General features: G+C 45.2%; 2 protein-coding genes across 3 annotated transcripts; one reads left to right on the forward strand and one right to left on the reverse strand.

The window, feature by feature from the left end:
• Positions 1 to 1,300: 1,300 nt before the first annotated feature.
• Positions 1,301 to 42,109, reverse strand: LOC142576129 (nose resistant to fluoxetine protein 6-like). Of its 2 annotated transcripts, none has more exons than XM_075686089.1 (16): positions 42,042 to 42,109; positions 39,983 to 40,557; positions 37,842 to 38,053; positions 36,790 to 36,901; positions 33,765 to 33,849; positions 28,565 to 28,656; positions 27,032 to 27,211; positions 24,441 to 24,534; positions 19,562 to 19,648; positions 17,340 to 17,505; positions 12,778 to 12,959; positions 9,072 to 9,194; positions 7,511 to 7,631; positions 5,866 to 6,055; positions 3,504 to 3,646; positions 1,301 to 1,866 (listed from the first exon to the last, which is right to left on the reverse strand). In XM_075686089.1, exons 2-16 carry the CDS (start codon positions 40,350 to 40,352, stop codon positions 1,651 to 1,653), a joined length of 2,373 nt encoding a protein of 790 aa, XP_075542204.1. In that variant the 5' UTR covers positions 40,353 to 40,557; positions 42,042 to 42,109; the 3' UTR covers positions 1,301 to 1,650. The 2 variants fall into 2 exon arrangements, with proteins under 2 accessions (XP_075542204.1, XP_075542205.1); XM_075686090.1 differs by lacking the exon at positions 42,042 to 42,109 and adding an exon at positions 41,664 to 41,997.
• A 20,112-nt stretch (positions 42,110 to 62,221) lies between these two features.
• Positions 62,222 to 64,113, forward strand: LOC142574669 (uncharacterized). Its single transcript, XM_075683706.1, has 2 exons — positions 62,222 to 62,789; positions 63,470 to 64,113. The coding sequence occupies exons 1-2, from the start codon at positions 62,222 to 62,224 to the stop codon at positions 64,111 to 64,113; spliced, it is 1,212 nt and encodes a 403-aa protein (XP_075539821.1).
• The last annotated feature ends 7,976 nt before the right edge of the window (positions 64,114 to 72,089 follow it).

A 72,089-nucleotide genomic window follows, 5' to 3' on the forward strand; every position in this document is an offset into this window, starting at 1 on the left:
TGTCGATCGGGCAAGACCACCATCGCGCGTGACCTCAAACTTTGCTTTTGGCAGCCGTCGTTCTGACCTAAACAGACCTTTAGGAAAGGGGGAACCCTGAGGCCATCCACTGGTGGGTCCCAGCAACCGCATTGGTAGGCCATGCGCTGTCCACCGGCTTAGCTGAATCCGATGGCATCACTTGATGCGCCAGCGCCTCCATGCGTCCAAACGATGGCGAGCTTGGTGGCCGCATTCCCGGCTGCTGCAGATATAAAATGGTCTCTGCATCTGGCAGTGAAGGTGCGGAGTCGGATAGCGACGCCTTGTTCAAGACCCGCAAGAGTCTGCGCTCGAAGTCTACGGTGGGACAATCTTCGAACAAGGCTGCCGAGGCGGTAGTTAGCTGCGATGGCGCGTCGAGGGGGTGCGCGTCACGAACCCCGGCCGAGGATCTGTGCTGGTCGGACTGGCCACAAGCAAAGCAGCGTCGACCAATAGTAGCTATCATAAATGCACTCCATTCGGGGAAGAATCGCTGCTTGACGCCTTCGTACTTCTCTCACGCGTTGTCGCCACCTCGAAGCCGCCCCGCAGCGACCAGCCATTTCTTGTGGCCCGGCCAGGCATGGCGAGCATCCAACAGGTTTACCTTCTGCACAAACAGATTGGAATCATCATCCGTTCTTCCATGACAGCCGGTTGCATGAGGTCACAGCACCTGATTACGTCGGCCAGACGGCCTGCCCAGCAGACCGGGGACCCAGGGTTATCTTATGGTATGATATTCTCGCCGAGGGAAGCCTGGACGGCATTCGAAGGCTGGAGGCCCGAAAGATGGAAGAGCCGAAGCGCAATCTCAGTGTGAGATGGCAGTGCGGCGCACCAGAAGGCGCTGGTCATACCTTAAGGTTGTTAGGACCACATCAATATAAGTATATACTACATAAATTTATATAGGACAATATCGCTGCTGGTGCTCTCCACTGGAGCTGCCGAGGAGGCTTGGACGCCATCCCCAAACGGGGTAGTGGGTACCTGCGGCGGTGGTACACCAGTGACCTCCGGGGCTAAGGAAGCGTGGACGGCGTTCCTTGGAAGGAGGGACGCGGTACACCAAGGAACCACTATGTGGCACTTACGGCTGGGAAGCTTTGAGGCACCTTAAGGCAGGTTCTTCGTAGGCTCGCCAAACTGTGAAAGTTTGTTTCACGCAGCTTTCGTGCCGTGTGTTATCGTGTAGCCATTATTACTTGTCACGAAATCTTAGTAGGTTGGTCAAATGTTTTCATCTTTATTTTTAAAGAAATCAACTAGCACCCTTAGGTTACAAACTTTTGTACTGTGTACCTGTGCTTTGAAGGTCCTCTTTTGAAGTGCTAATAGTCACCACCTCGGGTCGTCTTAACCAAAATGCTTGGGACATTTCGCGTATGCACTGTGTTCAGCCGCAAAATGTCGTAGGCACTGAATCGCCACTGAGGATCAATGCGGGTTTTTCCTATTGAATATGGAACATACCTACGAGTGCTGTAGACATTCTCATGCTCTCTCTTTGCGTCACTGCACTCTCACACACCCAGCTTCGGTCACTTCTAAAAAAAATTACTGCACTGCTTCACAGAAACGGCGACCTTGCGTATAACAATGTTTGAGGTTCCCTTCGCACGGTTAGCAGCAAGAAGAAACGGCGCCTTCCATTGTCTTCGGTTGCTTAGCATCGCACTCGACGGGTTCTTTTGTAGGCCACCGCTTAGGCGCACTTCGCCTCCCAATAAGTTTGCCGAAGATGAGGCTACACAGCATCGCTGACGGTGCTTCGCATGCCAAGAATGCAACATAGGCGAGAAGGAAACTCCAAACCAGCGTCGCGAACCACAGCGTGACCTGCAAAACAAGTGACAAACTCTTAACACCGATGCGTTTAAGAGAGACCGGGGACTCGCATCGCATGCTTGCCATCGCATGCTTGCATTACCAAATACATTTTCAACAAAGCAAGCGAAGATGTCGGACAGTTTGCGATAAAGCTGATTGCGTGCCCACCGGTGTATATGAGAATATTCAAAAACCGAAGCCAAATAAAGAGCAGGGACATTAGCATTTTATAGCAGCGAACGAAGAATCTCTGCATGCTAATGGTAATTACCCGGTAAATAAACATTCATTTTGACTGCGGGGCGGCCGGCTCCATGCGGGCAGTGGGAAAAAACTTATTTATAACACGAACACTATGACAAATACTAAGAACACAAAGAACAAGAACCTTGTTCTTTGATAATGTGACACTTGAAAAAGTCGCGAACAGCAAATTCCTTAGAATATATGTGGATGAACAAATGTATTGGCATAGGCACGTTCATGACAAAATTTGTAAAATAACTGCCTGCTATTGTTAAAACTTTAGGTGCCTTGCCGAAAGCACAATGCCAAGACACTTCTTACGGTGTCTCACAGCTTTATCTACGCAGTCCTATATTAAAAGCACAATTAGTCGTTATCTTAATCTGTAGTTCTACATAGGTCCTACTAACTGGTAGAAACATAATCGAGAGGAATTATCCACTTACTAGATGGGCACAGGCGTTGAAGAAGCTACCTCTAGCGTCGGCTCTTCCGAGTGTGGAGCTTCTACCCTCTGCTACTATACATCGTTCGTAATCTTTTTCCACAAAAACATTCCATAAAGTAAGTGGAACGAATTTGCAAAATTCCATGTCCCGTGCATAGGGAGCACGATAAAGATATCTTTGTGCTGCAAATTAATCCGGAGTACACCACTACGGCGTACCTGATAATCAAATTGTGGTTTGGGCACGTAAAACACCAGAATTCAATCATTCGTGCACATTTGCAATATTTTCCCACTGAGTGGAACTTATGCGAAGTGACATTAAAAGTGCATCTAAGTTGCACAACATACCATTGTCCAAGCCATTTATTTTCTATACCTAAGCAACACTAAGTCAGATTGGCCTATAGAATGCTTCGCATACTTTCGCGGACCACTTACGCTGTTTACCGAGTCCTGTTACAACTCAGCACATTGATTGAAATATTACCGAACGTGGATCGGATACAAGTGTTGAAAGAAGTCACCGCTTTCTCCTTTCGATCTATGTCACCTTGATTATTGCAAGTTTGAAGCACAAATAATAATTGCAGTGGCATGAATATAATGCAACTTCGCACCGGAATACTCTAGCCCGACAGAAATAGGCGTGTAACCTCGGCAGAGCATAGCAATGGCTACGTTTGGAGCATGCGCCAGGTGCTGAAGCCGCAGCATAAATGGTACAATAAGACAGCGAGGGCAGCAATGAACTTGTGGACATCAGCGCCAGTGGCGCAATCTACTTAACATGACATCTCAGAAAACGCATCGAAGGAATCGCTGGCCTCAGTCGTTAACGTGAGCGTTACTAGTAATTGCAGCATTTCGACGCTTCTGAAATTGCAGCATGCTTCTTTGACCACCAACCTGATATTCTGAAAAAGTCAGTTCTAAATGCAAGTCAACTTACCACATTGAAATGAGACCAGAATATGCGTTCTCTCGACGCGTGCAGCATGAGTTGGATAAACGGGAAGTGAATGAGGTAGACGCAGAACGACAGCTTGCTCAGAGGCACAAAGGCATTCCAGGACAGGAACTTGCTCAAACACCCTGCAAAGGTAAACAGTTCCATTGTACGCTGTAAGTCTTCGATGAGATGTGGCGACTTTACTTTATTTGTTTTCTTAGCGACCTGCGAAAATCGGTGACCTTTAAATGAGGGATGTGGAAAGCGACTCATGGAACTCTCGCCGTTGCTCAATGCTGCGGCCTTTCTGTAGCATAGTTGTTGGTGTAGCGACATATGATTGCGCAGTACGTGACCGTACGCCATGTTTCCTTTAGTCACGCATAACTTGGCGATCACGCTGTGAAGGCGTCTGTACACATTACGGTTGGCCCCACGCTTGCAGCGTTCTTTAGCGCGCGTGAAGATTGCAATTACAGCATTGCGACAGGGGCCTGAAGTGCCTGAAGTGCCTGAAGTGCGACAGTGCCTGAACTTCTCCTGCCCCTCACGACCCGAAAAGTGTATTGATAATATACACCATAGGCCCTGAAGCAAGATACTGAGCTCCTCTCAAAGCAGTCACGTACGCCAGAGAGATAGAGATGATGTGTAAACGTGCAGGCAGGTCGCTCTGGTTGGCACCCTGCATGGGGAAGAGGCCAACGAACAGAAAAGCACAGAGGATCACCAAAGTACACCTCGTACCACAACAGGACTTTAAATAATCTACTGCGTATTCTCGCACACGGTAGAAACATGAGCCACGCGAATATATCCCTGGATGTGGTAGCTGCCACGGCCGTGATCGGCGGTAGCTAGCATTCTCCAGGCCAATATCGCACGAGTGCAGAAATACAAAAGCATGTTCAAGGGTGGATGACGGACGCGGTGGCATGATTGAGGAAGGACTGCACGCCTAATGCAAAGGACATGTGTTCGCCTCTCAAATTCAGAAAGCTGCCTATTCGTCTACTTTAACTTCCCTTTCCCTTATTATTTCTACTTTTTAATTGAGTATAACAAATAACTTTCCCTACATCCTTTCAATGGTTTTATTTTTCGTCGTATTGTTGTAACTTGCAAAACATTTAACCCTTCGCATGAGATCAGCGTCACCACTGTGTGGTCTTGTAGGTCAAGTGAAAAGGTGCGTTGCATTTAATCATGCTTAGTGCAGTCACTGAATCGGAACTTGGTACGTACGATGATTTCGGCACCAGCCTGATCTTTTCGGTGACTGCTGTGCTTTCTCTTTCCGTTTTCTCTGTGACTAAGGGTAACCGGCGCCATCTAAATATGTGCCAGAATCTCATTTAAGTACGCTTCAAAAAAAGAAAAGAACGCATGAAAATGCGTTTGAGGAGGCTTCGTTTTTCACAAACATCGCGAGTTCCCGCCGTGTCAACCAACGCAGGCATCCCTGAGACGTGTTTGAAGCGTGCCGCCTTCTCACGGCTACACGCCCTTCAGGCGCTACGGAATCGCCACGTAGCTAGCCGGCCATTCAATATTCTGCATTCGCGACAAATGGCGAGAGAAGAAGCGTTGGTTGCGTAAGACGTGGCTGACACGAAAAAGCAAGGTGCGCTGCTAACTTTTCAAGGTCCTCGGCACCGTTTCCGCATCCATGTTAGCAAGATTCCAAAAATTCCTACTACATAAGGATGTGAACACACTACACATGAGGTACGCACCCACTTTTCTAGGTAAAGTGCAGCGTGCTTCGTACAAATTGTAAAGACAATCTCTAATAAAGTTGAATTCTCATTAATTTTTTAAAGTGCCCATTCGTTTCATTTATGATCTTCAACACAAATTACTACGTGTCGCTACTACCTTATAATTTTAATTCCTTTTACATGCCCTTTCAACATTTTCATTTGCTTAGAACTAAGCATGAAGCGTCAGCTTTACCAACCTTACAACTGATTCTACAGCATAGTGTAAAGGTGGCATTGTCAAAGTGCGCATGGCTGTAAATGAGCTCGCCAACGCATATGCATTTACTTCTTATCCCGTTTTCCAAATTCCTACGGACATGCCAAATTATTTATTATTCTTTTTATTATGTTTGTCTTATGATATTTCCTCTTGTTACTTTCAAATGTGTTAATAGATGATAAAATGTTACAAAAGTGTGCATGCTGACCTGCACGCCACTCTGTATTCGAGCAGAAGCTTTTGTTAGGCTACGTAGCCTTTCGCCTGTTTCTCTTCCTGTACAAGAATAAATAAATAAATAAATAAAGAGACAAAGAAAGAAAGAAAGAAAGAAAGAAAGAAAGAAAGAAAGAAAGAAAGAAAGTTGCATGATCCTTACCACCTCTGCCGGACGAAAACGCCAGCGTAATCCAGACCAGGAAGACCGACCAGAAGATGCGGTCAAAGAATGAAGCAATCAGGGTTACTTCTTTCGTGGTCGGGTTCGCACTCCGGTACCAGGGAAGCTTAGCGAACACAGAGGCCAGGCCACAGCTGACAGACAGGCACCATCCCGCAATCTGCATACTCTGGACAAAATTTGCGGAACAATATTGTGCTAACCAAGGTGGGGACATGAATATACACGCGTCTTCTTATATTTGATATTCTCTCGTTTATTTTATCAAGGATACGTAAGATGTTGGGACCAAGAGAGGTTGCACGTTAGTCGTTTTGACACAAGAAACAAAGAGAGAGAGATGCCAGTGAGAGATAGACAGGTAGCTCAACTTGAGTTAAAGCCTCCGGTTTGCTACCCTGCACTAGAGGAAGGGAGAGGGGAACGAAAGACGGAAAACGAAACCATAGAGCCCATAGAACAACTCGCACAACACAACGAAAGGTAACATAAAATATCACTGTTTAGATAGACGCAAGCACGAAACATTTGTCAATATCTTTTGCCTTTCATAAACATACATGGTTCCCTATCTTTTACATACGAGCTCCTCAGGAGTATTGCAGAAAACATGACGAAACATGGTTTGAAACATGGCTTCAAGCATAACAATTCAAGACCTTCTTCGCTAACGTATATCAGTACTAAAGTCGCGCAAGTCTAACGGCATGTAAGCATCCTCGTACGCGCTCACGCTAAAGCAATCCGCGTATTACAGCATTAACATGACAGTCTTTGGAAGGCCTCCTACAAGACCGATGAGTACAGGGTTGATTGTGAGGCTCACGGGCACCCCCTCGGAACCATGGCATGAGCAGTGTTGAGAGATGGGAACATATTCGGCGTCTACAAATTTCATGTGCGATTGGTAGCGAGAGCGGCGACACGCACCATAAGCATGGCCAGCTGATTCAAGAGCATGAAGTATGGTATCGTGAGCAACATTCCCAAATGTTCCTCTCATGTCAAGAAGCACAGCAACGGGTAACCATTCACGTGAATCTTGATGTTGAACGTAAGTAGCCCGATCGATTACTTTGTCAATGGTACGAACGTTCTGATAAACGAATTAGTCCATCCCAATTTTGCTAGTTTCCACTCGCTGCGAGAGACAGCAATAGGCGACGAGGTATATGATTGGTTTGATCATTCCATGTTCCAGTGATATCAACTGACCTTTAATTAGCAATCGTTCGGCCATCTGCCGGAGCCTTCTGGCCAAATTGACAAAGCATTTTCTTAGTAAGCGATATTTTCCAGTGGCCGCCCGTAATAGCTAATATGTTCAGCATCAAGATAGCCTGAAAGCTTGTCTTAAGTATAAATTCAGCGTAAGAGGGTTTTGTGAATACGGGCCCTCATTCGCTACCCTGCTAAAATTATTGCCTCAAGAAAAAGCAGTGTTGCGCAGTGCAATCACCGGAACAGGTAGCCTATTTCTCCAGTACGAAGCTTCCTTTCTGAGGAATTGACAAGGACTTTCTTTTTATCTCGGTGCTGATTTTACACTTTCCCTTCCCATTTAATAGCATGTTGGAGTTTGTAAGAATAGACAGGCGAATAAAAAAAGGATTCCTGGACCTACCTTGGTAATCTTACGCTGCCTGAAGCCTTCCACGAGAAAGAATGCTATGCAGCCACTGAAGTAGCATACAGCGTGATAATAAGGGTGCAGGTAGAAATTGTCGAGCGTATTTGTCATTGTACTGTAACGAAGCAAAACGCAAGGCACACATGTCACTAAAGGAGGCCGACCACAATATTTTGTTATATATAGACGCAAAGTTTTGGCAAATGCTTCAAAATTTTGAACTGTGCATCTCGAAAGCCAGACTAGTATGTGTTTGTGCATAAATTTTTACGTTTATTAAATGTCGCACCTTAGTTTGTTTCATTGTCTGAACCCCAAAAGAGCAGTAGAAAATTAAGCCATTGATCGATATTTAATCATCCCTTCCTTGCTGCCTTCCATGCTTATTATTGGCTACAGCTCATTGTTGGAATTTTTCGTTCGTCTTGCGCAATGGCGTTCAGTAAGCGAGAAATTTTGTTTTATCGTAATCTGGTTTCACTATAAGTTGGAAATGTTCGCGAATGTTTTTCACTTAAGTAATGGAATGGCGTTTCACATAATATCACGAAATAGTCAGATCACATCAATGCACTTTATTTATTTAAAGACCGCTCTTGGAGGGTATTAGATATTGTATTGTATTTCCGTACATTTTAAGTGCCCCTAAGAACAAATGTGTAGAACCGTGTATCAGTGAAAAAGCCACTGTTATCCTGAACAGTGCTCTATAGACTATCACCCATTGCACGGGCCATTGTTTCACGGGTACGTAGTTGAAACAATGTTTAAGGGTACGCTACGTATTCTGACATACTTAAAGGTGGTTTCATGGTAGAGGCGCGCAAAACAGTATACCGGTTAAACATTAAACATGTGTGGAACATTGTCAATTTCCCTTTAGTTCCAGTTAAATATATATGAGCGTTAAGGAAAGTAAGAATAATTACATGGAACGCTATTTTATTTGGGCAAGTTGGAAATACTTGAGAACGTTTTTAACTTATAGCTGAGACCTAGATGGAACGATACTGAGAGCCTAAAATGGCAAAGCTATGAAAACCAATGAAGAGCTTGGCGCTAACCTTCGCTTTTCATCGTTTTAGGCGCGTTGTCAAAAACCGGCTCGATGAAAACGATGAAGGCGTGTTAGAAGCACGAGTAGTAGTTTGAACTGAGGTACGAATGACTCTATGTTAAACAAGAAAACGGTGACTTAAAACAAGTGTGTGTTCTCATAGTAGGCAGCAAGTAACCTAGCCAATAATCACTGTTACATTCAAGATGACTTCTAGCATTCTAACTACATACGTTGTGAAAACATTGCGCCTGTCTATCCTTCTTCGAGATGCTTTAAACGCTCCGATTCAAGCATCATCCCTTTCCGCTAGCTTAACTCTGTATGCAAAAAAGACAGGTACTTAAATGTAAGGAGTCGGGAAATCAGTGCTATTTTCAATGTGTACCGTTGCCAACTTCATTAACTGTTCCTATTATTGGTTAGTAAGCGAGCAGTAGGCTTTCCTTCTCGTCAATACTTTGTCAATGCTTGCGACTAATCATCTCTGACACTTACTTTAAACGGGGACCAGGAAATATGAGGAACGGGAGCACATGAGAGCTCGCCACGACCCACGTTCCAAAGGAGCAGCCAATTCCAGAGAGCAGGACGAACGTGCTTAAGGCCAGTGTCCTCCGACTGTAAAAAAAATAACGTGCACTACATCGTACACCGCGGTTAATACGGCAGCTGCTTTTACTTGGCGAATCGGACCAACTTTCTTTTTCGTGCTTGAAAGCGGTAGTTGGTTTTCTGAGAATTAGGCGTATTTCTTATTATTTTATTTTTTTGCTATAGTCGAATGACCACTCGGAAAATTGCTTGCAAGCGTTGTCGGCTCGCGTTCCGCCACTCAGGGTTTCACAGTATTCTTATTATTTATTATTTCTTGTTTTTTTGTTTTCATTACTCATTCACGCATTTAACGGATGAGCACCATGTCACTCGAATAGTTGGAACATGTTTCCCTGTCAGGATAAAGTACGACAGCAGCCGTATAATATTTTTATTCCTCAGAAAATTATCCAGATGCAATTGGGGCAGCCGCGTTTTGTGCATTCTAAACAGTGTTCTCTGGGAGTAACATACGTATACTCCATTGAACGTAATACTTTTAGTGCCAGTCTCCTTGTGCGTGGAAGCCAAATGCATCCCTCCATTTGGCAGCCACGTTATTAATGCGAATAGCATTCTTTGCCTACTTCAGCGGTAGTGAGCCTATCTATCTATCTATCTATCTATCTATCTATCTATCTATCTATCTATCTATCTATCTATCTATCTATCTATCTATCTATCTATCTATCTATCTATCTATCTATCTATCCGTCCGTCCATCCACCTATCCATCCATCTAGCCCCTTACGTCGACCAAGTTCAAGTTGTCCCTTTGTTTGGGCCACTTAAGTGCTCCTGGACTTGCTGAAGTCGTGGTCGTTCCATTGTCGTCATTCCTGCTTCGTGATTTTACTCTCGTCATGTCATCGTCACCACGCCATCGTCTTCACTCTGTCATTTTATCATTGTCATCACTTAAGTGATATTATTCCATTGTCGTCGTGCCATCAGCGTCATGCCGCCTTCCTCGTTGTGTCGACGCTAATCGTAATTATGCTGTCGTCATTCAATTATGATCATGCCACCCTTGTCGTGCCCGTCATCGTCATTGAGTCCCTATCATGCATCCGTTGTCAGACCGTTGTCATGCCGTCGTGGACGCGCAATCCTCGTCACACCATTTTTGTTATCCGACTCTCGTCATGCCATCGTCACTACGCCAGCAGGTTCATGCAGGTGCCATCGTACAGGGATCGTTACGTCTTTGTCATCATACACTCGTCACCATCCAGTTGTACTCATGGCTTTGTCAAGCCATCGTCGTCAACGCGTCGTCGTTGTACAGTCGTCGTCCTGCATTCCTTGTCATACCGTAGTCGTAGCGCCGTCACAGACGTTACATTGTCGTCATTCTAAATTCAACATCAGGCTCTCATCATGCCATCGCCGTGAACCATCGTCGTCACACAGTTGTCTCCCCATCGTCACCGCTTCATAACGTCCTTCCATTGTCGTCAATTCGCCATCATCATACCACCTTCGTTTATCTTTCGACGTCATTTCTAGTTTGTGCTTGTATCGTAATCATTCTGTCATTATTAAATCGTGATTATGCCTGCGTTGTCGTACAATCGTTGCGATTGCGTCATCGTTAGACAAACGATATCATGAATTTGATGCCGTACTCTCGTCGTCATGCCGCCATGGTCGTGTTATGGTCGTCATTACCGCGTATTCCTGCGGTTTTCGTCGTACTATCATCGCCATCTGTTGTCCTGACGGCGGCGGCATCACGCTGTTGTCGTTACACCACATTTGTCCTCCCATTGATATCATGCCTGCATCATCATTCCATCGTCCCTGTGTCAGCATCATACATTCACCGTCCTGGCTCCATGCTGATAGGTTGCCTCGGAAAGCGTATGCTAAAGCAAAGTGGGGCAAACTCGGAGTAATTTGGAGCAAGTGGCGCATAGTCGAAGGAACGAAAGACTCGGAAATTTCACTACACGCGTTAAATCAACGTCACTCCAGGAATACGGCCGTTCGCTACCTTGCTCGAACGCTATTCAGATTACCGTCGACAGTCATCGGGAGATGAGTTCTGCCGTAATGTTTTCTCTCTAGGCAGGCCGCACCGCAACACAAACATCTGCTGTCATATACTTGTCACAGTGGCCAATTACGTAAACTCTCATTGAACAACTATGCTTCCAGGGCACTTGCTTAGGAATGCTAAGCGCGATTATAGAATAAAATTGGTATTCTTACTGCACTTTTTATTATCTTAGGACACCTCCTGCAGTTATCCCGTAGGTTGTAAGGTGTAGGGTTTTCATGCATAGCCCGTGGTGGCGATAGGATACAGTACCGATACCACAGGTGCAAGTAAGGTGCCATAGCGTACCGGTAACTTACACCTTCCAGAAGCACTTGGGTTTAAAGTGGACTGAAGCATCAACAGGTCAGCAGTCGAGTTGGCAATAGAGATTCGAAAAATTTGTAAAAAAAGCAGGGAAGAGATTGAGATGACGGGATCCGTTACAGGCATAGGCTGCGGTACAAGGTAGGCAGAGGTTTTGAGGAAAAGAAAAAGATTAAGGAGACATATAGAAATGGTAGGATGAAAAGCATGTATACCATACCTGATTAATTCAAGCAGGCCAGGTGACTATTTGTAACCGGCCCGTCTTAAAGGGGAAGCAAATAAATCATCATCATCGCCATGCCCCATTGAGTAAAAGCTAGGCTTTCCAACTCCCATATAATATAATGAAAAATTGGAGGACGCTTAAGCTTCGCCTTCAAGAGTGGAACGCGGCAGCGTTCCCGTCGACCCGCCAAGGGGTGTAAGACAATGGGCTACGGCGCAGCGACTACGCGCCCCGCATCGGACGCGGTGAGCGTCGAGCAACGCAGCGTTCGGCGCGACAACGAAATGTGCGCCTGAGTAAGCGACGCACGCCTGAGCCTTAGAAACAGCTCGTTTCTAAGGCAACACCGCGTTCACTAGAGGCGCTTTTGTACCGCTTTGAAGCATCGAAAATAAAGGAAAAAACTCGTGGCTCAGTGGTAACGTCTCCGTCTCACACTCCGGAGACCCTGGTTCGATTCCCACCCAGCCCATCTTGCAAGTTATTTGTTATTCATGAAGTGCCTGCTGGGATTTATCGCTCACGGCCAACGCCGCCGACACCGACGACACCGGCTTTTCTGCGACATGAGCTCCTTAATGCTGTCGCGTTAATATAATGCGACCAAGCACCTACTTTAATTGTCGTATACACATCGCAGTTATCACGTGCCCACTTCGTTGTGAAGTTCACCGTACACCCCATAAACCACGTAAAAGACAACAAAATATCAGACGCGGTGCATTTTCTATGCATAGCCTTTGGCCGCAGAAGTAATATACCTGTAATGCAACCATACATGATTTGAAATCCAAGGTAACAAGCACTTCACAGCCAATTCTCAGAGCCAATGCTTCACAGCCGATTCTTCACAGTCAATTCGTATTGCCAACAAATCAGAATCATTGAACACGACACAATCATGGAACCTAACTCTAGCAGACGATGGACACAAAACTACAGCAATTCTTCGAAGACATGCGTCAGTACCTATTTTGTAAATTTGCAATGAGGCTGTAAGACCCGCTTACCTTTTAAATATTGACACCACCAATAGAGAGACCAGGAAGAGCTGGAAATCGGCTGATAGGTACCACATGTGCACCAGGGGTGAGGGCGGTGATGGTGGTGTCGCAATGTAGCCGCGGGAAGGGTTTACTTGCTTGTCTAGGCCGGAAAGTGCCCCACCTGAGAGTCTCGTTCCACGTATATTCTTAAAGTGATAAAATAGAGAGATATAAAAGAAGAAGAAAGAAGGGGGTGGGGGTTGATAGCTTTGCAGGTTGTGCATAGTCGTGTTCGCAGCACAAATAATCAAAATTCAAACAGAAGGAAATGCAACATGAACGTGATTGTCTTCGAGGGACACCACAGGTGACTCCAGAGCTGCTAGCACTATGACAGAGAAAGTGGCATCACGTGACTCCCATTCACACCTTCGGGTCATTGCGGCAGCCCCAGAGTTTCACAAAATTACTGGAGGAAACTTTGGCGCCAGCATCTACAGGAGCTGGTGGAGCTGCCAGCAGAGCATTTGAGCCAGCATGGGAATTATGGGTACCACATTACATTGCAAGGTGATCATTTTTAAGAAAGCACTGTGTTTTAAGTAACTAAATAAACATAATTAAACTTATCCGAGGGTAGGATTCGAGCACAGGACATCTAGCACAGAATCCAGGTATAAAAATATTCCGCCAAAGACGCACAGACAAGCGGAGCCATTGCACTTGGCTGCCATTATGCGTGCATTCACAGTCTTATTACCTTCTGCACTAAAGAAGCCAGGTAGAGCCGCATAGCGGAGACCGCTTGCCCCAAAAGCGTATATTGCTTTGAAGTTTACCCAACCTAAGCCCAGATAAAGCATAATAAACGAAGCCACAAGCTCGAAGATCAGACAAATACATGCACTACCCATCATTCCCATGGTGACTGAATGAATTATATATATAGCAAAATGTATGACCACAGCCAACGCAGCTTGCTGACTGCGTCATTGAAGCCTTGAGTGTGGAGTTGCACAAAACGTGTTTCATTCCCAAGGCAGCAATTTACTTGCCCACTTATGCAAACTAACGTGACCTCCGATAAACAAGCAGAGCGTGTGAATGTGTTTTGACGCGAAAGTGTCAAATGTCCCATCGAGCGACAAAGCCGGGGTTTATTGTCTTCAACAGTGAAACGGCACCGATACTCGCATTGCCATTGGCTGCAGCGCCACGTCGCGAGCTGCAGCGTGACGGAGAAGAGGGAGAGAGAGTGAACACCAGCTGCCGCACTACGGCGCCAAGTGTTTCGCGACGGCAGAGGGCATCGCACCGACGCCACGCCGCCCTCGCTCTCGGCACGAGCGCTCCTCGAAAGAGCAGGTCCGGGACCTTGTAAATAGCGGGCCTGTGCACTCCGCTTTATGACGTCATGCTGCTTGGTCTGACATTTATACCGTCGAGCCCGCCGTGACGAAAGCGGTGACGTCCAAATCATCGCGCGGGAGCACCCCCATTTGATCCTATGGCAGTCAGGCAAGACAGCATGATAACATCAGTCGAAGTGCACAGGCCTGCAGCTATCCAGGAGGCGTTGACACAGCAGGCCAAAGGGAACACACACTGCGGCGCTGGCGCGCCAGGTGTTGCGCCTGCGGAGAGGGCATCGCCGCGTCGGTGGCATGCAGCGTTGGCACTGCACCCTGCTGCTGCTTGTTGGCTCAGGCAGCACGCACCGCTTTGGTGCGTTACTCGCAGCGCAGGACTCGAAGGGCCGCGCCATTCAATTGACCATTAATGGTTTCGCACTCACAACTCGTAAGAAATGCTTAGGTGTCCTCCAATTTTTCAAACAATGCTCTGGCTCATCCCCGATGTTTTTGTCTTTGGTTACGTGAATTTGGCGTGAGGAAATTGGATTAAAGACAGATAAGAATTGTCTTACGTTATTGGGCCATAAGACATTTTTTTAATTGATATTTTAGAGTCCTGGCCCACGCATTGCTTGAACAGGCCAACTTTATGTGGTTCACATTGTAGTGAACATCCCAGAATAGTTAAAGCACTTCGGAAGTCCGCGTGGAACGAACCTTCCAAAAATTGAGCGTACTATATGGGGTGATCATTTTTAAGATTTCCGAAATATTTAAAAATGGCCTGTGGCGGATAGCGTAATTTTTATCCTTGAGCTGGAATATCCCATAAGGGGGGTTTTACTACCACGAGGAAGCGAAGCGCACATTCACCTAATCAATAAAGTTCACAAACTAACTTCTCAATAATCTTATGACCAATATTGCAATTTGCGAATTTTCTCCGGTGAGATTGCAAGACGTGTCCCCATGAAATGAATCTCCAGGATGACACCAGTTTCTATATGTTATTTCCCAAAATGTTCACGCAATACATGGGCGTTCCAGTTACTCTTGTACGTCAATTCATAATACAGCGTTTTATTAACAAATTTAGCAGAGACAGGATTGCTTACGTACGCGAATGGGAAAGCATGATAGTTCCTCTAGTGAAATGTTTCCGTTGATAATTTCTACAGGCATTAAACTTGTTTCTGTTGATTCCGTGTTTGTATGTTTGCGTATACGCTCCCCACAGACCGGCTCAATTTAGAGACTCATGACGTGGCGTCGACAGCCCATCACACAGACACAACAGCGATGAAATCTAAAGAGCAAGTTACACCCAGGAGGCAGCGCGCTCATTTTATACACTCAGGACATGGCACCACTTCCTCTCCATTGGCTGCGACGTCACGTGTTCAATGACGCACGCACTAGGCCACGCCTTTAGTCAGCCAGATGGCTGCGACGTCACGTGGGGAGTGACGTACGCACTAAGCACACCTTTAGTCAGCGTGAACAATGGAGCCGCTGTGGAAGCGCAGAAGCATGCTGGTCTCGGATGCTCGGGTTCAATTCCCACTCCCAGACCGAAACATAACAAATTTTTTTTTCACAGGTGCTACTTTGCTTACGGGAACCTAAATGAGAATTTTGCAGTCAATCCGAGCTTTTATTCATGTGTCTTAACTCTTTGCGCCGTCGCCCATATTATTTACAACCATCGCTTGATAGCACAGCACTTTCTGGCTCGTGGGAGATACAATGTATGTGCCTTAAAAATTGAGAGTCGAGCCCCCTACTTCTGCATGACGCGTCCAATGACGTACTAATTTATTTATGGCGGCGGTCGGTGAAGTACCACTTCGTTATGCTCAAAATAAAGATATTTAGCCTAGTTGAATGATCAAAATATTTATGCCTTGTGAAATCTTGAGAGTTGTTGAACAGCTCTTGGCAAGTAGAAATGCATAACTACGGGAGATCTTGAAGACATAAATTAAAGAACATGAGCAAGTTGAGGAAGGGTTTTCTAAAGCAAAGCTTCCTTCATCTACATCTATTGGGTTCGGTCTGAGTCTGTAGAGCTCTTGCGAAGTAGGCTCAGCAGGATTTTCACACAAGCTGTCGGTCAACAGCAATGACAAACAAAAAAAAAGAACTAGACGCGCAACGATGCGGTTTTGAACCGAGTCCCCGGACACAGCAGTCGGATAGTCTAACCACTGCACCATACCTACAGGTTTCTAACGCGCGCCAAATACTGTGCTTTACGATTTCTCAATCACTGCAGCTAGCGCTTTCAGGTGATTGACACTCGCATTAGCACTTGGGAGCGTAGGAATCGGTATAAAAACGCTATTTTATGTCATCTCGACGAGAAAACGCAGGCTGAATGCAACTACAATTTCATAACTACTACAAACCACCTAACTTAATCTAACCACCTCAGCAAAATTTGTTTCGTTGCAACCTGGAAACTTCGTTTTCTTGAAGACAAAGGAAAGTGGGCATCATGTCACGTAAACTTGTTGGCATATAATTCATTTGTAAAGCCACAGCCGTAATACTAGAGTGCTGCTTGGGAGCCCTCCTTAACTAAGGACCTCCGCAAACTCTAGATGACTCAAGCAAAAGCTTTTTGTTCAATTTTTGGTATATATAAAAACTGTGCTTATATTTCAGAAGTAATGACATCAATTGCTTCGCAAATATAGAAAACTATTTAGGGAGTTTTCCTATTAGACATGTTGTATTTCCTTCCCTCACACTAACTTATAGGTACCCCTAACCCATACCTGAAACATCACCCTGTCGCCTTCATTATATTTCTTGTTTCTTTCTTATCTATTCTACTCCTTTTCCCTTTCCCAAGGGTAGGGTTGCCGACTGAAAACGTCTTTGTTTAACTTCGCTATCCTTCCCTCTTCGTTTCTTTCTCTCTACTATCAATCAGGTAGAAATTTGCACCACCTCGATAGTAACCTAGTTGACTTGCCGACGTAGATTTTAGCAAATTCTTGTCCAATGTGCGTCCACCCACGCAGGAGAATACTTTACCATGTGATGCATTTGCTGCGGGTGATGTGTCTGCTTTTAAAGAGCGTACTTTACCTTTCCAATGGGTGTTTTTCTCATGCTTTCCTCATGCCATTGCGCAGCCCAGTCAAGAAGTCAAAGCATTTTCTTGTGCACTTCACTGCGTAAATGTTCATGCGTGCGATATATCTTTGCTTCCGTGAGACTCACCCCAACAGCGGTTCCATAGAAATTTCTTATGTGAAGTAGAAATTGCCACCAGTGCATGTCTACGTCGTCGTATAACTTTAAAAAGAATGCCTTGACGTCGGGACCATCAACGAAGTGCGGGAGCAGGTACAAGCACATAACGACGAAAACCAGAGGAGAGAGAAACCTGCGGAAGAAATGGTGTGGTTATTACAAATACATAAATCACGGTAAAAAATTGACTCGCCATTCCGGCCCTGCGAAAGTGGAGTTCCAGCGAAGCTGTTCCAAAACTACCACTACAACGTTTGTGTGGGTATGCAATGTTTTAGTGATGGTTCGGATGCTTGCTTTGATCTTGTTCTTTATAGAAACGTATTCTGTTCTTTGTCTTGTGTAGGTGATTTCAATGAATGTATCCTTTGTTCGATTCACATTTCTGAGCGCTTGTAGCCTCTGCCTTACGACAGTATGAGCCATTGCATTTTTGGCTTGCTTACAGGAGTATGAGCCATTGCTGATAATGAGAGGCTTGCTTTGAGCTTGTTCTTTATTGAAACGTACGCTGTTCGGTACGGTGTATGCGTGATTTCAATGAATGTATGCACTGTTGGCTTCACTTTGCTGAGTGCTTGTGGCCTCTGCATTTCGAGGGGGATGAGCTATTGCATTTGCGGTTGCTTAGGGGATTATGATCCATTCGTGCAAATGATAATTTTCCTCGCGGACAGGCACGAAAAAATGCCGACCACCGAAAGGCTAATAGCTTCGCTGTAAAAATTATTACTTCTTGGCAGCGATTGCGGAAGATCTGACACCAACTCCATTGGGTCATATGGTACTTCTCTGTCATTAAATTCGACGACAGCTGTCTAAAATGTGTTTAATGTCGTCGCGTAGAAGAAAGACCTAAAGTTGAACCACTGAAAAATCCAGATCTGTTGGGTGACATAGATCGGGAGGGGGGTTGATCTCTCTTGATAACACATTTCGTTGGCACTTATTATGCCCACGGGAAAATATTATGTAACCACATTTCATGCATCTTCGGAATTACGAAACGCGTACAACTGTCAGACGCATTAATATCTTTCACTTCATCAGTGAATATACTCAACTTTTTCCGAAGTAGACTTCATAAGACAACTCTCTAAACAATAACCATATATAATAACAACTATTTTCTCGTCCGGGATACTTGGAAAGCGCCTGTCCAGGAATTTGAAAAATGTGACATGTAAACTATCGCGAAAAAGAGATTTCAATCTGATACATCACCACATGTTGACACCCAAAGCAAACACTTAGCCATTTACCTTCTAACTGATTTTATTACGACAGCTTGCGGATACCATCGGAGATTGCAGAAGAGGCCCAAATTTAAGTATTTTGACATGTACAGAACATATTTCAAATACTTATGCACTATCTTGGCGTGCACAACTGAGCACATGGCTGCTGGAAGAGATAATAAAGTTGATGTATAACAGAAAGACAATACATGGAATTAAGAACCTGGACAAACAAGCGCTGTGCACAAAGTCGTTGCCAACCTAAGAATGCTATACATGGGAAGTACACCACTGTGCAAGTCAAGCACATTTTTTGTAGCTGCCAGCTAATTACGCTTTCTTATTTTGGTGGAGCAGCGGCAGAGGTGAACCATGTTCAACGTCACCGTCTCTCCGGGATTATGTTTTAGTAGGGAGGGAGCACAGGGGGCAGCACAGTAATGTTCGGTGGAATTATTCTATTGAATTCATATTCAAACAATAGCAATTCACTTCTTTTGTTATCAGCTGCTGCAGAAAGATTACACAGAAAACATGATAGTGATTGTTACTTATCTTTAGGTAAATGCTTCTGCGAGCGTTACATTTCAGTGACAGCTGGATATTTTTCGGGTCTATCTGTCTCGTGAAGCGCCTGCTTGCGGTGTTTTCGGCGTTTCTGTTTTTAGGATTAAAAATTGGGAAAGTTGGTAAGGATCCACCTTCAACAGCACCACTTTATACAGGGACAAGCGACATGAAGAGCGGATGTTTGTGGTCTTTCGCTCGTCGATGACTTAAGATATGCTGTTGAAGACGGATCGCACATAACACTTCGGTTCAAATGTATCGACACGTTTTCTGATCAAATAATTTCAGTTAGCGTTATGTACTGGTTCGTATCCATTTCTCTTTAGGGGAATTCTTATCGCAATACAAGAACCAGTAGAATGCAAATACGAGGTTTCTTACCTGATCAGCCGCCTAACAACGTTGGTGAGGAATACAAGCAGTCCATTTTTGTTCTGTTTATTCGTGGTCAAGCAGAGGAAGAAACCGCTGCAAAAGTGTGCGCGCATTGTAAATATAGCGTGAAAGACGAAAAGGCAACGTTGAGAAGAGCAAACAGTAGTGGTATGGCGCTTCAAATATAAACGAGAAACATTTTTTTTTCAATGGAGTTAAAGGCTCGGTTTGTTGCTGGTTCATGACCAGAAGTACTAAGTGAGGTCTTGCACTTCTCTCACTGTACTTCAAGCTATGAGAAAATTAACGCATGAATTAATCAACAACACAGAAAATTACACTCTAGCGCGTCAATTAAATTCAAAACCTCATAGTGGCACCTTGATCAAACTAAATGCTGAAAAGTAATGACAGAACGAGGAGAATTTAGGTAACGTAACACGTAAAGAACGCTTTCGTCCTGCACACTAGTTTGAAACGAACACATAAACATAGTTTACCGAATCATTGGTTGTCGAAGCGCTTGATAAGGTTCCTGAAATTTTCTTGGACATCCCTAAGGACATTAGGGGCTTAAATAAGAGACCTCCGCAGGGCGAGGGTGGAGGAGGTTTTCGGCGGAAGGATGTCACGAGAACATTTTTATCATTCAAAGAATGGTCTGTAGTAACCTTGAAGATTGACGTTCGCGGCAAAGGAAAGACCGTGTCGTGCGACCGCGTCAAACCAGCCTATCTTGAACCTTAACTGTTATTTCCTTGCGCAATTCACACCAAAGCCTCCAGCATTCTATGGGGGAGGGGAGGGGGGCGGGGCCCTTGTAGCAACCGTCCGTCACTTCATTGTCCACACCGTGGGGGCCATTGCCCTCTGCTTTTTCTTGGAATCGAAGCGGCTGTCCGACTTAGGTGGAAACACTGCAACTAGGCAAACCTGCTTTTACTTTTGAATCATCATCATCCTAATTTATTTTAATTACACTGCAGGATGAAGGACTCTCCCTCTCATCTGCAACGAGCTCTGTGTTTCGCCAACGGAGTCCAACTTGCGCCTGCGAATTTCTTAATTTCATCACCCCATCTAGTCTTTTGCCGTCCTCGACTGCGTTTCTCTTCTCTTGGCACCCATTCTGTAACTCTTACAGTCCACCGGTTATCTAACCTACGCATTACACGACCCGCCCAGCTCCGTTTCTTTCACTTAATGTCGATTAGAATATCGGCTATGCCCGTTCGCTCCCTGATCCACGCCGCTGTCTTCCTGTCTCTTAATGTTACGCCTATCATTCTTCGTTCCATCGCTCTTTGTGCGGTCCTTAACTAGCTTTTGAGCTTCTTTGTCAGTCTCCAAATTTCTGCCCCATATGTCAGCACCGATAGAATGCATTGATTGTACACCCATGTATTTAGTGATAATGGTAAGCTTCCCATAAGGATGTGAGTATGTCTGCCGTATGCCCTCCAACCCACTTCTATCCTTCTGTAAATTTCCTTCTCATGATCAGGGACTCCTATAACTAATAGCCCTAGGTAAACGTATCCATTCGCATACTCTAGAGGCTGACTGGCGATCCTGAGCTCTTCTTCCCTTGGCGGGTCATTGATCAGCATATTACTCTTCAACCTCAACTCTTACTCTTTCTGTTAAGGTCCTCAATCATTTCTTGTAACTCGTCTCCACTGTCTCTGAACAGGACAATGTCATCTGCAAAGCAAAGGTTGCATAGATATTCGCCGCTGATACTTACCCCTAAGCCACCCCAATAGCCTAAATACTTCTTCCAAGCACGCAGTGAAGAACATTGCAGAGATTGGGTCTCCTTGTCGTACCCCTTTCTTTATAGGTATCTTCTATACTTTTCTTGTGTTGAATTGAGGCAGCTGTGGAATCTCTGTAGATATTTTCCCAGATATATGCGTAAGTGACCTGTACTCTTTGATTAGGTAATGCCTCTATGAATGCTGGTATCTCTACTGAATCAAATGCTTTTTCATGATCTATGAACGCCATGTAGAGAGGTTGATTGCACTTTGCAGATTTCTCGATTACTTGATTGATTACATGGATGTGATCCATTGTACAGTATCTCTTCCTGAAGCAAGCCTGTTCCCTTGGTTGACTGAAGTCAAGTGTTGCCCTTATTCTATTGGAAATTATATTCGTGAATATTTCCTATAATATTGGAAGTTAGGTGGGCGGATGAGATTAAGAAGTTTGCAGGCATGGCATGGCCACAATTAGTACATGAGCGGGGTTGTTGGAGAAGTATGGGAGAGGCCTTTGCCCTGCAGTGGGCGTAACCAGGCTGATGATGATGATAATGATGATGATGATTGGAAGTAAGGTAATGGGCCTATTATTTTTCAATTCTTTGGCGCCTCCCTTTTTGTGGATTAGTGTAATTTTGGCATTCTTCTAGTTCGCTGGGACACTTGAAGGTGTGAGACATTTCGTATAAAGGGCCGCAATTTTTCAAACCATTACGTCTCTGCTATCTTTGATTAAACCGACTCTCATTCCATCTTCACCTTCCGCCTTTTCTCGTTTCACGTCTTCTAAGGTCCTTCTAACTTCATTGAAAATTCTAGACGGAGCCTCTGTAACCTGTTCAATAATACTTTCAAATGAGGTGTCCTGGCTGCTCTGGGTATAGCATTGGTCACTGTATAATTCTTCCGCTGCATTTGGAATGTTCTCGAAATTGCTGATGATATTGCCCTGCTTATCTTTCAGTGCATACATCTTGGCTTGTCTTATGCCAACTTTTCTTTTCACTGATTTCATGCTGCGTCCATTTGTTACTGCTTCCTCAGTCTTTCTTGTGTTAGAATTTTGAATATCCTTTATTTTCTCCTTGATGATCAGTTTTGACAATTCCGCGAATTCTACCTGATCTCTCGATTTGAACTGTCTCATTCTTTGTCGTTTGTTTATTAGGTCCTTCGTTGCTCGGGAGAGCTTATCTACTGGTGGCCTTGGTGCATGACTTCCCACTTTAAGTGCTGCTTCTGAAGCCAGCCTAGTTACGGTTTCATTCATTATTTCTATGTCATCTACATCTCGCGGTTCTAAGGCTGCATATTTGTTCGCAAGTACCAGTCTGAATTGGACAGCTTTTATCCTTACTGCGTCTAGGTTGGCCTGTTTCCTCCTGACCAATTTCACTCTTTCTTTCTTGAAATTGAAGTGAATCCTAGACCTCCCTAACCTACGATCACTGCACTTAACCCTACCTAACCCTTCTACATCTTGCACTATGCTGCGATCGGCAGAAAGTATGAAATTGATTTCATTCCTTGTTTGACCATTAGGGTTTTTCCAAGTCCACTTTTTTTGCTATGCTTTCTGAAGGAGGTGTTCATTATTCGTTGCTTATCCTTTTCCGCGAATTCTACCTGCATCCCTCCTCTAGTGTTTCTAGAGCCGACACCGTAGTTGTGAATCACTTGTTCGCGAGCCTACTTTTTCTCCACTTCTGCATTGAAGTCGCCAATTACTACAGTACGCGTAGTTTGTGCTTTTCTCATGGCTAATTTCACGTCTTCATAGAACTGATCTACTTCATCACCATCATTACTGGAGATTGTAGCGTGGGCTTGTACCACATTTAATCTATCTCTTTATACCTCTTATTAAGTTTTATTACGACTGCTGCTAATCTCTCGTTAATGCTGTAAAATTTATCAATGTTGCCTGTTATGTCCTTATGTATTAGTAATCCTATCCCGTATAACTCCCTATCTGGGAGTCCTCTATAATAGAGGACGGGGCCATTAGTCAGCACTGTGTATGCCTCACCAGTTCTTCTAACCTCACTGAGGCCAATGATATGCTAAACAATGCCTGATAGTTTCTCAAAGAGTCCTGCTAAGTTGGCCTCACTCGAAAGAGTTCGAGTGTTAAAGATTGCAAGGGTCAGTTTCAATTGGCGGCCTGTCCGGTTCCAGAGATTCATAGCACCGTCTGCTACGTTAGAAGTCTGACCGCCGCCTTGGTCAGGTGTTCCGCCGCTGCTGGGGACTGAGGGCCATGGGTTAATTGTAGGAGTCGTGAGGGAGGTAGTGGCCGAATACTCCATCAGGGAGGCCAATTCCTGTGCTGGTGAGTGAGTGACATTGTTGGAGCTTAATGGGCCTTCCTAATTCGATTAGTATACCCCCACTGGTTCTCCGTGTGTCAGCCAATGTCAGGCGACACTCCAAGCCTAGAAATGTTTGAAGACTGGAGATGGCGAATTCCGGATTGCCACATTCAGAATTTAAAATAAACTCGAAGATTCAACTTCCGACTACGACAAGCGAGCATACAAGTTATCTCAGTAAGATAACCCTGAATTGTGTGAGGCTGTCTTATGGAGGAGAATTTCAGTCCAGAGGATCTTACGTGCCTAAAAACTTCCTTAATTTACCCACGTTAGATGGGCTAGATGTGATGAGTAACTCAATATAGAATGATTTCTGTACTGTTCTGACCTCGTAGTTCCAGAATCTCACGTGCGCTGGCGGCCGTGAGCTCGGCTAGGTAAACTATATCGTCGTTTCGACGACCTCGCACAGCAGTTAAAACGAGAAGGGGACAAAAGAATGATGGAACTGGTAGCTTCTCTCACATGAAAGGCGAGGAGACTTTTCAATAAAGCCCGTAAACTCTCTGTTCTCAACCTGTCAAAAGGTATATTCCTTGCCTCCACCAAACCGAGCTCCCAACAAGTCTTATAGTGCTTGTAGCAAACTGCGCACCTTGGTAGAGTGGTTTTGTTCAATTGAAATATACTTTTAGATGTCGCCTGCGTCTCGTGAGTTCGGTTGGGAGCTCAAACAAATGAATTAAACTGTATTTCTTGAAGCCTCCACATTCATCTTCGGTCACAACTATCTTAACTTACCTGAGAAAGAAGAACGTGTCCACGCTGTTGAAGATTGCCGTTGCAATGAGTTGCGGCCACTGATCAGAAGCGATGAATAAGTTCAGCACGCGTGCTGGAGAAAGGATAAACAATTTCACTAGGTCATTACATGAATTAAGTGAACCTAACAGCAGTCATATTGAGAATGTTCAGCTGGCCGTGGGCAATGTTGGGGATGTGGTCAGGTAGTTATGGACCCCCACTACAGAGAAAGAAAAATCGTCTTCGCTTTCGAATTGTTTCAAATGTCACCCTTTTGACAGTTACACACTTTGGATATTTCGATATTTTCTGTGCTTTATTTCTGGTCAGTAGCCTGTAAAAATTCAGCACATAAGCTTCTTTTGCATTCACTTGTTCAATACGACGAAAAGATGGGCGAGGAGCATGCCCAACTTGCCACGGTGAACAGGCTATTTTCTCATATCCACTGCCAAAAATATACTCCACGTGCTGCTACAGTGAACGAGAAATGCGATTGCGAGAGCAAATTAAAGTACAAATTGCTCTGTTGTCGGCGCTTCTGCCACGGCGGCAGACAGATAACCAAAACCCTTGTTAGACTAACAGCGATTAAAAACTACAACTTCCTTTTAAGGGCATTTTGTGGTCATCCTTCCCATCAACGCTACTTGTTTTTCTCACCTCTTTTACCATGTATCGCCTTCCGCCAGTGGCGAGTAGCCTACGAGATGGCCTCTAAATATATATATATATATATATATATATATATGTGTGTGTGTGTGTGTGTGTGTGTGTGTGTGTGTGTGTGTGTGTGTGTGTGTGTGTGTGTGTGTGTGTGTGTGTGTGTGTGTGTGTGTGTGTGTGTGTGTGTGTGTGTTTGCGTGGCTGAACTTTCTGCTTTTTATCTCATATTTCCTGACTTCCCTTGGCTTTTTACGTCTCACAGGCACGGATGGTTCCCAATGTGATAGCGTAGATATGAAAATTGCGATTCATGTGAGTGCCATTACACGCCTTACCGCAGAAAGGCACAAGTTGGTTTTTGACAAGTTCATGGAAGTGGTGGATCTCTGACTGATTTCTGGCGATCGTTGATAAAGGTAGTTTACGATATGCTCATCGCAGCACCTTGCAGATGTCTACGTTTAGGAAGAGAAAGCAGGGTACATGCTGATTACAAATTGAGCATTTGATGAAAAAGCAAAATGACATTACCGTACTCTCAAGATATTTGTTATGCGCAATTTTGATTGTAACTAATGTATGAATCAGTCAACCTGACACTTACAATAGGTGATCACTGAAATGTTTTCCGAACCCCCTGTTGTCAAGGGTAGCTTACCATACCCCAAGTAAGAAATAATAAATACCCACGTTTGAACGTCTGCACCGAACACAATTAGTTAAGCCCCTTTGCATCGTGTAGTATGTTTTTTTACTGTAATAGAAATACCAACACATCAATCGATCCTCGCCGAGCTATATGGCTGAAGAGTAGTGCGATAAGAAAGACAAGATGAAAGAAGGCGTTCACTCTTAACGCTGCCCGCTGCAGTAGCTTATCGCAGCTATGTTGTTTTGCTGTTGAGCTCGACGCCCAGGGTTCGATCCCAGCAGCATCGGTCGCATTTCGAAGAGGGCGAAATGAAAAAAAATCCCTGTCTGCTTAAAACTAGGTGCACGTTTAAAACTCCAGGCAATCAAAATTACTCCGCAGTTCCCCACTTCTGAGTGCCTCATGATCGCATCATGTTAGTGACACTATGAACCTGAGAATTCAAATTCTTGTTAGCTTTCAACGCTCATTGTGCATATTTCTTTTGTTCTGTGTTACACCCTCTTCTTCAAGTATATCAATACCAACTTTCTGTTGTCTATTCGCCTTGAGAGAGAGAGAAAGAAAGAGAGAGGCTAGAAAGTAATGGAGAATCACGAAGAAAACGGAACGGACGTCGACCGAATTGAAAGAAATGTTCATTGCCTTTATTACTTCTTAAAGCTTTTATTTAGAAGTTGTTGCACACATTTATCGATTTTTTGGCCTTGTCAGCGTTAGCTCTATTTTCTTTATGATAGTGTCCGACCAGGCTAGATTCACGGGACTCTATACTTCAAGGCAGCTATTAACAATATCTAGAGTGATTTGTGTAGCAGCTTGCCAAATATCCGAATTAAGGTGCATGAGATGACGTATCAAGCACAGAACACACCGCGGTCGCACCACTACAACACACATACTCGGGCCCATTTAAGCCTAATCACAATATATCGCTAAGGTCAGTGTATTGCAGGAATGTAAAGCCCTTGCGCAGTGCAAGACGCTCATGCAACGCTGCCGTACGGTGCAAGTGCACATATTGTTGCTGAAGGTAATTCATTTAGTCGGTTCATATCATTGCTTTGGTTCGTCACTATATTAATATTGTTCACGGGGTTCTTGCACAAAATTCTACCAACACTTTCAAGCATGTTAAACTTCGATATATTGGCACATTTATGGAAGAGGCGTCATACTTCCACCCCGTTACGTGTCGTCTGTTTACACAATCCAACTTACGCTCAAGCAAGAACGCACGGAGGTGCAACGACTTATGCTGAAGACTCACACCAGCTGTCCGACAGATTTATGTAGTAGTGTCCCAATACGATGTGGATACAGCAGAAGAACCGCATGCCGTGCAAGAACTGAAGATGGTAATCAACGTCGTCAATCTTGTCAGCCACCTTGAACAATTGGCGCGTGTTCGAAGTGACAGAGAAAGCCGTGACGAATTCCAGCAGGATGCCTGTGATGAATGCGCCAAAACGTAATTCGTTATAAAAAAAGTGACGTGAGGGCTACTTCACGCAAAGAAACGTTTAAAGCCTTCTCGCTCAAAAATCTCCACAAATATTACCGTTGCTTTAGAGCGCGTTCCGGAATTTAGGAAAACGTACGTTCTCCTTCCTCTGGGTTATATCTTTGTTTTGATAACTTTATAGTGGTGGTCAGAGGTCACACTAGATTTCTTTAATAACCCAGTTCATTGTTTGTAAGCTCTCCATGACGATTACAGCTATCGAACATCATTCTATTTCTTCCCATTTACCTGCCAACGTCAGACAGCGTAATTACATTTTCTTTTCTTTATTTATTTCTGTAATCATAGTTCGGGGATCTGGCTCAATCAATCAATCAAATGCGAATTTATTGCCAAGAACAGGGGAAATATTTACAGAACTGAACTATAGGTTTTTCTATAGCAAATTATTCATTCATAATGCGTTTTTTGAGCGAGTCTTTTTTACAATGCTAATCTCTTTGAAAAAGCATATTTCGCTTTATTCGATGGCTCATCATAACCTTTGTCGTAAATGGAAGTTTGCTTTAGAAAATATGACATGAGGCTCACCATACCATATAGACAAAAGCACACTACCATCAACTATATGATCAGTCAATCAGAATTTGTATTTGTCATGTATTTAAGAACTGTACTAACAACGAAATACAAAAGCTTTAACTTCTACCGCTGGTGCAGCAACCACCAGAATTTAATTAAAACTGAAGTTTAACGGACAGGAAGTTTTATAGAAAGAACTAATTGGCTGCCTTCAGGCAGTCGATGTTAATACCAAGAATATGCTTTGATTTGCGCCTTATCTCTTCGCTCAACATTACAATGCACAAGTATTGCTAGGCATACATGTGTACATTAGTGCGTGCATGTATATAATTTTATCCTGCCCTAATACAGCCAATGGACTTGTGTTGGGCATCCAAGCCAACTCAAGCAGTTTGTTATCTTTTTATTTCCCATAATGTTTGCACAAAAATTTACGGTGGTGTCCTGAAAAAAACTTCTTTGCAGGCGACATGCCTGGCGTAATGCTTTTCTAGTCTTTTGTGAAAATACACCAAAACATTTCCAACCGTTTATTTATTCATTGCAATCAGTATTGTATGATGGTATGAGTGAGAGTTAGCCTTATGAGTGCCGAAAAAAGATCGCGCGTTTTAGAATTGCCGAATAGGTAGGCATTAAAGAAATTCGGAGATACGAAAAGCCGATGATGCGGTCGGCAAGTACAGCACATGTATGTGGGTGCTAGTACTTGTGCTGAACCGTAGAAAACTGAATGTAAAAGAAAACACGTACTCATTTCCTTCTTGTCCTTTAGTTTGTTCTTCAATATTTCGTCCACGCATGTAGCTCCGAAGATAATCACTAGCAGCACGCTAAAAAAAATCCTGCAGGCGAAAGCCACATTAGGTCAATTGATTCGTCAGTGAACAAGACAGTGATTGACTTCAGCTACGGAACTTTAGAAACAACAATTCTCAGTACATGCCGATCCCATAGACTTAGGGATATCTTCGACTACTGAACCTAACAACCATGTTTGAAAGAAACCCTCGTTGAGGGAACCAATATTGCGGGACAATGGCTGATGAGCGCGTCTTCGCATTGCATTTAGTTTTCCTTAATGACCACGGTCTAATAGTGCAAGTAGAGAAATCACTAAAATTTCAACTGCAATTCGGTTCACTAACCAGGAAATTAACGACACATAGTTGACGCAGGGTGGTAATTTTCATGTAACTGAAGCGGAGATGCGCAAACCCAGACAAATGTAGAGGAATGACACGGACAGCCAAAACGTCGACCACCAACGAAAGGTCGCACACTGGCGGTAAAGAAGGAACAAATAAAACTTATCTGCGCATACTGAAGGAAAAGCAGAGCTAGCCCGTCAATTGACGACCCGCGCGGGGAGTCAGTAATAACTGTTAGGTACGACAATTCCTTTATGCGGAAGAGAAATTTGGCCTTACTTGCGCACACGCTACCGCTATTAATAAAATGTCATATCCTTGCAATACAAAAAAATTGAATGACATTCTGGACTCTCCCGTGCCAAAACCATGATCTGATTATCAGGCGCGCTGAAGTGACCTGACTCCCTGTGGGTTCCTTAACGGGCACCTATATTTAAGCATCTATATTTAAGTACACGACGGTTTTTTTTTTCTTTGCATTTCTCCCCCTGAAAAATGCGTCCGCCTCGGCCGGAACCAAAATCGCGCCCTGGAGTTTAGTAGAGCAATGCCATAGCCTCTAAGCTACCAGGGTGGGCCCCGCCCACAAGACGCGCTTCTGCGTTTACGTGAATGAACGAAACTGTTCTCTGCAAATTTCGGAGTGCACTTAAAATCGCGGCAGCGTAACAAAATATTAGACGGTGTTCCACCGGTAAACAAACGTTTAGGCTCACTAAATCGATGGTAGACTTGGCAGCCCAACGTAAAAACGACCGCCGTTGTATTAAACCTTATAAACTAAATACGCCGATATGGCATTCGGGGAACTTGGTGACGTGCTTTACATAACGTCTGTTTCTTGCAGTTCGGTCGGCCTTTTTTTTTCTCCGCACTGGGGCGCACATCTTTCCTAGCGTACTGTCAGACACAACTGTGCGACCTTTCTGTTCATAGATGGCGCTGCTGACGTCCCTGTTTGGAAGTGTTTGCCGCGTTTGCAGGCCTTCCCTTCATAAAAAAATGTAACCACGCAAAGTATTCACACTGTGGCCTGGACGCTTTCAAATGATCCATTTCAGTGCAAGCCAGCATGGCTGGCACTTAAGGGGCTCGTTAAATAAAGGTATTTAAAATTAGATCCTATTTTTGGAGGCTGACGTGCCAGAACTGTTATCTCAATATAAGGTGCACCTTAGTGGGGAACTACGGTTAAATTTCGCCACCTGTGATTCTTTGACAAGCAGCTCAATCTCAAACACGAGCGTTTTCGCATTTCGCCCCCGTCTAAACGCTGCGACCACGGCCGGGATTGAAAGCGGGACCTCGAGTTCGGCAACGTAATATCATAGCTGCTAAGCTACCGGAACGGGCCATGGCATAAAGTCAATAACAGTTCTCCCTTGGGTGCAAGTTTGCAACTACGCTATCCATCCAACAAGGACGGAATTACCATTGGCCTCATGTGTTCCGGATTGATAGCTTCGTAAGTTCATGCAATGCGTTCACAGCCTAGCAGAGCTAAACGAGGGTATTTTTTTGCGTGAGCCGACCATACTTTAGTATATAGGTTCTTGCTTCAGTAGAGGTCAGGACTGCCCCTAGTATAATTTTCAAATTTTGGCATACGTCAAGTTCATCCTGCTCGCGATCATCCTCTCTTAGGCGAAACATTTCGTTGCTATACAGTTGACGTAACGTCAGCGTCTCTTCCTTATGAAAAAAAATGTGGGAAACGGAACACCTAAAGGATACGTCTAAACAGACGAAAGATTCCGTTCCATGTCTTAGTTAAAAATTTAGTCTTCCATGAGCACGTAAATAAGGCATGCTGCCTAAGAGGGTCAGTGCAAATAGTGTACAATATACACCCCATTATGTGTACGAAACGGAGGGAACATCAACATAATTGGAACACTATTGTCAAAAAGTATGCTCCACAACACATCCGGTCCCGTATACACAAGAAAGTTCTTGCCCTGAGAATATTCGTAAGAGTAAATACCATCCAATCATCAGGTTGGATATATCATTAGCAAATTCGCCTGATCAGTGGCAAGCAGCACTTAAAAACAAAGAGCTCTGTGAATCCGGCCCCAGATGCAATCCGCCTATTGGTGCTTTTCCTTTTTTTTTACCATCCGGTACTTCCTTCTTTTGCATCCCTTCCAATCTAAGTCCTTCGCTCTGGCGACGTCAAGTGCTGCAGACTAGTCGGCTGCTCGATGAACAAACATCTACGTATACATTGTGTATTACTCTCTCTTTTCAACTACTGTGTGCGAATGCATGTTGATTAAGTGGTGCTGACCGCGCACGTGAACGGAATAAGAGCGTCTCATCTTCCTTTCTGTCCCTCAATTCCCTTTTCCCCAGCGTAGGGTAACCGACCACGCGCTTTTCTGCTCAATATCCCTGCCTTCACTTTTAATTTTGCTATCTCGCTTTCTGCATTGCCTTTGCTGCGTCGGGCTGTAGCGCCTCATTACAAATGTAAGTTCTTACATAAAGCCCTTACGTAAGCTCTCACTAGGTCTGGCCCATTTGAGCTGACAAGCGGAGAGTATACAATGCGCGATAACGATCATGTCTGCAAAGCATTATATCGCTACGCGCCGCGGAAAGGTCTGGTATTTCAAACCGAACGCTGTTTTTCCTTCTCCTTGCTGCCGCCGCGCTCCAAGCTACTGTGCCTACGTACACGTGTTCGCGCTGTGAGGTCGCTCGAGGTGACACGTGACTTCCAGAATTATTCAAGCCGACATCCGTTATGTGTGCAATATGTTGCTGGAATAGACGAATTAAAGCTTAGAGAAATAATAAAACACACAAACCGTATGTCTGCACGTTCTTGTTTTACTTCGCACCGAAGCAAGAGAGGTGTGCTTCCATTTCGTCTGCTTGTTACCACGTCGTGCTGTCGCGCGCGCATACACCGACACTATGTCTTTTTCTACCGTGTTCCAGCATGGGATCATGCTCTGTGATCCACTTATGTCTGCCTCAGTATTCTTGCAGCACAGACTGATACCGCTAATCCGGTGCCATCATGCACAGCGCGCAAAATCATATCATGCTCGAAACGAGACCGTCGCAACAGCTCGCACGCGTCGCCGTCAGCGGAAGTGCGCAGAGCCGCAAAAAAAAAAAAGGGAGGAGAAAAAAAAATGAAGGCGGGGCCCGTGGCGTATGCGTGACGTGATTCGCGAGGTCCGGTATGAGAGAACGCAGGGCAGGAATTTCGCTTGCAGAGGCTGGACGGGTCAAGTCGGGAGAGCGTATATGTTTTGCAGAGAAGCTCGCCTCCTGAAATCATGGGTTCGCGACACTGAAACATTTCTATCTCGCCTATTAATGAGCCGATTTGAAAAATGTTTGCGACAGAACGCGGCCCAGAGGGCACGTCACAACTTCCAGCGTGTAAACAAAATTTGCTATGGGGCCTGGTGAGGAGCGCTTTAAACAGACAAAAGCTAGAAGTGCACACGAGAAATATTACTGTCAGCCGGCCCACCGGAAACAGTTCCTCAGCCTAACAACACCGAAACTAACCTGAAATAACTATGCGCTATTTTATTGTGGTATTGTACTAATGTATCGACACGAAACCATATAATAAAACAATGCTCCATTCCATATTGGACCATGCTTCACTAGTTTGGAACCATAATATTAATACAGTGCGATATGAATACCGTAGGAGGAGCCGCCCTCTGCTCCCCCCCTTTAAAAATAATGCCCTCAAATTCAGTTGTCCATGCTAGGACTGCGATTTCTTGTTCGCTTATGTTAGAATTACTTTTCGAAAGACGACACACTCAGTCACTAAAAGTACTGCTTTCTTTTGTACATTCACTGTGTCAACTTTCCGACAGCAGCAAAATTCATTTTGCTGAGCTGTCGATAACCTATGGTCTTGATACTCTTATTATTGCGCCTTTCTTCACGCCTACTGACATGCCTAAGTATAGATTTTGCTCACTCCCTTTCGTCCGATTTCATACAAGCGATCGGAGACACTTAATACGGTAATAGCGCATATTCTTAAACTTTGTTCTCCTACTTTTCTGCTGTTCTGCTACTTCTCGGCATATTTTAGTTCTTTCATACTTTCCCGTTTGGAGTGGCATGCCATACATTAGTGTGGTCTGCTACGTGGTGCTCGCAGTTAAGCTGAACGCTAACCTGTTCTAGCTTTATAGAGGCTTTATGTGCTTACTTTTTTTCACGTTCTGATGCTTTTTTGTTATGTTCGCGTCATATGCATAGATTTGTCAGCATTTTCTCCATTCGCACTGAAGTAAAAAAAAAAGCAGGGTTTTACTTTAACGATAGGCTGCCATGTACTTGCGACCTACTGTTGACGACCAGTGGCTCCTTGGCCTTTACAGGTGACTTCAAGGTGCATCACCAGCTATGGGGAAGCACCAACATTAGCCTAAGGCAGCAGAATGACTGCAGCCTAATGTATCGGCGGGGCCCTTGCTTGGACTCGACTGATATCAAGGCGCTTTGTTGCGTGCACACAGTGTTCCCTCTATCCCGCTTTCCTCGTTCTGTTCCCCCTTTCCCTTCCCCTAGTGTAGGGTAGCAAACCGGACGCTCGTCTGGTTGACCTCCCTGCCTTTCCTCTCTTTGCTATCTCCCTCTTCCCCACTCATGCACACAAGAGTCGATACTGCTGTCAATGACTGCGTATGTTTATCTACGAAGTACAAAATAAATAAATAAATAAATGATCAATAACTAATCTTTTGTCTCGCTCCCAGCATCTTTTCAACTATCTGTGGTGCTGCAAAACATGATAGGAGACAACTCACACGATTGCTATCTGCGTTCTGTCCCAAGGTTGCGGCTCCGCCGTTACACAGTTCGACACCTCAAGGCGCAGCACCGGAGGCTTCACTGAAAGTATAGAAAACGCACATTTTTGTAGTGGCTTCACGAGCTAAACATTTCAGCCTAAGCAAGTGCCACGTCAGTTTTTGCAGAAGGAGACTATTTACATAGACCGTCACCATGTGAGAAATATTGTTTAGACAAGCCCAGAAACACTAATACGCGATTGTTGCCTTTGTTGCAAAATAGCAACACTCCAATTGGCTTGTTGCTTTGATCAAATGAAGGCGTCTTCACCTGTTAAAGCGTGCGGGATATGCATACCAGGAACAGAATTTTTAAAAAATAAGTTTTTCAGGTTTTCGAACCTGGCTGCTCCCTTGCGCAATTAGTCAATGAGGGATCTACGTAGGTGGCATGCTTGAGCTCCCACACAAGCATGCCATCATCCTCGTACCACCGTCATCCTGCCATATTCTTCATTTAATCGCATTCGCCCTATTGCGATCATTACTTCGTTGTCAAACCTTTGCCATTTTTCCACCGTCTTCACTCTGTCGTCACCACTGAGTTGTCATTTCATTGTCATCACGCCTCCGTCGCCAAACTGTCATCGTAATTACGTCATCGTTATTCCGTATTCATGATTCAATTATTGTCATTCCATCATCAGCCCGCCGTCATCCTGACATCGCCGTAATCATCCAGTCGTCATCGTTATGTAGTTATAATACTGTTATCACACTGTCGTCATCATACTGGCATCATCATCAGCAGCAGCACAAGCGTTATCATCATCAGCCTAGCTACACCCAATGCAGGGTAAAGGCCTCTCCCATACTTCTCCAACTGCCCCGGTCATGTGCTAATTGTGGCCGTGTTGTCGCTTCTTCCCTTCACTTCACCTTATTACCGTAAAGGCCCCCAGACTAGGAGACTGGGGGGTCCTTGCAAACTTATTAATCTCATCGGCCCACCTAACTTTCTACCGCCCTCTGCTACGCTTCCCTTCCCTTGGAATCCAGTCCGTAAACCTTAATGACATCGAATATCTTCCCTCCTCATTACATGCCCTGCTTATGCCCATCTTTTTGTTTATTTCAACTAAGATGTCATTAACTCTCGTTTGTTCCCTCGCCCAATCTGCTCTTTTCTTATCCCTTAACATTACACCATCATTTTTCTTTCCATAGCTCGTTGCGTCGTCCTCAATTTAAGTAGAACCGTTTTCGTAAGCCTCCAGGTTTCTGCCCCGTACGTGAGTACTGGTAAGACACAGCTGTTATACACTTTTCTCTTGAGGGATAATGGCAACCTGCTGTTCATGATCTGAGAATCCCAGCCAAATGCACCTCAGCCCATTTTTATTCTTCTGATTATTTCGGTCTCATGGTCCGGCTCCGCGGTCACTACCTGTCCTAAGTGGATGTATTCCCTTACCACTTCCAGTGCCTCGCTACCTATCGTAAACTGCTGTTCTCTTCCGAGACTGTTAAACATTACTTTAGTTTTCGGCAGATTAATCTTTAGACCCACCCTTCGGCTTTGCCTCTCCAGGTCAGTGAGCATGCATTGCAACTGGTCCCATGAGTTAATAAGCAAGGCAATACCATCAGCGAATAGAAAGTTACTAAGGTATTCACCATTAACTCTTATTCCCAATTCTTCCCAAACCAGGTCTCTGAATACCTCCTGTAAACACGCTGTGAATAGCATTCGAGAGATCTTAACTCCCTGACATCCTTCTTTGTTGTGATTTTGCTGCTTTCTTTACGGAGGACTACGGTGGTTGTGGAGGCGCTATAGATATCTTTCAGTATTTTTACATACGGCTCGTCTACACCCTGATCCCGTAATGCCTACATTAAGGTACTATGATGACGAACTCCTGTCGTCATCATACTACGTTAATCATTAATCGTCATTCTATGGTCATCCTGCAATCGCCCCCACTTTCTTGACGTCATGGCATCGTTGCCACTGCGTTGTCGCCATACAGTCATCATGGATGCGGGGTCATACCGTAGTCACGATGCCGTCTTGTTCGTTCCATCGTCGTAATTTCAGCTTCATCATCTCAGGACGTCATGCCATAGTCATACAGTCGTTGTCACAGTCACCGTCGTGCATTACTGGTAACCGTTGTCGCGAAGCCGCCGTGGTCGTTTCATCGTCATTTTGTTGACGTTATTTTGTTGACGTCAGTGCAGCTCCGTCACCCTAAAATATCATGCCATCGTCACGCCGTCATGGTCATGTGGTCGCCGTCAATCCAGCGTCGGCATCTCATTATCATCATGCCACCATGGTCCAGCCATCGTTGTCATAACATCGTCGTCATCCCATATCGTCATGTCGTCGCCGGTCGTTTCCATTCATCTGTCACCGTACCATTATCGTCATTGTGTTTTCGTTATGTTCTCGTCGTTATTGCGTCGATGTCATCCAGCCGTCGTCGTATACCATCGTGGTCGTTATAGGCTCATCCTTTAGTCGTGGTAATTGCAGCGTAGTCATATGGTAATCGTCACGCCTTTGTCTCATTCTATCACCGTCATGCTGCCGTAGTCGTTCCATTGTCGTCATTCCGTCGCATTCACGCTATTACCATCACACCGTCATCGTAATTCCTGCATTGTCATACGCGGGATTACATGTTGGAACACAAATCTAGGTTTAGCAAGGCGTTTGCCGATCAAAAATGTATCCGACCGGGTGACGTGCTAAATACTTGCAAACGGTCACTACATACTCACAGCCATCAAAGTTACCCTTAAACCGACACCTGCTGGACGTTGTATCGGCATATTTTAATTCTTTCATACTTTTCCGTTTAAAGTGGCATGTCAGCGATTAGTGTGGTCTGTTACGCGGTGCTATGGGGTAATAAGATCCCACAAAATATACATTTTAACATCTTGCACCCTTCGCATAGTACGCATCAATGGGACACATGTACTACGTAATAAAATCAGGTGTTTCAGCTTATACAGAGACTTGCCATACCTACGTTCACCAAAGCCTGCAAATCGTCGCGGCTGCATTCGTCAGTGAAGCAAATTCCCAGGCGAAGGATAGGCACGTCTTCGGCCGAAATGTAATCCTTGTAGAAGAGAATCTGGAACGAGCAGCATCAGTGAGAACGGTAATCGTAACCACAACAGCACTGTGATGCCTCCCTTATAAAGAAAGATTCGTAATTGACGGGAGCCGCACAGACACAAGTGGCCTAGAAGGATCATACCTGCCCTTATTCAAAGGATGCAGTGGGCTGCGCAAAAAAAACCCACAAACGTTGCCAAGCTTCAATGGAGCCACTGCACTACATCCTTCCGCAGCTGATTGTGCTTAGTCACAAAAACAAACAGATCGTTTGTTCCTCCACACTGTTTCATGTAATTAGAAGGCACCGTTTCTGAAGACAATCAGTGTGGTTATTGAGAATCACTTTGCGTGTTGCGCACAGCAATTGGTTCGTATCCGCTATGCTTTCTACAAAACAGTCATTTAATACATTACAAGCGTAAGTTGTTGATGTAAGATTACGTCACATCATGCATTTTTTGTGTACATGTATAATGACTGTTTGCTCGATGTACTACACTGTCGTCGCGAACGCAAACGGTGCGCCATAGGTTGAGATCTTTGACGACTTTCACTTAATATACACGTCATATTTTGTCATATAAAGGCATGCAACTTCATGTTAAATCAAGTTACACGACGTGTCCTTACGTCGTTCTTTCATATTTGACGCAGTATTTTGTTGTGAATACGAATGGTGAAAGTGCCTGTATCTAGCATTCGCGGTGGTGGCTGCCGTGCATGTGTGAAACTGTGTACGGGCGCGAATCGTTCCCCACTTTGGCCTTGTAATTGGGCACGCCGAGAGCAAAGCAGCGTGTAGCATGCTTAAGGATAAATTTACCGCCAGCCTTGTTATGCAACCGGATCTCCGCATGTCCCGCACTTGTTTTCAAGACACTTCGAATGCAGTCGGAAAACTCGCACACCCGATCGGAAGCATAACGCAGCTGCCGCGTTGACAAACGCTTTACCCTCGGGTGCAGGTTGTTTGAGAAGGACTCGATGGTGTCTTTCAGGGCAGTGGCGTTGTCGGAGTAAGCTAGCAGATTGCAGTACTGTCCCCGCGAGAACACGTCACCGTTCTCACGACGGATCACCGTCTCCAGACACTGGTCGAAGGCGCCGGCGTCCATGTGCGTGCCCTGGAATATACCCGGGGGGAACTTCCCCGACGCGTCGAACACTGCACGCAGAGCGAAACTTACTTGTAACATTTTGTGGGCCATTGATTATTATCATAATCACAGCGTTTCGCAGCAAATATCCGTCATAAGGAAAAAACAAAACACGAGAACTATTCTTTGAAGTCTGAGCGTCGTCAACAATAACTTGATAACTTGTCAGTTTGATGCCGCAGGTAGACGTGATTTCCCTTGCCATTTCGCAAGTGTCCACGAGTCTCATCAAGCTAGATGATGGTAGGCCTTTGTGCGGCTATCTTTCGACTATTGTGCCTAAGGTTGTGCCCTTGAGTTGGGTACATGCCGAGCTGTTGTCGGTATACGGTATACGCAAAAATCTCTTGGGAATTGTGTCCCTTGAAATGCAGAAAGCCGAATCACTTCTCGTACTCAAACCAACTTTCCCGATGGAAGCTGTCATTTTCGTTTTGATGTGCCAGCGGTATATTGCGGTAGTACACCGAAGTTTCTTGACCCGCTAGACCAACATAGACGTGCCCTCAGTTTGGTACCTATCATCCATCCCTGTTCTAAATACATGTTAGCGTGAATACTAACTTTATCAACGCCCCTCCTACCCGCCGTGGTTGCTCAGTGGCTATGGTGTAGGGCTGCTGATCACGAGGTCGCGGGATCGAATCCCGGCCACGGCGGTCGCATTTCGATGGAGGCGAAAACACACGTGTACTTAGATTTAGATGCACGTTAAAGAACCCCCAGGGGTCAAAATTTCCCGAGTTCTCCACTACGGCGTGCCTCGTAATCAGATCGTAGTTTTCGTACGTAAAACCCCATAATTTAATTAACGCCCCTCCTACTGATAGGCACACAGTCTGGCTTTCCAGCTACGCCTCCAATTGCGGCGTGCGGACAGTGTAAGTGCACGAGTTAGCAGTGAAAGAAGCCTAATAAAGAATATCGCTAACACTCACATTCTGGAGAGTGGCAAATGCTTTCTCTCCGCAGTCAATGAAAAATGTCATAACGCGACAAACTCGGCGTCGGTGTCACAGTGAATCAGGCAGCTGTGAACCACAGTTAGTAGGTATGGTCAGGTTGTTTTGACAATAGCCGCACACCAATGAAACTAAACCGCGTAAAGACAATTATTCTTTGTAACAAACACGCGAAACTTACTGACCCGCACTGATGCACATTTACTCCCTCATAAAACAGTTCTGTGGAAGTCTGCTATAGGCGGCGAATAGTTCGTGGACTAGAAAAATTGTCAACCGCTCGATTGTAGCCCCGAAGCGACAAAATAAACCCAGATAGATCTCTCGTTATGAAAGCTTCACAATTGAAGAGAATTCGTCCTGATCGTGGATTAAAACCTGTGGCGAACGCCTCTGCGAGTAGGTCGCATTACCGTCAGAGCTAATTAGGAGGCTAGCAGATCGCAGCGTGGGGTCGAATTAATCCACAATTAGAAGCACAGGAACACTGGATGTGGTAAATAAGTTCTGCGGTCACCCGCAAGATGGAGGAAGGTTCATGAGAGAGAAAATAACTGTTACCTACCCGTTCATTTTCTTTTCCCCTTCATGCGCATTTGATATATTGAGCCCGGGGCGCCTACTATCAGCGCCATTAGGCTGGTTAATTTCTACCACCTGGGGTTCTCTAAAGTGCGCCCAATGCATGGTACACGGACGTTGTTCCATTTCGCCCTCATCGAATTGCGGGCGCTGCAACCGAGATTTGATCGTTCAATTTGATGTTTAGCAGCGCAACGCCAAAGTCGCTAAGCAACCACGGCAGGTGCCGTCAGGAATGTAGGTTTTCAAACTTGAATTGTGCCGCTTCTACAAATACAGGTGAACATGGTAACACAAGGACTCAATCCAGTCATTTCCGACTTCTTCGCGAAGGAATTAATGGTGACAGTACATAACTGGCATAAGGAACGTTGCTATTCCCCAAGTACTCACGTCTCAGAACCCATGGCTCGAAGTTTAGCATGGCTCTGTAGCTCCGGAGCAGCGCCAAGCTGCACTCTGGTTGGATGTCGGCTTCCATCATCTTTCTCAGCAGTGACCGCGGTAACTTGTAGATGCCGCAGTCAACCATGTCTCGCAGCAGTCCCGCGTATTCAATTCCTTCCTTAGGCTTGTCGGTGGTTGTACCTATCGACAGCATGCCTGCCAAATCCTGGTCATTGTATACTTTCGTCGGCAGCTCAGTCTCTGCTCTAGTCCCTTGCGCTAAAAGGGGGAGCAGCGCGACAATAGTCACGAACATGAAACTCGCAACTGATGGCTCGTGTCCTCGCCTGCGCCCCTGTGCAGGTGATGGTAACATAGCTGCTAGCCTTTGCTGGCTGCGATGAGAGACAGATCTGCTCGTCCTTTAAGAACAAGGGCTTGGTGTCCAAAGAAAGAGTTCGGTGAAATAAGGGATTGTAGTGGTCTTTTCTTGTCGCTCTTAGAGACAATAAAGGCGCCTCCAACGGACTCGTAAATCTTCACGATCGTGTTTTACCTCCGTATGAAAATCCGCCACCAGCCTGGAAAGAAAAACAAATCCCATCCCGCCTCAGGATTTGAACGAGTGTTCAATCCGCACTCCTGATAGCTGCATAAGCTGCTGGAAGCGTACATCGCGTAACTCCACTATCTGTTGCTGCGTCCGTACCACCGGAAAGTCGGTATTTCCACACTATGACGTATGTGTCTCAGTTAGCCACCCGTATTCCTATCTTAGAAGCCTATAGGTCTATTCGAAGAAGCGGTCACAAAATGGATGAACGATCATGATCTTCCTTGTTTTGATTCCAGCATTGTTCATCGTCCTCAGAATAGGAGTAGCCAGTAACCTACATTGTCTGTGATGGTTCACTCTAATAAAGATAGCTGCTAAATCTGCCATCAGCTCTGCTTTGCCAATTCTCGCATGTTGCATTTTTTCCTTGCGCTGTATGCAACACCACATAGCGTTCGGAATGTGAAATCCATTTTACAAGAAAAAGCGGTTGCTTCAAGGCACTTTATTTGTACGTTTTGGGATCATAGCTTATGCTAAGGCGCACGTCTGGTCTCCGACTCTAGATGTGGGCTGCAGCAGCCGCATTTGCACAGCTTTTCGTTTTTAATAGCTATTTGACATTGGCCGACTGTCATCGGCAACAGTAGGCCCGGCATCGCGATTGGCTGACGCCTGCCGACACGAAAAGTTTTGGCGTAAGAACATTTTGTAGCTAGCTTGAGACCACCTCCCTCAACCCCCCCTCCCCCCCGCCTTTCCAGTGACTTCTATTTTCAATCTCGAGGATGGATTTAGTACATCCATAGAAGCGGCGTTGTGAATATTAAGTACCCGTCTTCTGCAATCAAGAGCAAGACATCCGATGTTCCTAGGGCAGACGCATTTTATTTAGAACAGACTCCCACCCATAGCCTATCAAACAAATGCGTCATGAAATTGCTTCATTATGCGCTGAAGATGCTTGCTACAGGACACCGAATCTGGGTCTCGCCAGTTTGGTATCCCGAATAAAATTATACAAAATATTTCGGGACCTATGACACCTATATACGCAACTCCAAAAGATACGCAAGGTCGACTTAAATGCCTCATCCTAAACAGTTGAGGCCACCGATGACACTTACTTACGTGCTGGAAATTCACCAGGACACAACGTGATGCCAGGATCGAGAGATGCGATAGCCCGTAAAGCAACCTCGCCATATAGATCTAAGCCATTGTTTGCGCGCAGGCAACGGTGGCTGCTTCATCCAGCTTTCGTGCACGGCAATGCGCAGTAACAAGGTTTCTCTCAGAAATCCATTTAGCAAAAAAAAAGAAGAAAAGGGACGAAAAACTAGTCAAGACAGTACTCGTGGTACGATCAGGCTCCTGTATACATCCAGACCTATAGCTGGTTGCCAATGGTGCAACGCGCAATTCTGTAGTCTCAACAGTGTGCATATGAGGTCACTGCTAGCCGTACGAGTCGCATCCTAAGCCACAAGAGAGCGAACAGGCACTTACTATCAAGAGCCACGTCCAAGTAGGCACCCGTATGCCGATGGATTTGAGACGTTCATCGTGAAGCTCGGCAGGTGGGTGCAGGAAAGTGATCCGCGCAGAAATACACTTAAGAATGACTGCAAGCTAACTAATTTGTTTGAAATGATCGCGTATGTTTTATAACAGCATGTGCGAGCAACGAATTGCCTGTCCTGTGTTGCTTTCGTCCTTCGTCTGTGGTTCGTACGCCCTGTGTAACGTACGCACTCACTGTCCAGAATGGCAGTCCAGCTCCGCCCCGTGAGTGTACTAAAAGAGTACTTAGGGGCGTTGCGGCGCGTTGACCCTTGAACGGTGTCATTTGTGAGAGTACATGTGGGTACGGAGTCATAAAGTTGTCATCAAGCCACAATGTCGCACGCACCTAACAAGCCACAAAGCGATCAAGAAAGAGACAACAACCACTTCGTGCTGTCCTTTTCTTCAAGTCCCGTGTTTTCTTGTGGTAACATCCCAGAATCAAGGAAAGAGAGTGGTAAACGCAGAGGCGAGAACATTCGTGCGTTTTGCCAGTTCGTAACTACGGTTGTCGCAACGCATGTTGCGACAACAGTTCAATTTCAAGGTCTCCTAAATTGATCGGTCCATTTGCCCTTAGAGAAACATAATAAGTGAGAAAGAACAAAGAACTGGGGCCACATTGTGGACCAAACTTCCGTGCTATATTAGCTGGTTCGCTAGGCTAGCATTGTCTGCAGCGTAAGCAATGTCTGCATGCTGATATATCCGGCCATCTCTTTGCTGTATATACGAACTCTAGGTTCAACATATGAATACGTAGTCCGCTGTTCTTGTCTATGCTCAGCCTGGCGTGGTATGACGGCGTGGTCGGGTGACCTTCACTAACGTAGTCATTAACAAAATAAAAATAAATTTTAACCGTTTCTATGGCTCAATTCCGCACATTTTCCCGATCAGGAGAACACAGTTGCTCAAACCAGCCGAAAAAACTATGATTCATGTTTTAATGTTCTACGATGCTCCTGCGCTCTTCAGAAAAAAAAAGAGAGCAAAGAATATTGGGTAGGCTGTATTGGACTCAAGCCGCAGTGGATTAGGTGCAACGTGCTCTGCGTGCTCAGAGGATGTCTGCGCACTGAGGTACAGAAATGACGTAACAAAGTACACAACTTAAGGCGTCGAGCACTTTGCATGATAAACTTATGATACAACTGGGGTGAGGATGGGGGGGGGGTCGCAGAGTCTAACTTTGCAATCGTGCTCGTAGTCGACCCACCATGATCGAAGCCGGTTAGCGCGAATGGACATCCCTCTGTTTTGCTGCTGGAGTCTCTCCACGCCATTTCTGTATCCTGCGTGTTGAACGCGCGTGTGGCATAACTGAGCATATGGGAAATTTGTACAAGGCATTGCACCTCTTGTAAGCCTTTGAACTCATCTTGAACAAAAGTTTGAGACTTTATGGATTATACCTACAATGTATTAGTGAGCTTTATCAAAAGCGGCCGCTCCTGCACGGATCCACAAACGCACTGCCAAGCTATGGATGTCTGAAGGCCCCAGCGAGAAGCTAAATTTATCTCCGATTGTGTCACGCGTGGCGCGACGATAGCGCCATCTGTGAAAGCGAACGATTCCTAATCGAGATATTCCTTTATTCTACTATAAGACAATACTTATGACAAGCGCATGGATATTACAGTTGGAAAGATATGAGTGACAAAAGTATTACGTTCAAAACATGTGGTTTCTCCTTTGTATCATTCTAACAAAACATTACTGTATGTTAGCGCATAGCGCATTTCTTACACTATATTTTTTCTATATGTATTCGTATATTTATTCTAATTATTGTATAATATTTCAGTGTCCTCCCCTTCCCCCCTTCTACAATGCCTCCAGGGGCCTGCAAGGTATCTTTGAATAAATAAATGTGGTTTTAACAAGCGAACCCCTAGGCTTACCGACCTGAAAGACGTTTCGCATCAAAAGACAGCGCACGTCAGCCACGTTCGATGCTATGTTCAGACTTATGTACTCACCCAATCCAAGGTGTTATAATAGAGGGTAGCTTTCGCTGTGACGCCTATATGCCATCGAGTCATCTATGAATTTCAAACTTTTACACTGTTTTACTCGACACGAGGAAGCAACATTGTCTTGTCTGTTATGGCGCGTACTTTACGGATGCCTGCTGAATCCTTATGGTAGTGAAGGGTAGTGCGAATATTTGAAATTTCGAATACAAATGAAACGAAGCGTTTGTTTTTTCGCACGTGCGTCAAAAATTCCCTATTCGAAGATGTGGCCTGTAGGTTTCATTGGAATACTATAAGTGACAACAAAGGTTCCTGTAGTCCACAGATACCTAGATGTAAATGGTGACTTGTGTGGATAACCTTGGGCCTGAAAAACGAACGGCTGTGGCGAAGACAACGAAGTTACCGGCCGAACACCTGCAGGAGATTATTTATGAGAACGGTTGCGAGCACGTCTCGCCTTGACGGATTACGACTTTGCTGTCTTTATTCAGACAACAGAAGTTATTATTTGGAATAGCTCACCTCATTTGAATTATTATATTAAGCCATGCGCGGTGCGGCAGTATTCCCTATCCAGGTCGTTGTTGCTGAAAACGTTGCGGCCATCTTAATTCAAATCGGCTGCCTTTTACATATGGCGCGCTCCGGCACCTCATGCGCGCTCATGCTGCCAGCTGCAAGCTCCCATCAACTGGATTCCAGGCCATCAAGGCATGACAGGAAATGAGGCGGCAAGTGCGACTGCCCGCGAGTATACTAGCCGGGCTTTCCTGTCATCCCACAACAGGCCGGCCCCCAACGTTGATGACATCGCTCTAATGTACTCGGAGCCTCTGCAGCAACACCGACTCAGCAGAATGCCGTTGTTTTCGCCACACAAAACTGTGAGCAAAGAGGAAGATGGCATCCTTCGTCGCATACAGACGAACACTTACTTACACGGAATAATTATGCAACACACTCTATCCTACGCAGTAGCCGTACACATGCACCCACTGCGACGTCACAGGCGCCCAGCAACACATGGTCCAGGATTGCCCACTGCGTGACACATCCACAGAACCAACCTTACAAGCTCCGCAAGGTGACTACAAAGAAGAACGCCTAATACAAGCACAAGAACACTCGAACTCACCGCAGGTCCATACCACGACTGAAACGTGGGAGGCTAAGCTTACCTCTGACCACCTGGACGACCAACGCAGTCTCCTCGCCTGGGCCAATCAGGCAGTCCAAGCCAGAGGAAGGACTAGGACGAGACGAGTGGACATACACAGCACTGTGTATGTCCACTCGTCTCGTCCTAGTCCTTTCCGCTTTTGTAAAGGAATGTCACACCAACTTGCCCAAACTTCAACAAGCAAAAGGGTTCCTGGAATAAGGAATCCTGCCAGCTAGGATGAACCAGATCCCGACTCACATTACCGTTTCAGAAAATGAGTTTATGTCCCTCACTCTCTTTCACTCCCTTTCTCTTTCAATTCTCTTTCAGCATCGACACAGAGATCTTCTTCAAAAGTACGCCGTTTTATCTCTTGCTCGATGCCCTGGATGCAGTTATGAGTGCGGCAAACATAGACGTTAAACGAGAAGAAAGGGGTTAACCGAGAGGCCCGATCTTTATTAGTCGTATAAGAAACCAACAAACACTGACGCCAATGACAACATAGGGGAAATTACTAGTGTTTAATGAATGGAATAAACAAACGATAAATAAATTGAAATGGAAGTGGATGAAAAAACAACTTGGCGCAGCTGCGGAACGATCCCACAACATTCGCATGTTTATTGATTTATTTATTTAGTTATTTATTTTTATTTACAAATATTGCTGTCTCAAAATTGAGACATAGCAGGAGTGGGTAAGTACATCAAGATAACATACAATCAACATGTCACATGTAAACGAACTTCGTCCACAAAACGCTCAAGTGGCAATTCTCGGAGATAAGTATGTAGCGTGTTCCACAATTCAATGGTAAATGGCAAGAAAGAAAATTTGAAGCTATCTAAGTGAGCACGAAAGGGAACAATATTCAAGGGATTGGCTTTTTGCGTTACACGTGCCGAGGAGCCAACAAATGTCACAGGTACGTCGACAATGACAGAAGCATGTACAATTTTGTGCAACATTATAATCCTTTCACACGTGCGCATATGTGCCAACGGCTCAAGCGATAGCAGGCCAGCATGCAGAGAAGGGGAGAAATTGCGATCCTATCGATTATAAATAAATCTAATAGCTTTCTTCTGCACAGCCTCAAGCTTTGATACATCAGATGCGCAGTGGGGTGACCAGACAACAGATGCATATTCTAGAGTGGGCCTCACGAGGGATCTGTAAGCTGCTAGTTCGCATTCCTTGGTTGCTGGTTTTAGTGTTCTGTTTAAATATCCAAGTCAATTTAGAGCCCTGGAACAGATGAAGTCGACGTGTTTGTGCCATTTTAAGTTGGAAGAAAAATTCACACCAAGATACTTGAACTCAGTGACAGAAGTCAAAGTCTTCTCATCATTACTGTAGGCAAATTTCAGGGGTTCCTTTTTGTTCGAAAAGGTCATTGATACCGTTTTATCCAAGTTGATTTCCATTTGCTAGGTCTTGCTCCAATTGCAGAAGGCATTGAACGTGTTATTGAGCATCTCCTGGGCATTGGCGCTGGCGATATTAGAGTACAAGACACAGTCGTCTGCATACAAACGGAGCTTAACAGCAGAGTTAGTAACAACACTCTCGACTTCATTAAGGTGAATAATGAATAAAAGTGGTCCCAATACGGAGCCCTGCGGGACGCCGCAAGAAATACCGGCTGAGCATGAGTGCGCCTGATTAAATGAGACAAACTGGGACCGCAGATACAATTAGTCTCTTATTCAGCCAAGCAAGTGATTGCCGTGTATGCCTCTGAATAAAGAGTCAAGCTTCATAAGTAACTTTGCATGACATACCTTGTCAAACGCTTTGGAGTAGTCAACAAATATGGCGTCAATCTGGCCATGATTGTTAAGTGTATAGCAACGTCGTGAGTGAATTCAATTAGTTGCGTAACCATGGAAAAACGCGATCTAAAACCATGCTGATGATGTGAAAGAATGTTGTTATCGTTGAGGTACTGTATAATATGCTTATGAATTATGTGTTCTAGTAGTTTACAACAAGTAGATAATAACGAGATTGGTCTATAAATGGAAATTGTTTGCCTAATGACAGATTTGTGTATCGGTACAACTTGAGCAACTTTCCAGACACTGGGACCAGTTTGCGATTCGACAGATTTTTGAAAGATGATAGTCAGATACCGCGCTCAGTATTCTGAGTATATTTTTAAAAACGTGTTTGGAATGTTATCTGGTCCTGCACTTTTACTAGTATCAATATTTAACAAGAGGCTGTGAACTCCACTAATCATTATCTGAAGTTTTGGAAAACATGCTGAAGTACTACCACAGTGAAACTTAGGGCTAATGCCGTTATCTTCAACAAAAATAGATTTAAAATATGCATTGAACGCTTCAGAGATCATGACAGCATTTGAACACGACTGTCTGCTAATGACCATAGAAGTTGAGTTGGACACAGGAGGAAGAACCGTTTTCCAGAATTTGGATGGGTTGTCTTTTAGGAATGTCGTCAGAGTGTTGTTATAGTAGTAGTCTCTAGCGTGGCGCATTTAGTCTTAAAAGTTTGTCTAAGCGATGTTAGCATTGAGTTTTCTCGGACATTCTGAGTGCGAGAGCCACGGCGGAAGCGCTTTATCCGGCGAATCAACTGTATAATCTCTCCAGTGTACCAAGGGTGTTTCGGGTTTCGCTTTACACATTTTTTCGGTACGAAATTAGCTATGCACTCTTTGAAATTTTGTGAAGCATTTCAACTAACAAGTCAACACCTAAGGCATCACTCGAAAACATAAACTCATCAAAGTGTGATGCAAGCGAGGCGACGATAGAATTGTCGTCAGGTCGAGAAAAGTCATGGACACTACTATATGTTGGTTTATTGGACTCTAGAGCAATATTTAGGTGGACAGTTACCGCCTTATGATCGTAGATACCCTCCACAACGTCACATTCGCTATACAGGAGCCCATCACCGAATTAAAACCAAATCGAAAATAGCATATTCTCGGGTGCCCGAGCTAACGACCTGTGTTGAATCATACGACACAGCAAGATTGATAAGAGCGTCGCAGATGGGTCGATCACGTCCAGTAGAAGAAAGAGAACGCCAGTCAGTGTAGGGGGCATTAAAATCGCCACATAATATTAACTGGCTTTTCGTAGCCTGTTCACGGCAATATAATCCGTGACAGCGTGAATAGAATTGACATCATTTGGCGGTCGGTATACAGCGCCAATCACAGTAGTAAAGCCGCCAAAATCAATCTTGCACCAAACCGATTCGCTATCATGAAGCTTCGGCAGCAAAACGTATTTAATATCCTTAGAAATAAAAAGCGCTACGCCAGCACCACGACCAACAGTCCTGTCATTTCTCAACACTGCGTAACCAGGTGGCAAAAATTCATTCTAAGAAATGGAGTCATTTAGCCAAGTCTCAGTAACACATATTATTGATGGTTTGTGACATTCTACAAGCCAGTTGAAACGAACATATTTGTTAACCAAGCTGCGCGCATTAAAGTTCAGAAGTGTCAGTTTCCTTTTATGTGGAAGTCAGTTGGAATTCCTGGAAGCGGTGTAATCAGACGCCCTAACAACGCACTTTCTGGCGTCGCTCCACTCGTACCGAACAGTGTCGATAATCAGGTGCTCTTGCTGTAACCGTACTTTCCTTGCGACATTTCTGAGTTCCGTTGAATTCTGCCATAGGCTTCTGCGCACCTGTCGCACGCGTGCAGAAAAGTCTTCACAGATGTAAATGTTCGAACATTTCAGTTTGCGTGCATTAGCTAAGATATCTAATTTAGTTCGAAAATCCAACAGTTTGATAATTACTGTTCTTTCTTTACCTGTCCTTTTTTGCCCAAGTATGTGGCAACGCTCGATGTTATCACACGTGACGTCAAGCTTTGACGTTAGCATGCTGAGTACTGAAGTAAGAAGTGCATCAGGTGTCTCATTCAGTGTTTCAGATAAACCATGAATAACCAAGTTATTCCGTCGCGACCGATTTTCAAGGTCATCATTCTTACGCTCCAGCTTTTGGATTATATCTGAGAGACCAGAAACAGTATTTTCTATTTCCTGCACGCGCTCACCGACATCTTTGGCGTTGGCGACAAGTGACTCTAGCTTAGATAGACGATCATCGAAAGAGGCAATTTTAGAGGTTAGTGCCGATATCTCGTTGCTTATGCGAGCCGGTCCTGATGGCAATTCGGTGAACATTTCTTCAGTGACGGGACCCTGATTAGTTTCTATGTCACCTGAAAGAATCAACAGGCTTTTCAACATGTGCAAAAGACAGGCAGCACTTTTCGGGAAAAAGAACGTGGGAGGGTACGGCAGCAGCAGCCAGAAGCGATCATCATTTCTATAGCATATACAACCATATCAATTGCATACCTGTAAGAAAAAGTAGGCAAATTTCTAGCGCATGTTTGCGATGCTGCCGAAGTGGATGCTCTACCAATTGAGCTACCGCGGTGGCATTTGCCCATCCACCTCCTTGGGTATTTATGTTTCCTAGTAGAAGCCTGGAAGCGTTAGCGAGCGCCACAACTCACAGAGCTTCACGATGGATGTGGAACATGCTTTCTGCCGCAGGCGTAACGAGAACGTGATTTTTTGGGTGAAAGCAACCGGTCAATAAACCCACACGTGCTACCTGAAGGCATCAATGTTGCCGGAAACACAGACGATGACATTCATAGTGTGACTGCGCCATGAACCAGTGAATATACAGACGAAGAGGAACGTGACAACGACAACACCTCTCTCGTGCAGGTTCCGGCTTTTGACAGTGCAAACGTTCTTTATAATTTAGTAATCACCGCTCCAGCATCCCCAAACCATATTTATTTCAGAGCTTGTGTTGCTTTTCGGAGTCAACTGGCCGCGATTACATACTCTGCAAATTACACCCGTGCAAAAGTCCCTTGATAGCTTGGACGTGCGCATATGCGATGTACTTCCGACTCCCGACAGAGGTGTTACCACGCATATTCAATTCGATGAGATTTTTCCTAATGATGCAAAATTACTTCCACATCGTATTCCAGACAGTATATTACAAGATCACCTGGAGAACCTTCAAACAAACATTGTAACTGCAACAGAAGCTTCACAATGTGAAGAAAAGTCAGGTGTAGAAATATTTTCCCCGACTCTTGATTGTACATTTTCTCTTCGGCCGCCAGACTTCATACCGATATCTTTAGCTGAATTCATGGCAGTGATGCTGGCATTACGCAAATTAGGACCATCGATTACGTCAGCCAGGATAATCACTTATTCGTTATCATTGCGCTCATTCTTTACTGCTTCTCGTGATTCTCGCGTAATGAGGACGTTTCATTCATTGATACCTGAGTACTTGAGAAGCATGCGTTTTATTTGGGTGCCTGGCCATAAACGACTAATAATAAATGAAATTGCAGATTCTCTAGCCAAGGCATCGATAAGTGGCCTGATTCTCCCTTATTGCCCTTTGACTGCTCATGTTACTGTTGCTAGATTTCGCAGGAGTGTCATCATGCAGACATTATCGGGCTCCGGAATTAACAAATCTGTGGATTACCATCTTCTATGCCCTTGGCACAGAGATTCGTGCCAAACACGAAGAATTGAAGTGCCCATCACGACGCTGCGATGCCGAATACCTACGTTGAACTTCTATCTACACAGGTCTGGTGTCGTCCTCTCACCATTTTGCTCATTCTGTGGCGAAGCGGAGAAAACAGACCATTTCTCCTTCTCTTGCAGGCCTTTTTTCTGTTATAAGCAAACGACTACTCGATATTCCGCTTCACAATATTGGCCTAAATTTATCAGTGCATGTGACCATATCTTTTAGAGCCTCCATTATTGGGTTCAGTCACAGAAATGTTTCCTGGGCCATCCAAAATTACCTAATTGCATCCATATCATAAGAAGCCAACAAAAACTGACACCAAGGACAACATAGGGGAAATTACTTGTGTTTAATAAATGGAATAATTAAATGGAATAATAATAATGAATTGTTCCATTTATTAAGCACAAGTAATTTCCCCTATGTTGTCCTTGGTGTCAGTGTTTGTTGGCTTCTTATGATATGACTAACAAAAATCGGGCCCCTCGGTTAACCCCCTTTCTTCTCGCTAATTGCATCCATGTTAGACTGATCGTCCTCCTTTTCAACCATAGCTTTCTTTTATTTATTATTAGATTTTTTATACACGGTTTTCTTCCGATTGTTCTTCCCACACACAAAAAGTTTACTTTTTGAGCTGTAACGTTCAAATTGTTAACTCCCTTGTTTTTTTATACACCTGATTGCCCCACCCGATTGATGGCCAATACCCCACTGTGGATATTGGCTCAGGACAACAATAACAGCCGATGCTTTCACCTTGAACGATGTCTGAGGCTAGTGTAGGTTAGCAAATTTGCAAGAATATTCTACCGGTATGGTTTCATTCACATAGCATTATTGAGGGCATCTTAGCCGCAGTCGCGATGTCGGCATTGCCACTATCGTACTCACTCGGTGTTACTGTGTCCATTGTTTGGACATTCATGGCAGATGATCGCGATGACTACCCCGAAAAAAATTTGAGAACAGCTGCAATGTCGATTTTGTCACGCCCGAGCATCATGCAGACGTGAGAAGTACAAGGGCACTTCGTACCTCGAGAATGTGTACTTAAGAGGAAGCTTTAGCTCGGGCCCAACTCCGACGCGGCCTATTCAAATACATGTAAAACGCAAAAACGTTTTTATGAGATAACCCCTGGACAGATTTTGATGAAATTTGTCGCATTTGAAAGAGAAAGTTAAATTCTAGTGACTGTTGGAAGCGGAATTTCGATTTAGGGCTTGCATTTTCTTAAAACGATTTTCAAATATTTGACCGTTTGAAAAAAATAGAAGCACGAAGTTTATAAATTCATAGCTCTGCATCAAGAACCGATATCGCGGTTCTGTAAACGGCATCCATTAGATCATTCAAAGCGGACAAATTCAATATGTCATTTTACATCTTACGTGAATTTGTTACGTTGGTTACAACGGTTTTGCAAAAGTTGTATTTCTCTATTATGAAATTTTTTTATATTCATGTGTAACATATCAATTTTGTCCGCTTTAGATGTACTATTAGATGCAATTCACAGAATTGTATTATCATTTTTTGTGGTTAAGTTACAGAGTTGTAAACTTGATAGTATCGTTTTTGAAAATTTTCAATTTTTGCCAATTTTTAACAAAAAATTGACAATCTAACTCAAAAATTCGAAAGCAACAGTCACTAGATTTTAAGTTTTTCTTTCAAATGCAACAAACCTCGTCAAATTTGGTGCAGTGGTTGCCGAGAAAAACGAGTTCTCCTTTTACATGTATTTAGATAGGAGCACTTGAGCTAAAGCTTCCTCTTAAAACATTTCTGAGCAAGGGGTAGGAGCGCAGTAGTACCTTGGTCATTGACATCTTATGTGCCCAGTGTACTAAATGTAGTACGCTATCGTAACTTAATAACCAGTAACTATTTTTCGATAATTCTTCGAAGACGAGATATTAGTGTTATTCTTTCATTATTCACAGATCTGAGGAAAATTGCACTGGCAGTTTTATCATGGGCTGTAGTGGGTTGGAAAAACTACATAAGACTCCTCGAAGCCAAAATGATGAAGTTTGCACAACTTGTTGCTGTAAGTATCATTCTACAGCTGGGTGATGCTGATGACATGCGTATACATTAGCGCAATGTTTTCCTGTATTGCTTTCTGTGGGGGTTATAGTGGCAGCTACGGCCTGTAATTTCATTGTCTGAGCGGCTCTTGCATCACGTAACTGAAGCACGTCGCTAGACATGCTACAAACAGATGTAATCAGGAAACACGAGGAAGAGGCGTGATACTTGCTGCCAGGCTGCGATGGATCAGTCTTGAAGAACAAAGTGTTGTAAACAAGTATTCGGAAAGAATCGCTACTACAGACTTTCGAGAAGCCTGTTCACCACATAAAGTGTAACCTATCTGTTTTGATACACTGAATTTGATACCTCAAAGTACTGATTTAGGTGCAGTTGACTTAACGCCTGTCTCAGCATTCATCTTTAAATGCACAAATGCTAGGACAGGAGCAAAAAGCCGCTATTTTGAGCGGTTTGACAAAGGCCCCTGCCTCTATCGTATTTGGCAGCAGACAGTTTGTGAACTCTTTTCATGCAACAATACATCGATACATAAAACATATTTTGAAAAACATTTCGAAGGGCATGATAACATGAGTTTTTGAAAATATACACTGTAACCAACTTTTTTTACCAGCAATGCAATCCTTCTTCTAACAGAAATTACAGATTTATGTAACGTGGTGAAACAATACATTTATTGAAGCACTTAAGAATATATAGAAGCACTTTCACATACAAGACAAATACAAGATTATCTTATACTTAAGTTACAAGCAAGAAAAGTAAAGGCAAATACAATATACACTATTCACATGCAGTCGCACGGCTAATGACATACTCCTTCAGAATTCGACGTGAAACAGTCTTAAGATCGATGTTTTCTTTTTCAAGACTGTTCAGTAATACCGATATTCCGCACGGTAGTGCGTCCTTTCAATGATTAGTTCTTAAAAAAAGCACGGCCCAAGTTTGTCGCTCCTGATCGAATGTCGTATTTGAGGTGATAAGGTTTGCTTAGATTACAAAGATCAGTAAATCCCGTGTGGCCTCGTTTTACGCTTTCTTTATATTTCATATCAAGATTAAACTGATAATTGTAATGAATTGGGAGAACCTGAAACTTAGAAAAGAATGTACTTGGGTATGACTGCCGTAAGAAAAATACAAGCAACATGGCGCAATGTCATTTTTTTGTAAAAGAGATAACGTCTGAATATTTTTTGAGACGTTGTCCCCCATACAAGACTACAATAATTTGTATGAGAAATAAACATGGTGTTATACAGCAATAGCCGTAGTTTTTAACGGAAGACCATCTCGAAGCCTCCAGAGCGCACCGCTTGCTTTTGCCACACTTGTTGGCACGCGTTCTACGCGTTTGCCCACCTTAAATGCTGATCAAAAATCCCTCCCAGTGTTTTCACGTCCGCGGTGACGTCAATTTGTTCTGATCGATAGAATATGTTTAGATTATGATTTACATGTTTTAGGGTGGGTACAACTTTGGCTTTGTAGAGTTCATCTGTAAAGAATTTGCTTTGCTCCACCAATATATTTTATCAAGGACGGTTTTTGCTTGTTCTGATAAGTTATCCGCATTACATGATTGTAAGACAAGACTGGTGTCGTTAGCGTGTAATATATAGTGTGGTAAGTTACTGATATTTGTTAAATCATTTATATAGACGCTGAACAGTATTGGTCGTAATATGCTCTCTTGGGGAACACCAGCTTCTAAATTCAGGGGGTCTGAGTATTCTCCTGAGATGTAAACGCATTGTTTCCAATGGGTTAAGTATGACTTTAGAATGTCCAGGGGTAATCCATGGAATCCGTAATATTCGAGTTTTTTTAGTAGAGTAATATGATTGATCCTGTCAAAGGCTTTGGAAAAATCGATAAATACGCCTAATGTAAATTTTTTTTCTTCATATTCGTTCAAGATTAACTCGTTCTGTGTTAATAGAGCTAATTCAGTCGATCGGCCCTTAGGAATCCCAAATTTATGCGGGGAAAATTGATATTTTTCACAAAACGACATAACCATTTAACAGATAACCTTCTAAGCCTTTTGATATGACAGGCAGGACAGACACCGACCGATAATTTGGCATGCCATTTCTGTCCCCTGATTTGAACAAAGCTGTAACCTTTGCCGGTTGCATTTTTGTAGGGAAAACGCCAGTAGACAAGCAAACATTGAATACGTGGGTGAAAACGGGCACTAACAAGTCTATTGCAAATTTTATTGGTTTAATCTGGAGACCATCGATGTCACGTCCTTTACTGTTCTTTCAGGATATAAAAGCAGAGTGAACCTCGGCAGGTGTCGCAGGCTCAAAAAACGCTGTATTTACACGGGGCGCACTCAAAAAAAAAATTAGAGCGTCTATATTGTGAGCGCTAATCACTAAATTTGTAAAGTGTTCATTGAGACGATTTGCTAATTCTATACCCTTTAGCTGCTTCCCGTTCTCTGTAATCTCGAGCTCTTCATGACGACTCCCGTTGCGATTTAGGAGCTTGTTAAATGCACGTCAAACTAAGTCGCCTTTGGTATCCGCATCACTAAATAGTTGGTCCAGATACATTTTTTTTTTATTTCGAAGAAACTTAGTTACAAAATTTGTGTATTTCTTAAATGCAACAAGATTATCCGGGCGTCTAGACCGCACAAAGTGAGAGTTTAATTGTTTTTTTTTTTACGAGTTAGCTTTAAACACTCATTTGTTAACCAAGGATTGCGTATCTTTATAAATGTTTGCACCTTTCTTCAATTTAAAACAGCTGGTGTAAGTATATTTTTTATGATACGCATAAGCGTATCGTTGGCCGTATCAGCATCGTTACACTAAAATACGGATGTCCGGTTTACCCTGTGAAGTTGGTTTCGAAAGCCATTCATTGGTATTGGAATAGTTTCCTGCATGACGGAAGGTTTACATCGGTTTTGTATCGCTTTAAGTTTGTTATTTCGTTTACAAAACTTGTATGTCGGCAAATGATCACCTAGATCGGCAACAATGATACCAGCATTGATATCTTGAATTGGGCTGTTCGTAATAAATAAATCGTTAAGGGATTCAGAAAGGCATGTGACTTGAGTCGGTGCTATTATCACGTTCGCACAACCGAAAGAATGAAGGAGTAAGATCAGATTGAGGGAAACTGTATTCGATTGCAGTAAGTTTATGTTACAGTCACCGCCTATGATTATGCACAGTCTATTCTTGTAACCATAACATGGTAATTGTTCTAAAAAAGGCTAGAAAGCGTTCGCTATTACCATGAGGTGGTCGATACAAAACAGCGAAAACATAGGATCCACACTGTACTGTAATTGGTTCGTAGTCTGGTCTGGTTTTTGAGAGACCTGCAATCATGTCACACGAAAGCCTTTCTGACACCATCTGCATCACACCTCCGCCACGGCGGTTCGCTCAATTTAGAAAAAAAAAGCTTTGGTATCCGAGAAAGGAAATTACAACATCTTCTGAATTGTACCATGTCTCTCTTATCATTATAATGTCAAACGTGAACATGAATTCGTTAAAAGATGCTTATATCTGATCGTACCTATTACGAGCAGACTGAACACTAGAGTGCAAAAGGGTAAGAGAGTAAGAGTGTCGGCGTAACCAGGGCGAACAAGGCTGTGTGGCATGATCATAGCAAAATAAGAAACAAAAAGTGTTCGCTGCCAATCGCCACTCGCAGATTTTAGCTAAATCTGCCTCGCATATAATTTTGACACCATTAGTCTCTTCCGTTTTTCGCGCGACCTCTTTTCCGTCCCTCACCCATGCAAAGCGCTATTTCATTTCCTTTTTCTTTGACACAGCCATGCCAAGCAGTTGCTTTAGTTGAGGGCACAAATGCTCGTTCACGAAGACCGACTGCTTGGAAGAAAAACCGATGCCTTCTGCGGTGATCCTTGCTTTTAGTGCTTTTTTAATCAGAGCATCACGTTTCGATCAACTATTGAAAGATAAGACAATGTTCTTATCAATATCAGAATTCCACACAGTAACGCGATGGCAAGCATCGATATATTGCTCAATTATCGGCACACCAAGCACTTCCTCGACTTTCTGCAGAACGTTCCCAAGGTTCTCATTCTGCAAGAAAGGAACACCTTTCACCTCAATGTTCCTATTTTTCGAATATTGATCTTGTGTCACTATTTTTAATCTGTTCTGACACACTTGCTTTCTCAGCTTATCAATTTCTTGCAGAAGCGGCTCTTGTGCGGTCATTAGGTCGGCATTTTCCTTTCTAAGTGCTCCACATTCTACTTTCAGAGACTCATACTGTTCACTAGTGAATTCTACACTGTGCCTGAGCTCTCAAAGTTCGTTATGAAACTCACGTTTAAGATCCGCAATTTCCCGTTTAAATTCATCATTTCCCATTTTGAGCAACGGCAGAAACACACGGCAAACACGCAAAAGTGACAGCACCTCAGACAAAAGTTGGCAGCAGGGCAGCAGAGCAGAAAAGCAGACTACAAGCAGCGCAAATTAACAATTTCCAACCTGCAGAATAGATGAAACGTAAGTGTCGGCTCCGGCTCCTGCCTCAGCTGCCAAATGACGGCGACGGGCCAGCAAAGCTCCTTATAGAGGGCATGCAGAGCAACCGACGTGATGTAGATCCACGTGGTTCCCACAATCAGTCGTAGGCAGTCTAGGCAGTACAGGCAGGCCGCGATGCAGCCGCTGGGTGCGTCGGTGCAGTTGCACTCAAGGTACGATGTAACCACCCACCGTCTTTTTGAAAGTCATTGAGCGTCTGCAGAATCTGCAGAATAGATGAAATGTTAATGTGAATCAATGTTTTTCTTGTACGAATACCTCAATACTCTCCCAGCCTATTTACATTCTGCTATATTCCTCAGTCGTTCTTTATAAACAATTTTATTTTGAGCTTCCCTGTATTCAAAACTTGTGCAGCCTATTTCACCATGCACCGCTTCATTTATAGTCTTCTCGGGAGCACCCAATGCGAGGCGAACTCTATCTGTAAGTGCTTCAAGGAAGCAAGTGCGCCGCTCCATGGACTCTGAGAGATTTACGCACCGGCGTGCACAAATGGCGGACGCCGTCTCTGGTCTGTACATTATAGAAAGGCTGGAAAAGGGATTTGAGTTTCGCGTAACAGAATTATGTTTTGTTTTATATTAAAATTACAATCCGAGAGCTATCATGTCTGTACGCTGTGTGTAAGTCACAGTTTACGATTTTTCACGTATTTTAGCTTTAGAAATTGAATTACTTCAATAAACTCATTTGGTTCGCAAATATTTTTGCCGAAACGACCTTCAACGCCGGATGTTCGACGCCGACGAGGGACGCCAGATTTTTTGCGACACTCGCTCCTCAGGCTCCTTAACGCTACCTCGTTAAAATTTGCTCCATTTAAGTTTTGCCTGCGTTCATACATGCTTTTGCTTAAAACTTGTCGGGCCCTTGGGCCCTCTCTGCAGCGCGCACGGGGGAGGCCTTCGAAACGCGCGCCACAGCGGCACTCGTCGCATGGAGCATGCGCACCGATCGCGTATCGTGAGAACTCGCGCGGGGAATGCCGGGAAGGCGGCTGCCCGATAAGAAGGCAGCTGAGACGGCACTCGGGGCTTTTTGCGGGGCGTGGGCCTGGGGAGACGCTGGTGGGGCGTGGCCCGTCTAGGTTTCTTTCCGAGCGTGCTGCAGAGCAGGGGGAAAAGCGTCTTTGTATTGTGTCTGCATGAAAGAGTGCTCTTGTATTGCGTGCACGAAAGAAAGCAAGCAAGCACCTGGTTCTGTGCTTGCTTGCTTTCTGCGCTTTATGCATTCTGTTATCGCCCGAAAGATTGTGTTGGTTGATGGTTTGTAGCGGCCGTTCTTTCGTCGCTCCCTTTGGCTTGCATATTTTGTTGCCTCGCTGTTTTGCTGCTTGCTTTATTGCTTTTGCTGCTTTTTGCTGCTTTGCTTCTTTGCTGCTTGCTTCTTTGCCTTGTTCTTTTCCGCTATTGGCCGCGAGGCTGCGGTAATTTTGAGTGTTACATTCTATCGTAAATTAAAGCGGTCTTTGTTCCTTGCGCCTTTGGTCCTTTGTCGTGCTGGTCGCGGCTCGCGGACCCCCTGAGCGAAGGCGAGGGGCCTTCATCTGGCGCCCAACGTGGTTTTCTTCTTTCTCGTTGTTTTTCTGTTTGTTCTAAGTATGCTTCCGCACTGCAGGGACCACGAGCACGGGAACAAGACAACCGCCCCCATCTCGAGGCAGCTGGCAATCCCCCCTAGGCCTACTTGTTTCGCTCCGACATCGGGTCTCACAACTCCCGCATCTGTACCCTACCCCTCTGACCCGCGTAAGCTCACTGAACGTTTTTATACTACCTCTCGCTCTCCTTGCGCCCCGCTATTCGGCGCCATCCTGCCTCCGCAGAACCGCTTGACCATTCCGTCGGACCGCTTTGCCCGTCCAATTTCAACACTAAAGATGCACCGCCGGCATTTTCCTGCACCTACGTTCGAGTAAAGTCAAGAAGGGCGTGGTTGAAAATCATACTCACGAAACCACTAGTACGATGCCTGATAAAAAGGACCAGGGCGCGCCAGCACAAGATATGTCCAGCGTTATTGCCCAGCTGACCGCGCTGCTCGAACATCAAAGCTAACTCCAGCAGCCAGCTTCCGTTTGCAGCTCGCTGTGCCTACATATGAAGGCCACACAGATAAGAAATCAGTGGCGGACTTCCTTCAGGAAATGCAAGATTACCGCGACGCGCAAGCCATTACGGATGACGTTCTTCAGCGCGTTTTGCCCGTTGCCCTGACTGGGTCCGCCGCCCGCTGGCGTCGTCGCCAGTCATTCCAAAGTTGGACGCATTTTGAGCAGCTACTTCGAGCAGAATTCCTCCCCCCAGACTACGTCGTTCGCATGAAAGACGAGCTTCGCGCCCGTACTCAGGCGGAGGAGGAAAGCCTCCAAGAATACATACGGTCCTTTCAGGAGCTTTACGAGCGCGCAGATCCTTCAGCATCCGAAACGGAAAGAGTCACCCGGGCAATCCGGCAATCTCACCCACGCTTTCAGGCTTATCTAAGGGGCCGTACCTTCTCTTCGCTTGCCGATCTCGCTAAAGCGGCGTCCGATATTCAGGCGGCGATGTTGGCGGAGCTCATTTACCAGCCTCTCCCTCGAGCCGTCTTGCGCGGGGCATGGTTCTCAAATTGCAAGCCCGGGGAATATGGTACCGCCTCCAAGGGCGCTGGACCCATTCATTCACCGCACCTTTGCCACCCAGGTACGTTTCCGGCCTCCGGTCCGGGAACCTGCAACAACATTGCCAGGCACTCGGGGCCGCAGCAGGCCTGTAGCGGCTGCCGCCCAGTCAGGTGCAGAAGGTACACGCAGGAGCATTCCAGTCTGCTTCCAGTGCGGAGGACGAGGCCACTACAAGAGCCAGTGTCCGAGCCCCCCGGGCATCCTCCAGCAGGGAAACGACGAGGCCCGGCGGTGGTGAGTAGCTACCAGTCGCCGGCCAACGACCTACCGCGCCCCGACGTCCCCTCGCAACATGCAGGCTGCGGAACGACCTCCCCGGCAGCAGCCGACCCTCACGCGGTGTTACTCGCAACATCGAAGCATCTTGCAGCGTTGTCAAGCACCGAGCGGGGGCAGGCGTTTCCAAGACTACAAAAAGCCGGGTGTTTTGGTCGTCTCACCATCCCGCTGTCACGGCGCTGAGCCGCGGACAACCTCGGCAGCGGAGAGGGGGAAAGAAACAGCTCCTCACACTCGAATCACCACCGGCATCAACGGTAGTAGCTGTACCGGAAAGGTGTCACCCCCCCAGATCGAAGGCCCAGGATCTCCGACAAATGGTAAGGTCTTTGCCGTCCACGTTCAGTCTTCTTGACGACCACCTTGAGAAAACACCATTGGTAGCGGTGAGAATGGCTGGAATAGAAGTACCTGCTATTTTAGACACCGGCTCTGCTGTTTCCCTTTTCGGCGATCGTGTCAAAAGCGCCTGCGAGGCGAAACGTCTACAGTTACGAAGTGTAAACACGACCCTTCGCATGGCATCCGCTCACGTTGCGTCCGCTACGTCAGCAGCCCGGTTAACGGTTACCATGAATGATAAAAAATTCCGGCAACGCTTCCTACACCTTCCAGGACTTTCTTGTCCTGTGATATTGGGCCGTAACTTCATAGCCAAAGCAGACCTCGTTCTCGATCTCTCTAAAGGCACCTACCAGTACGGCATGCATGCACATCCACTCAAGTTCATGACTAAGCCAAGAGAGCCACAGTCAAATCTGTTTACCGCCAATATCTCTGCGGTCTCCGAGACTGGTAGTGGTATTCTCACTGTTCTGAAGTCTTTCACAGGATCTCCGGCAGAGAAGACCAAAATCGAGACGGCGCTTAAACCATTTGCCGAAATGTTCACGGAAGCTCCTGGCAGCGTTAATGTGCTGACTCATAGGATAGGCACCGGATGCGCCCGCCCATTTCGTTTCAACCCGCGGCCCCTGAGCATCCACAAGCGAGCACTTCTTGATAGTGCGCTAGACGAAATGATCTCTACCGGTGCAGTAAGACCATCTAAGAGCCCCTGGGCATTCCCAGTTGTACTAGCACCTAAGAAAGATGGCACGGCGCGGTTGTGTGTCGACTACCGTCGGTTGAATGCTGTCACAGTTCGAGACTCGTACCCCTTTCCATCAATCGAATCAGTGATGTATTCACTTGGGTCAGCAAAGTTATTTACTACTTTAGACTGCTGCAGGGGCTTCCTGCAAATTCCGATCGCCCCCTGCGATATTGCAAAGACTGCATTCACTTGCCATCGGGGACTGTTCGAATTTGTCCGATTGCCTTTCGGTTTGTACAATTCACCGGCAACCTTTCAGCGTGTAATAGATATTGTGCTTCAAGACGCCAAATTCAATTATGCGATGGCTTACATGGATGACGTGGTAGTGCTCTCGAATACCCTGGAGGAGCATCTCCTTCACCTAACCACCGTTTTACAACGAATGCAGGCCACAGGCATCACCATTAACCCGCGGAAGGTTTAACTGGTTTCGCCCAGGATCAACCTCCTAGGTTTCATTGTCGAGCAAGGCACATTCCAGCCTGACGAGGAGAAACTCCGGGCCATACTGCAGCTTCCACCACCAACAGACTTCAAGAGCCTGCAGCGGTATTTGGGCATGGTGGGCTTCTACCGCCACTTTATCCCCAACTGCGCTGACCTGGTAAAACCTCTCCACCAGCTCCTACGGAAAGGTGCCAGTTGGTACTGGACTGACGTGGAGCAGGGATCATTTTGAGCTCTGTCATCGGCTATGGCCGATACCGCACGTCTGTTGCTTCCCGACCTCAACCTTCCATTCACCGTGCAGACCGACGCAAGAGAGTATGGCATCGGCACAGTCTTGCTTCAGAAGCACCAAGGGAAGCTTCACCCTCTGGCTTTTGCAAGGCGCACTCTCACAGGAGCAGAGCGGAACTATACCGTAACAGAGAAAGAGTGCCTAGCAATTGTATTTGCACTAAAGCAATTTGACATGTATCTGGATGGAGCTGACTTTACTATTCAGACTGACCACCAGGCGCTGACGCGGCTGTCAAAGCTACAAAACCCAGCCGGCCGTTTAGCCCGTTGGGCCCTCTCTCTTCAGAAGTATAATTGCAGAGTAGAATACAGGAAAGGCACCTTCAACAAGGTAGCTGACGCCCTGTCCCGAGCACCACTCTCCGGGGATGGCGAGTCGGCAACCGAAGTCCTGGCTGTGGCAGTGCCTGTGGATGCCTTGGGAACACTGATCTCCCGCCAGCAGCTACTCGACGCCCAGCTAAGCGACGACCAGTGCAACTTGATACGCAAGGCACTGGACGGCGCCAACCCTGCCGGTAGCGGAAACCACGACTTCTTTCTTTCTTTCTTTCTTTATTGATTTATTTAAGACAATGAACAGATTGTCTTAGGGGACACGGCTAAAGGCAAACATTTGCCTGACTAGGCCGTGCCACCCGTACATTGGCAGCAACATTGGCAGCAACTTCTACATGCAAGCAGAAGATGACCTGCTCTTGCGGTACATACCTGCTGCCGATACGGATTGTGGTGAGTCCCCATTCCGTGTCGTTGTGCCTAGGAAGCTGCGCAAGCCTTTTCTAGAGTACTTTCATGACACCCGGCTTGCCGGTCATAGCGACGGCAAGAAAACATTTGGGAAGCTGTGTCCCGCCGCGACATGGCCGCACATGAGAAAGCATGTCTTCAGATACGTTCGCACATGTCCTACCTGCCAGACCGTGAAACCGAGGGGAGGGAAGCCACCAGGCCTCATGCAACCAGTTGAGAGCCGATACCCATGGGAAATTGTGGCATGTGATGTTATGGGCCCATACCCCAGGTCAGCTAAAGGGAATCGATATTTGTTGGTGGTCACTGACCATTTCTCCAAATGGGTAGAGCTGTACCCGCTACGCAAGCTGAATTCTAAGATAATCTGGATAGGCTCTTGGAAGCATTCACCCGTTTCGGTTTCCCAGCGCAGCTTATCACAGACAATGCCACATTTTCACAGGCAGGATATTCGTTGATACTTGCAAAGCTCTTGGCGTGCAGCACAAAAGGACGACACCCTACCATCCTCAAGCCAACATCACGGAGTGTGTGAACCGAAACCTTAAGACAATGCTGGTGGCTTTCACCGAGCAGCACAAGGACTGGGACGTTCGTATCCAGGAGATGGCTTTCGCCACAAGGACCACAGTAAACCGGTCGACAGGGTTTACGCCAGCGGCTATTCTTCTCGGTCGCGAGCTCCGTTTTCCAATTGAGCATGCATTCACCAACGGCTCTGAATTGCCAACTCGCAATTACTCCACGTTCACACAAAATCTTTCCAGCCGCCTGGCCCACACTCTGAAGGAGGCCAGGGAAAACTTGGACCTTGCCCGCCTGGAACATGGGAACCAATACAACAAAGGCAGGCGGCCCCTGGAGTTCGCGGTCGGCGATGAAGTGCTCCGCCGCACGCACCCACTCAGCGATGCTGCAAAAGGGTTTGCTGCTTCCCTCGCGCCTAGATGGGACGGCCCTTACGTGATCGCGAGACGTATTTCTAGCTTGGTGTACCTACTGCGGGAAAAACACGGCAGCAGAGTAATAGGGCCCGTAAGCTTGCTCGACCTCAAAGCGTACTACGAGCGCCCATCAGACAGCTAACCGTGCTTCAGTCATTATACGAGTTCAGCAGTCAACGCGGCTGTGCCCTACAGCCGTTATCTGTTAATCGCGACGTTTTTACATATGCTGTCCTTGGACATCCTCGCCTTACGCAGAATGCCACCCTACCACTCCAACGGGCGTGACCAGCCTGGCTGCCACGGCGGCCCATCGAAACCTCACCTACGTCGTCGGCCTCGCACCGAGGCGACCGAGGTGCGCTAGCGTCGGTTGGGCGAAAAGTGCATTGTCTCTGAAAAAGCGCATGCCAATTGGAGCCGTCACGTGGAGCTCCTAACGACGCCAGATACCATTCCAGCTCATCGCGTGCAAACTTCCCCGGACATTTTGCTTCGCAACAGCCGTGATGTACTGGACTAGGACGATGCATGGTGCTGTTGTGGCATAGTGTTGTGGCATAGTGTTGTGGCATAGTGTTGTGGCATAGTGTTGTGGCATAGTGTTGTGGCATAGTGTTGTGGCATAGTGTTGTGGCATAGTGTTGTGGCATAGTGTTGTGGCATAGTGTTGTGGCATAGTGTTGTGGCATAGTGTTGTGGCATAGTGTTGTGGCATAGTGTTGTGGCATAGTGTTGTGGCATAGTGTTGTGGCATAGTGTTGTGGCATAGTGTTGTGGCATAGTGTTGTTGGACACAGAGGCGGGTGTCCGGTCTTGTACGGGGGGGAGTGTCGGGCCCTTGGGCCCTCTCTGCAGCGCGCACGGGGGAGGCCTTTGAAACGCGTTCCACAGCGGCACTCGTCGCATGGAGCATGCGCACCGATCGCGTATCGTGAGAACTCGCGCGGGGAATGCCGGGAAGGCGGCTGCCCGATAAGAAGGCAGCTGAGACGGCACTCGGGGCTTTTTGCGGGGCGTGGGCCTGGGGAGGTGCTGGTGGGGCGTGGCCCGTCTAGGTTTCTTTCCGAGCGTGCTGCAGAGCAGGGGGAAAAGCGTCTTTGTATTGTGTCTGCATGAGAGTGCTCTCGTTGTTCGTTTTTGGGACTATCTGCGCGCCTGGTTCGGTGCTTGCTTGCTTTCTGCGCTTTATGCATTCTGTTATCGCCCGAAGGATTGCGTTGGTTGATGGTTTGTAGCGGCCGTTCCTTCGTCGCTCCCTTTGGCTTGCATATTTTGTTGCCTCGCTGCTTTGCTGCTTGCTTCTTTGCCTTGTTCTTTTCTGCTATTGGCCGCGAGGCTGCGGTAATGTTGAGTGTTACATTCTATCGTACATTAAAGCGGTCTTTGTTCCTTGCGCCTTTGGTCCTTTGTCGTGCTGGTCGCGGCTCGCGGACCCCCTGAGCGAAGGCGAGGGGCCTTCAAACTATAGGCCGTAGAGAAAACCAAAGCATTTTTACTTGTGTTTTTGTTGTTGTTGTCCAGCACGCAAGACTTGTGGTAGTTGTTACTTCCCATTTCTTATTTTCCCCCACCAAATGTCGTGTGTTTCAGGGCTTCAATCAGCTCAACCTCACTTATTGGCGCCTTAATAAACACCAAACATCCCATATCAGCAAGTCGGTACGACTTCCATGAACGTAGTGGGTACGAATGTCTAAACACTATCCTAATTACGTGGCCCTTAATTAAACATGCCTTAATCAACCCCACAGGTAGTTCTGACTCTTCTTCTTCCCCTTGGCTGCACGCTTTCTTATAAAAAATGATGCTCTAAATCGCCCTAATCCGCCAAAGGCCGTGGGTGCTAATTAAATTCACCTTAACACCAGGGCAGTTGGTTCGACTCTCAGCCAAGGTTGATGGTTCGAATGAATTCTAGTGCCGTAATACCAGACGTCAGATTTTATGTCCCATGAGCCGCCTGAGGCATTCGCTTTCGAGATTTGCTTTACTTGTAGATATTCGCGTACACGGTTTCCTAGGTTACGGTCACCTGTGCTGTTATTAAGGCGAAAGCCTTAAGGGCCTCGTGGGTCGAAAAATCTGTCTCGGCTTTATCGAAACATTGACTATCCGGCGTTATGGCACCAAAAATTCCATGGCACCGAAATCAATGGTGCCACCCACGCCCTTTGGTTTGACCAAAATTCAATGACACCGAAATTGCTGGCACCACCATTGAACCCACAGGCTTTGGTATTAAGGCGAAGTTATTTCATGCTCCGGTACTTAATTTAAAGGCAATAAGGGCAGTCGAACCCACGGCCTTTGGTGCGAGCCCTATCCAGGACCTTTGGTGCTAATTAGGGAAGTTCAATAAGGCACCGTTAAGATAGCGACGAATAAGGCACTCCAACCCACGACCTTTGGCGGGATATAACAAGTAATAGAAAGTAACAACGCATTCGAATGCGAATGTCAGGTAACTTAATTATTGTCTAGTCAGCGCGCAGGCTTTTCTTCATCCGTTTTAGCACGTGTTAAAACGACTCAACTTTTTATTGCATTTATGTATGTAACAATTTCTTCATTTGCAAATGCATTTTGGTTCTTCTTTGATCAAACCTGCAATGCATAGCAAAACTGTGTGGACCGGGATATTTACGTTAAGAATTGTCTTGTACATGGGGCACTGTCAAATATACCGGCACTCGCCTAAGGTTCAAAAGGAAATAAAACATTTAAAGACGTTACGAGACCGCTACTGGTCCCTTACTCACGATGTTTGTGAACATGAGACGCGCTGGGGCCTCAAAACATCATTATAAGTCTCCTTTTCTTTTGAACCTTAGGCGATTGCCGGTTTATTTCACGGTGTCTCATCCTCGCCTGACGAGATTTCGCCCAACATTTGAACATGGTGCAATGCTGCTGGTATGCTATCATCTTGGTAGTATAGCGCAGTCATCGTGACTTGCTATATTCGTATCCTTAGTTATCGAGATAAACGTATTCTAAACTAAAGAGATAAATGTGAGGAAGCTGGAAAAGACAGTGAGCCCTTGTTGACGTCCCTGCCTGTTGCACATCTGAGATATTAGATCCGATAGCAGACAAGCATGCTACCAAACAACGACTTGCCGCCTACCTCACAGCAGTGGCCAATGCACTCTCTATACCGTGGCGTCCCTCGAAGCTGTTCGCACGGCCAGAGATAGTATTGCTTCTATGAATTCAGAGAGGCACCATCCTTACTCCTCTCTTGCTGAACCGCTTTCACAGGTGTGGCACAGCACCACCCGTAACTGGCTTCTGTTCCACGTGCAAATGTCACGCTGATCTGAACCACCTGTGTTGAGAGTGCCCTCTCTACGTTCCACCTAGGCTTCGTGCCCTGGCCACCATAAAGCGGGAACCCTGGCCTTCTCTCCGGACTTGGGTCTGCCCGGATCCCACGCCTCCGGACCATGCCATTGAGCTCTATCGAGCACGGCTCTTGTTTCTCCAGGACCAGGCGGCACCACCGGTCAGCGATTGGATTCGGGAAAGCCGCAACACTCATGCGCCCCACGTAGCTGCCCCGAGGACGTTCGTTAATGAAACGGAGGCAGCCTCACCCATTTCCTTTTGCAATAATACCCCTCCCTTTCCGGTGCAGTGCCCTCGGCGCATTCTAATGTGGAATCAACGGGGATTCATTCACTCATTTGCCAAGGACGTCCACCTCTTCACGCCATGCATGCGCGTGCAGCGTTGTGGATTCCCTAGAATGTCAAAGTATTTTATTTATTTTTATTTATTTGCTTACATACCTACAGCGCCGAATGTTGAGCGTTAGAGTAGGGAGAAGGAATATTATACATATTCTCAAATACAGTTGATTGATGGTACAAAAGGATGCATCTAATACGTAATACAACACAATAACACAATATTGATATTGAAAAATGCAGTACTTAATACAACATTACACCTAAGGTTATTATGAAATACAATATAAGTTAAATTTAGTGCATAGTACAACACAATATTAGTAATGATATTAATAATGAGATTAATAATAAAAATAGAATATATAATCTAATGGCGAAAAAACAGCGATTAAGGAAAATAACTGTGGATCGGAAAGGCTAACCTCCTATTCTGTCTGAACCAAAACAGATTTTTGAACTAAACATACAAATGTTTCGACAACAAATTTTCAGATACAGATGGCGTTGCTGTGACAATTTCAGGCGGCAGTTTATTGCAATCATGTACAGTTTTTTGGAAAGAAGGAATGCTTATATCGATTGATACGGCATTTGTACTTTTGTACTTTTTGCGGATGATCTGTTTTGTGTGATATGTAACTTGAGTTCTTCATGTATGTGTCCCTGCACAAACCAGTCTTCCCTGTTTATATATTGAAGGAAAGTTTAAGGCGTAAATATCTTTGTCGGTTCTCAAGAAGTGGCCATCCCAAGTTAACACGTTTTTGTGATGAGCTCTGAGTGAAATCATAGTTGGCGGCAACGAACCGGGCGGCGCGTTTTTGTATTCGTTTCAGTTCACTCTCAGACAAAGTTACACCCTTTGGGCTGTATATCTGCCACACAACAATAATCGACATCTGTCTTGCTTGCGTTTCCTTTCTAGAAACGCCGCGCTCGCTACTTTCCTGTCAGGAATGCTGTGTGTTGCTGATAACGCGCATGCCGTTGGTTACTGGGAAGTACCGGGCTCGCACCGTTAAAGAAAAGAAATTCGTGCAAAGCAGATGAGGTTTACTGTAGTGTGTCAAGATACAATCCAAAGGGTGTAATTTTTTTTAGAGTGTTGATTAATACGTTGCTTTTTCTACCAGGAGTGGTCCCGAGAGCTTCGCTGAAGCGAAAGCGTAAATAGTTGGCCTCCTTGACGTATACTGCGTTCAGTAAATGCGTGGCCTGAACTTCCAAGTAACCGCAAATAGCATGGCTTCTACTCCCTCAAACTCTCATGCTTTTCGTCTTGTGACCGGTGGCGAGCGTTTTCCTATCGTTTCCGTCGGCCCGCAGGTGACTAAAGTTGCCTCTCTTAGTCTTTCTTTAAGCAAAGACCCCTTCCAGGCCATGTCACCATGCTGCAAGGTTCTCTCTGTGAACTCTGCCCTCATCAGCGGAAGACGTGAGGTGCTCACACAGTAACATGCTTCTTTTGAATGGAGATGAGCCCAGTTGCCTGTGATATCCGGTCACCGACTGGCATATTACTGCCGTGGTTTGTATATAGCGGGTGTTGTAGGTGCGGTTTCAGTGGCCACTAGTGAACGGTTCGTAAGCGTTGTAACTTCCACGGTTACAAAAGCGTAGGGTGTACGATTAACAACTTCGGTCATGTCAGCAGGCAAGCCCTTCTTATTTGTAATAAATTGCCAGCAATAGTCTACAGAGGAGTAAACATCTAAATTGTAAACGCCGGTAGCGTCCATAAAAACTGCGTCTGTGGAAGGAAATGTGCACGCATATCGTGGAAAGTGAGGTGGTCTCCATACATGGACATGTGTGACACTGACACGTCTCGCATTAGTGTTCCAACGCTGGCACTTGTAATGTATAAAGCGCCCTATGAGTCATTTCTTGAGGGAGCCCGAAAGGCTACCCAAAGAGGTGCTATTCCTGATTACCTGCAGGAAGCACGGCTCTTCGCCGAGCACGCAGTACATTGCGCCTTAACATTTACTAGACTTGGGTAGTAAAGACCATGTAGAAGGGCAAAAATATCCGCACTTCCAAAACATTGCATTGCAGGAGTATGTGGAAACCGTAGGTAAGTAAATAATCGGAGAGAGTTATGTGCTTTTTTATTGATTTATAAATTGCTCTATATTCTTTCATTGATTCCTCTGTTTGCTTATACGTACACAATATTGGCAACTGCCCTTTGGCAGCCGAAAGGGGAGTGGTTAAAAGTGAAACGAGAACATGAGGTACAGATGTCGGATTATAGTGTAGCGGAAAAAGTTAGAGGTCAGAAAAATATCAATCACTCTCAATCGCGTCGTAAAATATAATTCGTGATAAAATGAAACCACTACACTTAAGGGCGAGCAAGAACAGTGTGAACAAATATCAATACATAACAATTGATGAAATGGTAAAAAGGTTGATGATCGTCAACTAGCAGTCGACAAAAGTGTAGAGAACGAAAAAGGAAATAAGAAGACACACGTTATAGTGAAAGGCGGTGAATTAATTTCACTACCTCTGCTTGTTTAACGTTCTGGTTAAGGACTGCAGCACTTGAGCATCTCAATATCACCCAAACCACCACCACTTTGTTCTATCGCTTCGAAATAAAGATGCTGCCAACAATATTTATTTATTTATTCAGTTTACCCTACAGGCTCGGATGAGCATTGAGTAGGGGGGGGGGGGGGGGGGGGGTTACAGAAAAATGACAAATAATTAACGCAAAGAAAGGAACTGCATAGTAAGAGAAACAAATAAATTTGTACATTGGAAAAAAAGGAACACTGTTAAACATTGGAAAAAGTACATACAAATTCAAGGAAATACAATGGAAAACAAAGTCCAAAAACAATACAAGGGCGAATACAATACAAAGTCGTACTACAAAGTCAAGCGAACATGAGAAGTTCCAAATGTTCACGAAATTTCGCAGGATCTTTTACTGAGACAATATTATTTGGAAGGTTATTCCATAGTGCGATGGCGCGCGGTAACGCAGAGTTATTGAATGACTGTGTGCGGCCAAAAATGCGCCTGAAACTGAGATGATTATGAAGTCGAGTAGATGTGCGAGAAGGAGTTTCAAGCTCAAGTTCATTAGGTCGGCAAAATTGGTCAGGATTCCTCACTGTGTTGCTTGAATCTCAGCAACAGTTAGAGTGAACATGACCAAGACGCGTAGCTTGTATTCACTCCCCTATTAACGAGACAAAAGAAGTACACTCAAATCTTCCTCGTTTCTCAACTCTTCCTCCTCCGTCATGGCTACCTACCGTCGCGCCACTACAAGCTGCCAATCCGACCTAGTCACCAGCTCAATGGCGCTAATAAATGGCCGATTTCGAGGAATGTGTGAACCCTTTCCCTTGCTTCCGCTTACGATGTTAGGCGCTTGCTGTGCCAGAATATTCCGCACATGAATAGAGGCTCGCAGTGGTGGGAAAATCTGACGTCGTGTCTATTGCTTGTTGTCCGCTTAGAATCGAGAGAAGACGCTGTCTTCTGCATTCTCCGGTTTCTTCACATCGCTGCCACCATAAGTGTTTTCAGGTTGCGCCTTTTCCGAGTTTCCTCCTCGTCCTCCTCCTCCAGTTAGCCTGGTAAACAACAACTTGTCGAGAGCAGCTGTTGGCGCCTCGCAAATGAGAAAGGATAAATGGGAGAGTAAGAAGCCCCAGACGAGCAGAAGAAACAGCAACGTGAGCTGAAAGGGAAGAAAGAAAAAAACAGTGTTTTCACTATTCTTTTGCAAAAACACCCGAAGGGAAAATATCTGGGGGCAATTCGCACTCTAACAAGCCCACGGAAATTGGCGTATTATTGTAAAGCCTGATGATGCATTAGTTTCAAATGTTATCTTACGCAGCTCTAACGAACCTTATCGATTATATTATTTTATTTTTGTTCGTTTCCTCCAGTTAGCTTTACCAATTTTAGTATTTAATAAAGATTGTCTAATTTCACCCACACCTTGGCCAATCCCCCGCAGTGGGTGTGCGCCATCGCATAAGGAATGCCATACCATACCATACCATCGTTTTTCAGTTGGCTTGCAATTAAAGTGTCCTGCCCTTTTTTATCAGTTCCTGCTGCTCGCGAAACGTGAAAATATGGTGACGACTGTACAACAACAACGGTTTGTCGGAGAGGGCATGAAGACAACGGGATGACGATGGTTGAATCACGACGACGATGTCAAAAAGAAGGTATGACGACAATGGGCTGCGACAGGGCAATCGCTACGATAAAATGACAACGATTTAACGACCATGAAGGCCTGATGGTGACTTTTTGTTGATGACCCGCTGTCAACAACGGCATGACGATGATGGAACAATGACGATGGCTTCAAAATGGTGTGATGACGATGAAATGACAACGCGCTGACAGCAAGAGAGTAAAAGAGATATATAAAAGGATGGTA

This window comes from Dermacentor variabilis, chromosome 3, assembly GCF_050947875.1.
Source record: "Dermacentor variabilis isolate Ectoservices chromosome 3, ASM5094787v1, whole genome shotgun sequence".
NCBI classification, from domain to species: Eukaryota; Metazoa; Arthropoda; class Arachnida; order Ixodida; family Ixodidae; genus Dermacentor; species Dermacentor variabilis.

Excerpts from the sequence above, each read along its gene's own strand:
- LOC142576129 (XM_075686089.1), bottom strand. The coding sequence starts at position 40,352 with ATGTTACCATCACCTGCACAGGGGCGCAGGCGAGGACACGAGCCATCA. Across the intron at positions 38,054-39,982 it reads CGAGCCATGGGTTCTGAGAC|TGTTCGACGCGTCGGGGAAG; the intron begins GTGAGTACTTGG and ends CTCTGCGTGCAG. Across the intron at positions 19,649-24,440 it reads GACACGTTCTTCTTTCTCAG|CGGTTTCTTCCTCTGCTTGA; the intron begins GTAAGTTAAGAT and ends ACACTTTTGCAG.
- LOC142574669 (XM_075683706.1), top strand. The coding sequence starts at position 62,222 with ATGGCCGATACCGCACGTCTGTTGCTTCCCGACCTCAACCTTCCATTC. Across the intron at positions 62,790-63,469 it reads GGACGGCGCCAACCCTGCCG|GCAGGATATTCGTTGATACT; the intron begins GTAGCGGAAACC and ends ACATTTTCACAG.